The 71,248-nt window shown below is 35.9% G+C and overlaps 1 protein-coding gene across 1 annotated transcript; it reads left to right on the top strand.

Annotated features, from left to right (window-relative positions):
- Nucleotides 1-16,547: 16,547 nt before the first annotated feature.
- On the top strand, nucleotides 16,548-41,111 carry BPIFB4 (BPI fold containing family B member 4). Its single transcript, XM_051973873.1, has 16 exons — nucleotides 16,548-16,656; nucleotides 19,719-19,781; nucleotides 20,157-20,661; nucleotides 23,041-23,145; nucleotides 23,330-23,473; nucleotides 25,228-25,291; nucleotides 26,487-26,547; nucleotides 27,932-28,023; nucleotides 29,964-30,167; nucleotides 32,119-32,172; nucleotides 33,742-33,912; nucleotides 36,098-36,165; nucleotides 36,338-36,380; nucleotides 37,618-37,681; nucleotides 39,511-39,587; nucleotides 41,088-41,111. Exons 1-16 carry the CDS (start codon nucleotides 16,548-16,550, stop codon nucleotides 41,109-41,111), a joined length of 1,848 nt encoding a protein of 615 aa, XP_051829833.1.
- Nucleotides 41,112-71,248: the final 30,137 nt, after the last annotated feature.

Below are 71,248 nucleotides of genomic sequence, written 5' to 3'. Positions count from 1 at the left end.
GGGCAATAGCCTTACTTTTCTTAAAGAGAAGAAATATTCATCATGGAGACCAGAGATCTCTTGTAATGTAACTGAGATCTCTTGGGTAGTCATACTTCAGTCTTTCACTATTTAAAGTATAATTTCATCAGTATGGACACAGTTTCCTGTTGATACAAGTCTTCCATGCCCTAGTAGACAATCTTTATGAGAAGCTGTGTCACAAAATAAGACAAGACAAAACAAAACAAAAAGCAAAAAAGCCTCACAAAATAAAATCATCATTGTGCATCCAAGGTGCGAGTAGTGATGAGTCTCCCTGAATGTAATTGAAGGTGTGGGCCAGTAGAACTATACTTAGATCCTTTCCAGATTGGAGGGGCCTGCTAGAGGTTATGTTTTACTGACACCATCTTGGGGATCCCCTTTACACCCTCCAAGAGGAGAAATCAGAAGATGGTTTTAGCAGCAGGAATGATCACATGACTGAGAATAACAAACTTGCATTTCTAATAAAGGGCTGGCACTGATCTGCCATTTAAAGAGCTGTCAAGAGCTTTACACAATTTCCTTTAAGACTCATGATAATGCCATGAAGCAGATTCTAGACAGAATTGTCTTCATTTTAAAGATGAGAACATCAAAATCCAGAGACTAACAGTCATTTGCTGGTACTAGGGGAAGACTTGAACTACATCTTGCAAACTCCAAGACCAGCTTGTTAAAGTGAAGATACTTAAAGGAAGCTTTTTTGTTCACATATTACATTTTGCATGAATAAATAAATATCTGGTAAATATAAGGAGTGCAATATAAAATCTAAAGAATTAAGCATTACACACGTTATGTAATATTTAAAATTAAATAGATCACAAACATTGTTATAGCTAAGAGGGACAGAGGAGAGAGAGAAAGAAAATGAGAAAGTAAGAGAGACACATACAAAATAGAACAGAAAATGAGGATTACATGTGAAAGGTTTAATCTCTATTGCATGTACTTTGGATGATAGATCCACATTATGTCAGATCTACCATGAAAAAAAATATGCACCAACAATCATCTTTTATATTTGTTATATTTTCTGATTCTAAGGTTCTAGATTTCAGAGATTTTCCTCACAAACTAGTTTTCCTTCTCTGAATTCCACCATAATGATGATGATTGCTAAGTTTTAAACTTTAGAAACCTAATGCAATCCCCTCATTTTATAGAGGAAGAAACTGGGCACAGAAACAGTTAGGATGGGTAAAGTGCTATTAGGATGGGTAGAGTGCTCTTTTTGGAGCTAGGAAATCCCAAGTATTAATCAATCAATAAACATTTATTAAGTTCCTACTATATGCCAGCCACTGGCCTAAGCACTGGGGTTACAAAAGGAAGCAAAAAACAGTCTCTGCCCTCAAGGAGCTTACAGTCTAAGAGAGGGGCAATATGCAAATAAACATATAAAAAAAAGTTACATATAGTTTAAATAGTTTAAATAGAAAATTTTGTTTCTGACTCTTCCTAGGCTGTGTGACTTTAGCCAAGTCATTTAACTCTCCTGGCTTCAGCTTCTTTATCTGTTGGGCTCAGTAGCTTCTAAAGTCTCTCCCAGAATCCTGTGTCACTTTTTAACTTGCCCAGGATTATACAAGGAGTCAATGGTGGAGTTTGGACTTAAAGTTACTTTCCTTGACACTAAATCTGGTTCTTTCTTCCCGATACCATATCACCTAATGATGCTGATGAAGACAATGATAGCCTAAAATTCTCTCCAGAGGCAAAAATGATGCTGAAAAGATGTGAGGATTCATGCGGGAACTCTGCAGTCACTTCTATTGTAAGGCAGCCTCCGTGGTTCTCAAACGCTGAAAACCAGATTTGATTTGGCAAGAATTGCTTGGACAAAGGGGCTGTTCTGACTCTAGGTCACCTAAACTGGAGATTGCAGAATGCTATCTCCAGCAGCCTAAATGGCTTGATTGAGCCTGTCCTTGGAGTAGGCTGGCGCCTTTATCCAAGTTAATCTTCAGGAAAGTCGTCTTAAGCAGAAGTCTGGAGGAAATAACTTCAAACCCAAGCTTATTCTTATCAGAGGCCATCAGAAGCCCCAGGAGTTCCAATGATATGTATTGCGATGGAATCTGAGTTGATTCTCATTTTGGCAGTCCATATGCTCACTTTTATGTAAGAGGACAGAATAATACCTACCAGATGGTGCCACCTTGGTGCATTTAAAAAGAATGGTAGAATTTAAGATCTGGATAAGACCTTGGAGATTTAAAATCCCTCTGCTGCATCAATTTTGATAGATCTTCTTCAAAGAGGATATGGACAGGAGACATTTTCTTTTCTTTTCTTTTCTTTTTTTTTAAATTTAAATTTTATTTTATTTAATAATAACTTTGTATTGACAGAATCCATGCCAGGATAATTTTTTACAACATTATCCCTTGCACTTGCTTATGTTTCGTTTTTTTCCCCTCCCTCCCTCCACCCCCCCCAAGATGGCAAGCAGTCCTATATATGTTAAATATGTTGCAGTATATCCCAGATACAATACATATTTGCAAAACCGAACAGTTCTCCTGTTGCACAGGGAGAATTGGATTCAGAAGGTAAAAATAACTCGGGAAGAAAATCAAAAATGCAAATAGTTCACATTCATTTCCCAGTGTTCCTTCTTTGGGTGTAGTTGTTTCTGTCCATCATTTATCCATTGAAACTCAGTTAGGTCTCTTTGTCATAGAAATCCACTTCCATCAGAATACATCCTCATACAATATCGTTGTCGAAGTGTATAATGATCTCAATAGGAGACATTTTCAAGGGACAAAAGGAGGAGATAATAGTCATAGCTCTTAATAAATAATACCTATTTTAGGAAACTGGTAAATGATTTCACTTTTTTGAGCTTTAGTTCTCTCCTCCATAATATGGTGATAATATTGCTTATATTACTATCTTAGAGTTTCTATCCCTGATGGCCATTAACCAAGATGGCTGCAAGGAGAGCACTTTGTAGACTGGAAAGGAACAATCCAGTTTTGAGGAGTATCCACCACCACCATCACCACCACCACCATTATTATCATCACAGCACATAGTGTGTTATAATATCTGTTTGATCTTCTCTCATCCCTAAAAGAAGGTTCAGACAGGAGTTATGCATTTGACATATTAAGAAACTGAGGTTCAAGGAAGGGAAATGATTTCAAGTTCACCTGGTGATGTGCCATTGACTGATCTGAGGTCTAAGTCTTTACTTGCTGTACTTTCCTATTGCCTACTGTACTGCTTAATTTCATATCATTCTGGAGAAAGACCCATGGATTTGGAGAGGTGGGAGGAATGTTTCTAATTAGCAATTAGAATTTTAGAATTTCCTTAGATAATATGCTAGGCAGACTAGTATTCAGAGAGACAAAATAAATAGGCGAATGGATAGTTAACAGAAGGATAGAGTGCCAGGTCTATAATCAGGAAGATTGGAGTTCAAATCAAGCTTCAGACACTTATAAGCTATGTGACTCTTAAAAAGTCATTTAACACTGTCCCATTTTATTTTAAACTGTAAAATGAGAATAGTGGTAGAACTTCCTAGGGTTGTTAAGAGGATTCAAATAAGATAATAATTGTAAAGCTCTTAACACAATGCTTAGCACAGAGTAAGCTCTATGTAAATATTACTTATGGTTATTATTATTATTTTTAATGGTTGGGGCTAAATTGATGAATTAGTATGGGGTGATTACTTATGGACTTGTTTGTACTACTTGTGTGTTGAATTTACTTGATGTTAATTTGTCTCATTTGGTTTATCTAGGTAGGATGGAGTCCTTGAGAGAGACCTTATCCTGTAGTTAGAAGATCTGAGTCTGATGCTTGCTGTATAATTTCAGATAATTTTCTCTTGTCTTGATTTTTTCACTCATCAGCACTATAACTTTGACCTGTCTGAGCCTCATTTTCTTCATTTGTGAAATTAAAGTGTTAGACTAGATTCTCTATAAAGTTCTTTCTAATTTTAGAGATGGCTAGGTGGCCTAATGGACAGAGCACTGGTATTAGAGTCAGGGATGCTTTATCCAAATCTTCTGAAAATATTCTCATCAATAATAATAAGTAACAGCATCATCACCACCACTATTATAATATTATAGTCATCACAATTAATATATCCATTTATCTTAAAAGAATAATCATTATAGGGTCAGCTAGACTGTGGATAGAACACCAGACATAGAGTTAGAAGGATATAAGTTCAAATCTGGTCTCAGCACAATACTAGCTGTGTACTAGTCACTTAAACCCAATTGCTTTGCAAAAACAAACAAACAAGAAATCATTATAATAAGGAACATCATTAACAACTTCATTATCATTTATCATATGATTAAATATTTATTGATGTTCTTTTCTTTCTTCCACATCATTATCACTTTTATATATTTATTTTATACATTGTATTTTACATATTGTTTCAGTTTATACATTGTTTCATATATTGTTACTGCTCATTCCCACTTTCCCCAATAGAATCTTATCTTTTGCATGTAACTGTACAGAACAAATGAATCCATTGGGAATACCTGAAAACATATCTAATTCTGTACCTCTATTTCATCACCTCTCTTGCTAAGGGAAAGTCATATTTCATAGTCAGTCTTATAAAATCTTGTTACCTCCATCATGGCCTTTATCTAAGTATATTTTGATATGGAATTGATGCTCTATGTATTTCTCTTCTTTACTGGCATTTCTTTTACTCATGTAATACATAAGATATTCTGATATTGGAGCTAAAACTGATGACTCCTCTTTCATTATCTGAAAGAATAGTTATATTATTCTTGACAGATCTTTTTCTGTTATTTTGGCTGTATCTTTTTCTCTTACATCTTTAAAATGGCCTTGAAATGAAATGCTTAATTGGTTTTATCATCACACTTTATGTAAATCTATTTTTCCCTCCACTATTTCTCATTTTACAAAGCAATATTGTTCTAAATCCTCCACTATCTTCTTCCACAACATTTTTATCACATTTTAATGATTTATATTTTAAACTGATCTTGGTATCTTGGCTTTGGTGGTATACTTGGCATATTTTTTTCACTTGGCAAGGAAACTGACTGTTTACTATTGAGTGTAGAATTTCTTGGCCCTTTTGGTCTTCTCATTCTGATGGTTGTTATACAAAAGTTATAACTCCTTTGAATAGGGTGATAATCTGTGTGATGCCTCTTCTTTTATATATTTACTTTGTTTGGATGCTACCACTTTATTTGAATAAATCTAAATAAGAGTGCGTAGTATTCTTTTCTCATTTGTATTCTTTCTTACAGTTTAGTATTGATTTTAATTTTTGAGAAATCAGTCATATAAAAATTGATTTGAAAATGATTCCCTAAAGCCCAGGGGCCCTCAAACTTTTTAAATAGGGGGCCAGTTCACTGTCCCTCAGATTGCTGGAGGGCCAGACTATAGTAAAAACAAAAACTTTGTTTTGTGGGCCTTTAAATAAAGAAACTTCATAGCCCTGGGTGAGGGGGATAATCATCCTCAGGTGCCGCATCTGGCCACAGGCCATAGTTTCAGGACCCCTGCTTGAGTAAGCCATGTGAAAACAAACTATTTAGAAATCTGTAAGAGTTATGATCAGTACAATTACCATGAATACAAAGGACTGATGACAATAAATTTAATGTATGTAATAATGATGATGCCAATGGGTTTAGGGTGTGTATTGATATAAACACAGACATATATTTATACAATATGTATATGCATGTAAGGACACATGCATACATATATATATACATGCATGTATACAAACACATATATATGTATATATATACATATATATACATATATATATACATACACACACACACACACACACACACACACATATATATACATACATACATACAGATACACAGTTTTAGGCCCATAGTAGACACTTAATAAATATTTATTGGATTGGATATCTATCCATGTAACTTTTTTTGTTTCCGTTTTTCCTTCTTTCTATCTATCTATGACCAACCTGTTTGTTTGTTTTTTTGGGGGAGAGGGGAACATTCCTTGAAGCTTGTCATGTTGAGAATTTCCTGACTTTCTTAAAGAAATTATTCATGATAATGATAACTGTTGGAGGGGATGTGGGAAAACTGAGATACTAATGCATTGTTGGTAGAGTTATGAAATAATCCAACAATTCTGGAGTGCAATTTGTAACTATGCCCAAAGGATTACAAAGTGGTGCATATCTTTTGATCCAGCAATACCACTACTGGATTTGTATCCCAAAGACATAAAAGAGGGAAAAGGACCCCCATATGCAAAAATGTTTGTAGCAGTTCCTTTTTGTGGTAGTAGGGAATTGGAAATTGGATGCCCATCAGTTGGGGAATGGCTGAAAAAGGTATGGCATATAAATGTAATGGAATGTTATTGTTTTATAAGAAATGATGAGCAGGCTAATTTCAGAAAAGCCTGAAAAGACTTACATGATTTGATGCTGAGTGAAGTGAGAACTGGAGAACATTGCATACAGTAACAGCAAGATTGTGTGATCAACTATGATAGAATCTTCTCAACAATACATCAATCCAAAACAATTCCAATAGACTTTAATGGAAAATGCCATCCACATCTATGGCTACTGAATGTGGATCAAAACATTATTTCCACTTTTTTTTCTATGGTTTTCCCCTCGTGCTTTGGTTTATCTTTCATAAACATGGATAATTTGGAAATATGAATGTACATCTATAACCAATATCAGTTTGCCTCCTGTCTTAGGGAGAGGAGAGATATGTGAGGAAAGAAGAAAAAAAAATGAAACAAAATTTTACCAAAAAATGAATGTTTAAAACTATATTTATTAATTTAAAAATACTATTAAGCGAGTGTGTCTAGGGAATCTGAAATCTACAACTAAGAGTCATGGGCTTTCAGAGGTTATACTAGGTTAAGGGGTTGGACAATCCAGGAAAAAGTGCTGGACTCCCAAAGGGGATAGCTGTGGCCAGAGAGAAAGAACCAATCAAGAACAATGCTTAGACCAAAGAGAACAGAAAAAAAGCTACAAGGAATCTCTGACAAGCAGGGTGACTTTGAAAGTTTTGACCTGGGACCTTTTGTCATATATTTAACTGAATTTGTTATATAGTTAAAAAGAAAGAAAAGAAAGCTGCATATAGTAGAGATTCACAGTCTCATTTACAATTCCTCTTTTTCCTATTTTATTATGTATGTGAAAATGCCCATTTTATTTTAGGTATTTTTAAAGTTCAGAACAAGAAGAAAAAATTAAATGACTAAGCTTTTCTATGACATGATTGTCAAAAGTGGGAGAGAGACTCAGGATGCAGTTTAAAAAGTAAATGTGACCTTAGATGAGGAGAGAGAAGGAGATTGAAGGTGGGAAATGATTATAGCCCTTGATTTGTTGTGTGATTCTAAGTAAATTACTTCTCTCTAGGCCTCTCTTGTCATCTGTAAATGAAAAAGGTTTGAATTAGGTGTTTTCTAAGGTTTCTTCTAACAATTATTTTTATATTCAAAGTTTTCTTTTGACTGGTACTGTTCTTTTGAAAAGTTTTATTGGTTTTTTTTTAATATTACAAAGAGTTTTGCCTTCATATCCTTTCCCATTTATACTTAAAAAAATTCAAAGACATATATTTATAAATACAAGATAAGTGCATCCCATAGGTGCAGTCCTTACCTCTTTACTGAGAAAATGCTATATTTCCTTATTAGTTCTCTGGGATCAATACCATCCCTTACATTTCTTCAGAGTTTGGCTACTTTTTTTTTTTTTTTTTAAGATTTCCCACTGCATCCAGGACAATCTCCTTTATCTAGATATTTATCTGCCTACTGGATCTAGATAGTTTTGGAAGAGAAAGTGATGCTAGTGACCTTGTATAGCCCTCTCTTCCTCAAATTCAATTCACTCGAATTACATAGCATTACTTCTCTGATATCATGGTTGTCTAAATTCAGGGGTCCTCAAACTATGGCCCCCGGGGCCAGATGTAGCAGCTGAGGACGATTATCCCCCTCACCCAGGGCTATGAAGTTTCTTTATTTAAAGGCCCACAAAACAAAGTTTTTCTTTTTACTATAGTCCGGCCCTCCAACAGTCTGAAGGACAGTGAATTGGCCCCCTATTTAAAAAGTTTGAGGACCGATAAAACAGCTTCTGTGAGTAGAAGCTGCCCACTGAGGACCAGGCAACAATGCAACTTCTTTGTTTCTTTCCTCACTTCCTTCCTCCTGCCTTCCCTCTTTCCTTCCCTTTCTTCCCTCCTTCTCTTCCCTTTTTCTTTTCTTCTTTCCTCCCTTGTTCCCCTCCCTCCTTTTTTCCTTCCTTCCTCTCTCCCTTCTTTTTTTTCCGACCCTTCCTCAATATCTTAAGATTCATGAGCTAGATTGCTTTTTTAATTCTTAAGCCTATATCACTCTGGTGATTAGTTAACAAAGTTCCCAGGCCACATCCACTTGGTCTTTGTTTTGGCCAAATGTCTTTCCTTCCCAGATGGCTTTCCTATTATCTATCTATCTATCTGCCTATCTACTATCTATCTTTGACTAGGTAAAAAAACTAGATTTGATTTGGACTGCATTTCTCTTATAGACATTATTCATAAAAATAAAAGCTAGCTCTCATATAGCCTTTTAAGGTTTGTAAATTGGTTTAGAATTATTATTTAATTGGGTCCTTGCAACAATCCTGAGATGTACTTTGGATATTCATTAGGAAAGATCATAACTGGCAGTGGAAAATGGGGTACTTTAATAACCACAGAGGGTACAGAGACAAACAGCAAAATGGTACAGAGACAGATAGCAGGATAGAGAAAAAGGATGATGAGGAGAGGCAGGCTGCATTCGGAGGGGCATGAGAAGGGGAAGAGGCAGAATATTATGCATGTAACCATGGATTAGAATTGGGAGCCCTAGGTAGCATGGACCTTATAGAGATGGAAGAGTTTGTTTGAGATTTTATTTATATAAGTTTTTTTTTTAATAGACCAACATCTATATGTGTTTTCTTGGGGTTAGTTCATTAGTATATCCAAATCATCTCAAAATTATTAATGAAACTTCAAAGTTGTTATCAGTAATTTTTTTTTGATGTTTTGCTGGTCCAGAATCTTGAAAGTCTGGGATCTGTCTGGAATTTGTGGACTAGATTCCTGATAGTAGCACCTAGAGAATTTTTGTGAATTTTTCACAAATTAACAGAATGTGAATTTTGGTTAATATATGATATAGTTTGAAAATTATCCTTCTTTGATCCTGGGACTGTTTGTATGTGACTTCTAGGTTTCCCTTCACAATCTTATTTTCTATTATTGCTCTTTTACACTAGCCAGTATATAGTCACAGAGCTAGTAAATGTTTGAGTTAGGATTTTGAACTTAGGTCTTCTTGACTCCCAGGAATAGTTCATTTATTGTGCCATCTAAATGGTAAATGAGAAAGCTAAGGAAAGTGTATCTCCCTTTTTCAGTGAGGAAATGGAATGGAGACAATAATTTATACAAAGGTGTAAAATACCAAAAAGCCACTCTCCCATCTGATGTTAACCAGTCTTTTGATTACAGCTTCTCTGTCTTCCTCTTTAAGGACATTTTCATTCTCTCAGTCACTCAGGCTGAAATCTCTGAGTTATTTCTGATTCCTTTCTCTCCCTCATTCCCCATAGCCAATTAATTGCCATGTTTTGTTCATTATATCTGCATGGTGTTATCTATACTTTCCTTTCATTCTCAAATTTACCATCTTAGTTCAGGCTCTCTTTACTTCTTGCTTGGGATATTTCCATAGCCTTTCAGCTGGTTTTCCTGCTTTCATTATCTCTTCTCTACAATCTGATTGTTGCTGTCAGATTAATTTTCCTAAATCATAGTTCTGATCACTTCACCCTCCTTTCCTCAAAACTTTCAATAGTACCAAAGAAGCTTTCAAAAAGTCCTCCACATTCTAAATTTACCCTTTATCTCCAACCTTATTTCTTAATTGCTTTCTATGTGTGTGGGGGCAGCTAGGTGATGTCATGGATCAGGACTAGAATGAGGAAGACTGAGTCTTCCCTGAGGTCTCGGGCACTAATTCAGTTGTATGATCTTTGACAAGTCACTTAACTCTGCTTGCTTCTTTTTCCCCAGCTGTAAAATGATCTGGAGAAGAAAATGACAAACTACTCTAATACCTTTGCCAAGAAAGTCCCAAATTGGGTCATGAAGAATATGACATGATTGAAATGACAGAACAACAACTATCGTTTATTCACATCCATCCATTCATTATTCTCCAAACACATCCCTTGCTTTCTGGTGTCCTTGTTTCTGCTCATTCTGTTCTCTAGTCCTGTACTTTACTATTCCAAATCCTTATCTCCACCTGTTGAAATAGTACACTCTTTAAATACTACCTCTTCTAGGAAGTCTACTTTAATCCTTCCCGTAGAATTATATTTGTACCTCTCCTTTGGCATTTAGCTATGTTGTAATTTACTTAGTTGTATCCCACTCACAAGCTCAGAGATAATCCCTGAGGACAAGACTATATCTTATTCATCTTCATCTCTCTTTGCAGTAGGATAAATTGCAAACTTTTAAACCAGGAATTTATAGCCCTCTGTAATCTGACTCTAATTTATATTCCCAAATTTATTTAATGCCATTTCTTTTCACTCTTTCTGTTTCCTAACTGAAGTAGACTAATCTCGCCTTTCCCTCTCCTGCCTCTATACATTCTCAGAGGCATTTAACTAATTTATATAAGCTGCCCCTGTGTCTGGGATGCACTCCCTCCTCATAACTATGGCAAAAGTCCTTTTCTTTCAAGGTCCAGATTAAGTACAGACTCCTCCATTAAACTTTTCCTGATTCCCCTAGATAGAAGCAATTTCTTTCTCATCCATTTTTGTGAGGTAATTAAACAGTTCTTTATCTTATTTTTATTGTTGCCATTTAGTTTTTATTGACTTCATTTATGACTATACCAATTTCCTAGACCCAATTAGCAAGCCAACCATTATAGAAAAAAAAAACTTAAAAAAAGGGGAAAAGTACTTTACTTAAATATAGCCAACATGTCAAACATACCTGAGAGTATGATAATCTATATCTATGGATTTCCACATTTGCAATAAAGGGGAAACAAAAATGAGGATAAGCATTTATTAAGCACCTACTATGTGCTGCTGTTGTTTGTCCTTCATTTTTTTTCATTTTTTAAAATTGAAGCCTTTTATTTTCAAAACATATGCAAGTATAATTTTTTTTTTACCATTGACCCTTGCAGAATCTTGTGTTCCAATTTCCCCACTTCGTTCCACCCCCTCTCCTAAATGGCAAGTAATCCAATATATGTTAAATATGGTAAATATATATGTAAATCCAACATAGGCATACATAGTTATATAATTATCTTGTTGTACAAGAAGAATCAGATCAAAAAGGAAAAAATGAGAAAGAGAATAAAATTCAAGCAAACAACAAAAGAAGTGAAAATGCTATGTTGTGATCAACATTCAGTTCCCACAGTCCTCTCTCTGGGTGCAGATAGCTCTCTTCATCACAAGATTATTGAACTGGTCTGACTTGTCTCATTGTTCAGAAGAAGTACATCCATCAGAATTGATCATCGTATAATCTTGCCATTGCTGTGTACAATGAAATGCTGGTTCTGCTCACATCACTTAGCATCAGTTCATGTAAGTCTCTCCAGCCTTCTCTGAAATCATCCTGCTGGTCATTTCTTACAGAGCAATAATATTCCATAACAGTCATATACCATAACTTATTTAGCATTCTCCAATTGATGGGCATCCATTCAGTTTCCAATTTCTTGCCACTACAAAAAGGGCTGCCACAAACATTTTTGCACATGTGGGTTCCTTTCCCTCTTTTAAGATCTCTTTAATGTTATAATCCTGATAGAAACACTGCTGAGTCAAAAGATATGCACATTTTGATAACTTTTTGAGCATTGTTCCAAATTGCTCTCCAGAATGGTTGCATCCATTCACAGTTCCACCAACAATGTATCAGTGTCCCAGTTTGTCATTATCTTTTCCTGTCATCTTAGCCAATCTGAGAGGTGAGTAGTGATACCTCAGAGTTTTCTTCATTTGCATTTTTTTGATCAATAGTGATTTAGAGCACCTTTTCATATTACTGAAAATGGTTTCAATTTCTTCATTTGAAAATTGTCTGTTCATATCCTTTGACCATTTATTAATTTCTCCCTTATTTTTAAAGAGGACCAGTGACATCACAGATGATGTGTTAAGTTGCTCCTGGATTGGATTTAATTGAGGCACGTCACCAAAAGTCTTCTATAGTCACCAAAGTTCAGTGGTTGGACAAAAGTCAAGGTAACTGGTGATGGTCCAGGTTGCAGTGGAAGACATTAGTATCTTCAATGTCTGACCAAACTCTAAACACTGAACAACACTGGCTTTATCCACCTTTGTGGCTGTTGCAAAAAGTTGTTCTTATTCAGCCTCAGGAGAATCAATGAATTATCATAATTACACAGTTTTCAGTTCCACATTTTTGTTTTCTCTTCACATTGTTATAATAAAGATGTATGTCATTTTCTCAGTTTTGCTTGTTTTCATTCTTTATCAGTTTATATAACAAATTTATATATATTTTATTATTTATCATATTTATATATCATGCTTCTCTGGACTTGCCATGTTTATCATTTCCTATAACAAAGTAATATTTCCTTATATTCATGTACCACAATTTGTTTAGATATTCCCCAGTTCATATTTCCAGGTCTTTGCTACCACAAAAAGAATAAAACACCAAACTAAAATGATATTCCCCCCAAACCTCAAATCCTGACTGTTCTGCTAAATGCTTTTAAAAATGACACTCATTTTTCAAATACTGCTTGCATCCCACAGGAGAACTATATTTAACCAAAGGAGTACAGTTAAGCAAAACAAATCAATAGGTTGAATATGTGTGCCTTATTCTATACCTGTGGTGTAATCTACCTCCTCTCTATCAAGAGGGATAAATGGAGTATTTTGCCATCAGTATTTTAGAGTCAAAAGGCTTATTAATCTGAGTTCTGATGTCTCTAGATAGTTAGAGGCAACCCAGTGGCATGGTGGATAGAGCATTGAGCCTGTTGTCAGGAAAATGTAGCTCAAATACTTATTACCTCTGTGACCCTGGGTAAGCCATTTAACTGCTGCCTACATCACTTTTCCTTATATGTAAAAGGGGGATAATGATAGTGCCTATCTCCCAGGGTTGCTGAATTACAAAGTATTTAGCTCAATGCCTGGTACATATTAAATATAAATAAATAAAAACATTTGCATACAAATGTTAGCTATGATTATTTCTATTAGAATATTGTTCTGGATCTCCTCTTTGCTCTCTCCCTGTCTCCTTTATAATATACCTATTTTTATACATGTTATGTTTTCTCTTTGGTTAGATTGTAGGCTTCTCGAGTGTAGGGACTTTGTCATTTTTCATTGATAAAAACCCAGGGCTGAAAAATAAACTATATAGATATGTATTCATCTATTGACTTTAACATATATTTTAAGATATTTAACATGTATTGGACTACCTGCCATCTAGGGGAAGGGATGGGGAGAAGGAGAGGAAAATTTGGAACACAAGGTTTTGCAAGGATCAATGTTGAAAAATTATCCATGCATATGTTTTGTAAATAAAAAGCTTTAATTAACACCCCCCCCAAAAAAAAACACAAAAAAGAAATAAGAGAGTTCCGTATTTAAAAAAATAAAAAATAAAAACCCGGGGCTGAGTCCAGTAGTACATAGTGAGTGTTTATTGGCAATTTGTTAAATTTTGCTGATTATAGCTATTTCATTGAATTAAGTGAATTAAAAGACACATTTCTTAGCCTAAAGGAATACATTTCAGATATTTTGCCAATCAAAGAGAAGAAATTTTTGGATGGGTGGGAGCCCCACACACCCATAGTATATGAGCATCTGCAATGTTAAGTAGTCTATTTACCTAATTAATATAGGGCTAGTACTACTCAAATTGTGTTTTCCTTAAAAATAATGACACATTTCAATAATATGTTAAAGTTTATAGAATGCTTTCCTCACAATTACTTTGTAGGAGCAGGTATTACAAATGTCATTATTACTATTTTCCAGATAAGGAAAACAGCCTCAGAGAAGTGACTTGTGCAGGGTCATAGAGATAATAAATGTCAGGATTTGAACCCAGCTCTCCTGATAACAAATCAGTGTATTTGACACTACAGGGTCCTGCCTCCCACCCCTTCATGGTCATTCACTATGTTTTTCTCAGCCTCAACCACATACAGACAGAACTGTGGTGATGGTCCTCAGTGGGTTCATTTAGGAAGGGAGGCTTCCATCGATTTGTTGAATAGGAAAGAGCCTGGATTAGCCAGTGACCTGGGCTGGTCAACTACTAGTCTCAGCGAACAGTCCTTCATCCTCAGGAATGCCTAATAACAACCTGGGCTGATTAAATACAGGTCTATATGATATCCTTTGAGGAATGCAAGGTTGTGGTTAATCATTTCCATCAGATTTAGTCTCAAACCACAAAATACTGTGGTTTGAGATTCTGGGTTTTTTGTTTTCGTTTTTGTTTTTCTTTTCCTGCTGAGGAAATCCTAATTCTGACCTCTCTCAATTACCAGATTTCCCTTTATCCTCTCTACTAGTGCCCACATGATATAAAAAGGAAAGTCTTGCTTCAAGATATCCACATCCAGAGGTCCAGGGAACAGGACCTTCCTGGACTGGAAAATACCTGGAGAAGCAGCACAACCAGACCCTGTTTTAACCAGTGCCTGGACAGGTAAAGTGATGGGACAGATTCCTTGGGGATGGCTCCCCATCCAGCCTTGGCCCAACCTAGCAGGCTAAGTTGTGTCTCTAAATGTGCTGAGAGCACAAATTTGGAGACTGACAGAGGCACCTTGGTGGAAAGGCAAGTGCTTGGATTTGGAGGCAGAGGACTTGGGTTGAAATCCCATCTCTGATCCATATTAAGTGTGTGATCTTGGGTAAGTCACTTCACTCTGGGTTTTGATGTCTACATCTTAAAATGAGGGAACTGGACTAAATGATTTCTAAGGGTCCTTCTACATATGTCTGTTACACTCTGAACTAATGAACATTTCAGAACTAGAGCGGTCCATAGAGATTTTTTTCTACAAATATCTAAAACCAGATGCCTTATATATATACCTGTCATGTTTACTACAACCTCCTCATGGGGCTTGTAGATACATCTTTCCTTGGCAGGGTCTTTGTCATTTTCTTTCCTTACCTTTTATCCTTTCTTTTATTGCTACCATCTGAGATTCTCATGCTTCATGCCATGATTATTGCATTAGTCTCCTAACTGATGTCATGGCCTCCCACCTCTGACGCACCCTGTAAGGCATCTCTGTGCATCTCCCACCTCTGCTGCATCTTGCACAGGCTATCATGCTCAACTTAATATCATCATAATAGCCCTTCAAAGTCACTTGTCTGAGGCAGAATTCAACCCATGTCTTTCTGACTCTATGTCTAGTACTCTATCCACTACCCCTTTCTACAAAAAACTTTAACAGGTTTCTATTTTTTATTGAGTAAAATTCATAATCCTTTACTGTATATTCAAATGTCTTTACAATCTGATAACAATCATAATAGCAAGCATGCAGATATTGCTTTGAACTTTGCAAAGTATTTATAGATATTATTTCATTTTGTCCTCACAACAATTCTGGGAGGTAGATATTACTATTATTCTCGTTTTATAGATGAGAAAATAGGTTATGACTTGCCTGGGGTTATCCAGCTAATAAATGTCCAAGGCAGGATTTAAACTGAGGTCTTCCTAGTTACCTCTGGTACCAACCTACTTTTCCAGCTTTATCTTATATTACTTCTTTCTTTTTCCTTATATTACTACAGTCCTTTTCTTCTTCACCTATTAATTAATTAATTAACAAAGACCTAATCAAAAGTCTTCTCCTACAGGAAGCCTTCCTTGGTCCCCTCTATCCATAATGATTTTTCCCTTTGAAGCTCATACAAAATTGTGTTTTCACTGCTCTGATACAATTTTATCATCTGCATCTTTTGTTGTTGTTCAGTCATTTTAGTTACTTCCAATTCTCTGTGACTCATTTGGAGTTTTCTTAGTAAAGATAGTAGAGTGCTTTGCCATTTCCTTTTTTAGTTTATTTTTACAGATGAGAAAACTGAGGCAAACAAGGTTAAGTTACTTGCCCAGAGTTACATACTTAGTACGTCTCTGAGGATGAATTTGAACTCAAATATTCTGACCTCCATACCTGGCCCTCTATCTTAATTCCACTTAGCTGCCTCACTTTATATCTTATATCCCAATAAGATTTTGAGTTACATGAGAGCAGAGATAATAGTGTTTCCCTCAAGCCAAAGAACAATTCTTTGACTATAACAAGTGTTAATGTATGTTTATCAAATTCCATTTAATTACCATTGATGATTAATGAGAAGTTTCCTTCTTAGGGAAACTACAGACAAGATGCTCAAGACGTGGTGTCTAGCAGCTCTGTGTAGCTCCATGGTGTTCACTGGCACTCTCTCAGAAACAAATACAGTTCTCAGGGTGAGCAAAGAAGCCATTAGTAATGGTAAGTGTCCTCTTAAGGCCGCGGTCTAGACAAGTAAGAAGGGAGGAGCCCAATAACTGTCATCTCTTTGAAGAGACAAAGGAGAGGGCCATAGGCTCTGGTCTCAGATGCTGAGTACTGGTACAAGAGAATCCCTTCAAGAGTTTATCTTAATATTAATCAATAAGCATTAATTTGGTGCCTACTGTGTGCCAAGTACTGTGCTAGGCCCTGTTGTTCTAAGAGAGGAGTTTTGGAGGAAGTAAAAAAGTGCTGTCAAAGAACAGATAGACCATACAAAAGACTGGGGTGAGTCAGAAGATCTACTTTCTAATCCTGGCCCTGCCACTGACTTGTGCGATAGTGCTAGTTATAGTCTCTCCCCAGACTTCAGTTTTCTTTGAAAAAATAAGGGGGATAGGTGGTTTGGAAAAAATTAGAGTGGTTTATCATTTCTTTCTCTAGTGGATTGAGGCAAGCACAAGTAAAGTGACTTGATTGGGGACACACGGATACTAAATGAGTAGGGTTAAATTTTAAATCAGGTCTTCCTGACTCCAAGCCCAGTACTCTATTTATCCATTGACCACCTAGCTATCTCTACGGCTTCAGTTTATTTATTTGTAAAATGAGTGATTTTAGACTAGTTAATCCTATTTATGATTTTATCTGGAATACTTGAGGTAAGAGTTGTCCACTGGTAATTGGTGGAGACTGAGTATGAAGGTTATTTCCAAATTTTTGTTCCAAGCTATATTGCTGAACATCTTTCTATTATGTATAAGGCAACTTCTCTGCCTTAGCTGGTGGAGTCAAATGACTGTACCTAAAGCTTTGTTGTTAACAGAGGGTCCTGTAGATCTAAGGATTATTCTGTTGAACAGGAATTCTTTCCAAATAGCCTGGAGCATAATAATAATTCAATATTACCAAAATAATAATGTTTATAAAGTGCTTAGCACAGTGTCTGGTATATTATTGCTGTGCAGTCATTTCAGAAGTGTCTGATTCTCTATAACCTATTTGGGGTTTTCTTAGCAAAGATACTGGAATAGTTTGCTATTGCCTTTTCCAACTCATTTTACAGATGCAGAAACTGAGGCAAACAGGGTAATTGATTTGACAGGCTAGATTTGAACTCATGAAAATGACTTTTCCTAATCCTAGGCCTGGCACTCTATCCACTGCACCATCTATCTGGCTGGCATATAGTAGACACTTCATAATGCTCATTCCTTTCTTCTCCCATTGTGACCACATGGATAGAGCTTTGTGATGTGCCTCAGCTTATCAGATGTGTATGTGAGCTCTGAGATGAAAGCAGAGCTAAGGTTTTCACCTCCATTGTATAGAAAAATAAAACTAAGGCTCAGGGAGAACAAATACATTTCTCAAATTAAAAAAAAAGCTAAAAAGTAAGGAAGGCAGCACAGCATAGTGCCTTTGAAGACCTGGCCCTTGGTTTCTGTTTTTTTTTTTTCCCTTTTGAAGAATCCCCATTGTTTTATGGTAGGGTAGGCTGCTTTTCCTTTCTCTGTCCTGAAGGGAGTGTAGTTAAGAAGGAATAATAAGCCCTTCCCCTTCCAAATTCGTGGAATTTGTTATGTGTGGTTTTTTTGGAGGAGGACAAGATGGTGGAATGATGGATTAAAGAATTTCTGTATGCCATGCCTTCAAATTTTGTTTATGTACATGTATACATGCATATAAGATATATATGTAACTATATAAATGGTATGCATGTATGTATGAATATAAAGTTACTGATCCTACGCTGGTCAATAAAGGAGACTTTGGAAATTGTAAAAAAAAAAAAAAAAAAAGAATTGATGGAATGTCAAGTCTTAATCGTGATGTGTGCTCCATATTTGGCCTGGCACAGTGCCTCAAGCTTAGATGCTGAATTGTAGAAGGAGTGCCAGTTGGAATTAGGACAGAGAATCTGTTTGTTCTCTTTAACAAGAAAATCATAGGTCTACTCTGGAAAAAACAAGCAACCCCATACAACATAATACAACAAAACTAGGAAGTGAGAGAAGTAGGCCCAGAACTAAATGCTTCTTAGTCCCTGCTGCTTTTCTTGAACTCTATGAAATGTGGCTGATGGTGGATTGAACCTAAGATGCTCTTAGGAATTAAAAATAGTAACAACAAATCTTTCTTATTGACTTGTTTTCTTATTCATTATTTCTTCTTTTTATATTGGATTTTGCTAACCAAAGGTCCTTAATAAAAGGAATTCTGGATAATTGGGATTTTGCTCTGCTATGACAAAAAAAAATCTATGGGAATTCAGACAAAATCTATCATAAAATTAAGTGTTTAAAGGGACTTTATTGGAGGAAGAGGAGAAAGTGAGAAAAAAACAAATGCAATACTGGATTTGAGTAAGAGAATAGATCAAAATCTGGACTCTTTTAAATAATACTAATAATAATTAAAAATTATAACAACAACAGCATTTATATAGCATTTAATATGTGCTAGGTATTGTGATAAGTTGCTTTAAAATTATCATCTTATTTGATTTTCAAAACAACTCTGGGAAGTAGTTGCTATTATTATTCCCATTTTATAGATGAGGAAACTGAGGCAAAAAGAAGCTAAGAGTCAAAATGTTAGTAAATGTTTGAAACTGGAGTGGAATCCAAGTCTTTTTCACCTCAGGCTCAGTATTCTACCTAGTAGCTGCCAACTTGTTAGTTATATCACCTAAAATAAATATCTTTCCATTTCTGGAACTCTAGTTTTCCTCCATAACAGAGGGACATTATGGCATGATGGATAGGAGCTAGATTTGGAGGTAGGAAGATCTCGGTGCAAGTCCTGCCTGTGTAACCCCCGCAACTCACTAGTAACTTCTTAGTGCTGCACAATGGACCAAAGGAGGTGTCCATTTGCACTGGTAGAAGGAATTTCCTTATTGGGGAGTTCCCTGCATCAGTGAAATCACATTACTTGTAAAAGGAGAAATTTGAACCAAATGATCTCTGAGATCCCTTCTTATTCTAAAATTCATGGACCTTATGGTCCTACAAAGGAAGGATACACTGATTTATGGAGTTTCTTTGAACTATTTTCAGCCATTTCTGGTACTCTGCAGCAAGGAGATGCTCTTCGATCAGCCTTGAGAGAGGTTCCCATTGGTAAAGCTGGTGGCGATGGCGGGGGCCCTCTGCTGGGGGGCCTTCTTGGAGGAGGAGGAGGTGGAGGGGGTGGAGGTGGCCTGCTGGGGGGCTTGCTTGGTGGTGGGGGTGGTGGGAGCAGCGATGATCTGTTAGGTGGAGTTGGAGGAGGTCTGCTGGGTGGTGGGAGCAGTGGTGGTGGCGGGCTGTTGGGCGGTAGTGGTGGCGGGTTGTTGGGTGGCGGTGGTGGGCTGTTAGGTGGTGGCAGCAGTGGCGGCGGTGGGCTCTTGGGAGGCGGCGGTGGTGGTGGTGGGCTCTTGGGAGGCGGCAGTGGTGGGCTTTTGGGTGGCGGCCGACACCGTTATGATGACTACAGACGTGCTGAAATTCCTCGAGGTGTCGGTGGTGTTCCTTATAATGACTTCCATGTTCGGGGAACCCCCCCAAAATACAACAACGGCAAGCAACTTGGAGGAAATTACAAATATGGTGTCATTGAATCCAATGAAAATGCTGCTCGCCTCGGTGGCAAATACAGATATGGTGAAATTTTAGAAACAGACGGGAGCGTCAGGGATCTCCGGAACGTCAATAATGCCTATGGAGGTGGTAAGGGCCATAGTGGGCGCACTTATAGGTCTGTGAACTATGGAGATAGTAGAAATCAGCACCGTGACCTGCGCCCTGGAGAGATTCCCCCTGGTGTGGCCACTGGAGCACTCGGTCCAGGAGGGCTGCTGGGCACAGGAGGGATGCTGGCTGCAGATGGCATCCTGGCTGGACAAGGGGGCTTGCTTGGTGGTGGTGGTCTTCTGGGAGATGGAGGCCTTCTTGGAGGAGGAGGGGTCCTTGGTGTCCTTGGCGAAGGTGGCATCCTCAGCACTGTCCAAGGAATCACAGGGTAAGAAAAACTTTGAATCTCACATACTGGATGTTAATGATAGCATCTAAATGGGGGAAGAAAAGAGTACCAACTTTGGAAGCAGAACAGTCATGTTACTTGTTATCTGTGCCCCACTTTCCTTCTCTGAAAAGTGAGAGGGTTATTGTTCACCCTATTTTGGGCAAAGATCCTGGAGGGGTTTGCCATTTCCTTCTCCAGCTCATTTTACAGATGAAGAAACTGAGGCAAACAGGTTTAAAACAATTTGCCCAGGGTCATACAGCTAGTAAGTGTCTGAGACTGGATATGAACTCACAAAGAGGGGTTTTCCTGGCTCTAGCCTCTGCACACCATCCACTTAACTACTTAACTAACCCAGAGAGGGTTAGACTACTTCATTTCTAAAGTCTCCTTTTATCTCTAAAATCTTGGATCTTTTGAGATCCTGGGTTCAAGTTTTTTTTAATAAGTCTGTTGAAGTTGCAGCTGCTAGAAAATAATTTGTTATTTGTGTAAACTTGGCCAAAACACTTGAAATCTGTATATCTTAGTTTCCTCACCTCTAAAAGGAGGGAGTTGAACTTAATCTGAAACTTGTGAACTTGAAAAAAAAGTATTTCATGACTTTGTTTCAATATCATTAATTTCCTTTATAATTTGATGCATTTTGATTTAATCATTTAAAAGCCACTATTCTGAGAAGGGGCCCATAGGCTTCACGAGATATGATTAAAGGGGATATATGGCCCCCAAAAGTCAAAAATTGTTGGACTAGATCACCTCTTCATCCTTGCCACTTTAAATCTATGATTCTATGATGTGATGATTTCGTGATTCCAAATCTACTTTTGTTCCATAGTTCTTTGTGCTTTTTTTGTTAGAAATTCACTTCTCCTCTTAGTCCTTGTGAAAACTATCCACAGACATGAAGCTTCAGAGAAGGTCTGAATTAAAAGGTGGACTTTCTTCATCTGGGAGTTCCCACACCACTGAAAAAATAGGTCCCTTCATTATCATTCTCTTACTATAAATCAGTCATTCAGCTAGCTTCTGGAGATAAAAAACCCAAGCCCCAAATGTTCTTCTTTTCAAGGCTATTATATTTGACTATTTATATTCTTAGCAGTTATCTGAATGAGCTACTTGTGTCCCACCTCATTAGAGGTCTTCAAATAAAGAGTATATGGTCACTGGACAAATATGTTATAGAAGAAATTGTTGGTAATTGTGTGTGACAAAGGATTAAATCTTTCCAAATGTTGGAGGGTGCTTAGAAAGGAAATCCAAGAAATATTCCCAAGATATATGGCAATCCTATCTTGAACTATTCCTTCTTCAAGAGGATTTTCCTTTTGGGTCTTATTTTCTTAATGACTTGGAGATAATGAAATGCAAAGATTCCTTCTTTTAAAGTTAGGAGACCAGAATTTGTGTTTTGGCCCTGACAGTAGCTATGTGTCTTGGGCAAATGAATTAATTGCTTTAAGCTTTGGTTGCTTTGTCTATAAAATGAATATAATATTAATGAATTATAATTATAAATAATTTATTATTTTTATAATAACAATTTACTGAATTTTTGAATGAGAAAAATACTTAAGTCTCAAAATGATATGGAAAAAGGAATTTATTATTATTGTTGTTGTTGTTGTTATACAGTTGGCTGTTCCTTCTCAGAGATTCAATGGAGGCTACTAGTTAAAGGTTTTATTCTAAAATCACAAATATTAAATGTGATTAAAACAGGATCTCTCACTTGTAGTCATGATCTGATCTTTAGTATGGTGGTTGCTTTGTAAAATAAGAGTTATGTAGGGAAAAGTATGCATTGTCAGGATTACCCATGGAGATCTCAACAATAAAGATCATCCTGAATAAACAGCAACCAGAATCTCCTTGGCAGCTCCAATATGTACACTCAGTGACTCCCCCTTGCTATAATTTAGGACTTCAAGGATTCAAGACTACAAATACTCTATGAACCAACCTTATCTTGTTTTCTATGATTTAGATTGAAATTAGAGATGGAGAGCTCATGATCTTGTTGCTAGATGGCCCAGAGACTGGAGTGCTGGACTTGGAATCAGTCAGTCAATAAGCATTTATTAAGTGTCTATTATTTAAATTCTATGTCAGACACTTACTAATTATATGATCCTGCTTCAATTTTCTCTTTCATAAAATGAAAGGATTGGATTTGATTGTTTCTAAGGTCATTTCCAGCTCTAAGATTAATGACCCCTTTCATGGTCTGGGAGGGCTGAATTCCTTCTTAGCTCCTTCCCTCCTTTTATGAGGTGCCCTGCTCTCCATTTCGGGATATGCTTATCATCCCAGTATCTGAGTTTCTTGCTCCCAACATTTCTTTTTCTTATCCCTGCCCTTCCCGATTTGCAGGTTGAGAATTGTGGAACTCACACTCCCCAGAGTATCTGTAAGACTCCTGCCTGGTGTGGGAGTCTACCTGAGCTTGTACACTCGAGTAGCCATCAATGGCAAGAGGTGAGTCTCCTACACTCTGGGGCTTACATCACGTAGGTCACTTAGATTAGCAACAAATCTGTGATATACTGGTCTAAGGTCTTGTCAGCAGAAGATCTTGCCTGTGTCTCAGCTCTGTCTAGCTGTGGGATCCTAGGCATGGTCCTAGCATGATGGGAAGATGACTATCTCTTGTTCTTTCCAGTCTCATCGGCTTCCTGGACATTGCTGTAGAAGTGAATATCACTGCCAAAGTCCGGCTGACGATGGACCGGACAGGCTATCCCCGGCTGGTCATTGAGAGATGTGATACCCTTTTGGGAGGCATCAAGGTCAAACTCCTTCGGGGGTGAGTGACAGCTGTATCTGGACATCTCCCTTCAATTTATATTGCCCTTTACATAAAAAAAGACCCTGACCATTGGCAAGATGCATTTATTTGTTTTTTTTTTGTATGGCAGTGATGTCATTCTTACTATTCTCACTGATCCTTATTGTGACAGATGACTTTCATTTGAGAGACTGATGACAGGAGATCTACTTAAGGAACAGAACATTTTCTAATTGCCTCCAATTGTACTGAGAGGTAGTGTGACTTGGAGGTAGCCTGGGGCTATGGCTGGAAGAGTTGGAGTTCCTCAAACTTTTTAAATAGGGGGCCAGTTCACTGTCCCTCAGACTGTTGGAGGGCTGGACTATAGTAAAAACAAAACCTTTGTTTTGTGGGCCTTTAAATAAAGAAACTTCATAGCCCTGGATGAGGGGGATAAACATTCTCAGCTGCTGCAACTGGCTCATGGGCCATAATTTGAGGACCCCTGGCAGAGTGAGGAAGACCTAGTCCAGCTGTGTGACTCTGGTTTATTTAAGTTAAAATAATTTAAATTGTATTGCTACAGGCAATTTTCTAAAACTTATCTGCTATGTCACAGGTAGGTTCTAATCAGTGTTGGAAGCAGTTGCCCATGTAGATGATCACCAATCTTCATATTGGGGTAGATGTAACAAGAAGAACCCTAATTTGAAGTCAGGTGACCTGGATTGTCTTCCCAGCTCTCCAATTTGCTAGCTGTCCAGTTTTGACCCCATTTCGCTCAATCTTACTGTTTTTGCTTGCTAATGCTTGCATTGCCAAGTTGTAAAGGAAACATTTTGTATACTTATATATCCCTATAGAAATGTGAAATATTGTCATTATCACTTTCTGCAAGGAAACTCTAGGAAATATTGGTGTCTATTTTTTTAAGGTTTTTTTTGAAAATTTTTTTTGATTTCTTTTATTTCTGTATCACACTCCTCAACCTTGTCTGACAGTGTATAAAATATTTCTTCCAGAAGTCCCTTACCTTTCTGTCAAGAGGAAGTAAATATATGATGTTATCTCTTTTCCATGACCTCTGCGGGCTTTTCCTATTACTCAATTTATTTTACTTTGATTTTTTCATTTGCATTATTGTAGTTATTGCATTATATTTTTCCCTTGCTTTTTTTCCACAACCATCCAAGAAACTTGAACACACCACGCAAAGACATTTATCTAGTGCTTTGTAGTTTATAAAGTACTTTATATATAGTATTTCATTTGTTCTTTTACAATAAGCTAGATGAAAAAAAATTTAAAAAAATCCAATTAGCTAGATGCTATAGGTAAAATTATATCCATTTAGAGATGAGGAGCCTGAGGTGCCCACGGAATAAGTTATTTGCTTAGGATCATCTAATTAGTAAGTGTTTGGTGTGGAATTTGAAGTGAGGTTTCTTCTGATTCCATTATTTCCAAGATAAGCACTCTTTCCACTGTATCATGCTGTGATACTCTTTCTACCATACCAAGACATTACAAGTCAGACTAAATCATGCCATTTACTATGCCAGCTCCTCAATGGCAAGCTATTTAACGAATCAGTTGACAAACATTTATTAAGTACCTATTGTATGTCAGACACTTATCTGGGGGTTGAATATTTGACTAAAATGAGGCAATCTCTGCCATTTAGAAATTTATATCCCATTAGGGGAATAAAAAAATTCTTCTTTTCTGGTGCAAACCTAGATGTTAATATTTATCAATTTCTCACTCTGTTTGCCTTCTGGTTTTTCCAGCTTGCTCCCTAATCTTGTGGATAACTTAGTGAACAGAGTCCTGGCCAATGTTCTTCCTGACCTGGTAAGTGGGGGAGAAATCCCAAGGGTTCTGTGTTCTTGGTTTTTGGTCTTAGAGCTATCCAATAATGGAACCGGTTATTTTGGGAAGTAGTGACATTCTTCTTTCTGATAGAATTCAAGAAATAAATGCTTTGAAATTCTCTTAGATTAGGTTTTTGTCTTTCTATGGAAAAGGGAAGAAGAGAGTAGCATTTTATTGGAACCACTTTCAACTGAAGGGGCAACATTTATTTTTCCCATTGGGAAGATAGATGATGGGAACATATAAAGAAGTTCATGGTTGGGAGGGGAAACTCATCAAAAAACCCATAAAGTATTGGAAACCTGGTGGAGATGTACCCCATTGGCTATTTGCAGTGGAAAGAAAGCATCAAAGCTTGTCTCCCTGAATTACTAGCTTTGAGACTAGGCTTTCTTTTAATCAGACCAGTCTCCTGAAAGGAGGTCATTCCATTCCAGAAGGAGTTTGCAAAGTGAATGTCCTTAGGTACTTTACAAAAATTCTCCTACCCTGTGAAAGGAGAGAATAGATGGGGGAAAATACAATTAGCAGTAGCAATTGTAAAAAAAAATTCAAAATTCTCTAATGGAAAAATATTGTGCTCTGGAAAATGATGAGCAGGATGCTCTCAGGAAAAAAACAAACAAACCTGGAAAGTCTTCATGAACAAAGTGAAACATACTGTAAATTAAAATAATAGCAATGTTCTGGGATGACCAGCTGTAAATGACTTTGTTGTTTTCACAATCATCCATATCTACTCTGAAGTACTTATGATGAAAAATCCTATCCATACCTAAAGAAGGAACTGATCAAGTCTGAATATAGACAAAACCATTCTCTATTACCTTCTCTCTATTTTTAACTTAACTTTTCTTGAGGATTTTATTTTCATTATGGTGGAAGATCTATGTTTTCTTTCACAACTTGACTTTTATGGAAATGTTTTGCACAACTTCAAATGTGGTTTCTTAATTGTGGGTGGGGCTAAGGGAGAAAATCTAGAACTCAAAAATCTTAAAAACAAATATAAAGAAATTGTTTTGAATGTAACTGGGAAAAATATTAAATAAATATTTAAAAAATCCCCCCCATCCTGTTCTGAGCCTGGAAGACCCATGGCAGAACTTTCTAACCCTCCAGGACTGGATTTTAGTATGCTTTCTTGTGACATTGCTATTCTATTGCCTTTCAGCTCTGTCCAATTGTGGATGTCGTGTTGGGCCTTGTCAATGACCAACTGGGTCTTGTGGATTGTAAGTTCTTTTTATTCTCTCATGTCTTCTTCTGCCTCAGGATTCTGCCCTTTCCAGTCCTTCCAAGACCTATCCTTTAGGCCTCTACATCTGAACTCTGTGGAAGGACAGAACTATTCCTATGAGATCTGTGAGCTATAGCTCTATGTTCTTCCCCAAAACATTCCAGAGGGGAAAAATCAAGGTCATATTGGTGCTGGATCTGGAATAAGGGAAAAGAGAGCTTTGTAGTTCTTGAAATCATTCAGTCCACATTGTGTCCTATTGTGGGTAATATATTTTAACAAAAGCTTTGGCAAGTTCAGGAGCATCCAGAAGAGAGTGATCAAGGTAGTGAAAGGCTGGAAAACCATACTAAAAGAGGACTGACTAAAGGGATCAGAGATATTTAGACTGAAGATATTATATAGAAAATGGATTAAGGTTTGTTCTATTTGGCCTCAAAGGGAAGAATTAAGAGCAAAGGATGAAACTAGCAGAGAGGAGTAGATTTTGGGTTGTTATAACAAAGAATTTCCTAATAATTGGAACTTAGCAAAAGAAGAACGGGATGTCTGGAAAGGGGATGAGTTCCCTATGACTTGAAATTTTTAAATGAGGTTGGATGACTACTTGTGGACATTTTTCTGGTCAAATTTGGGTTGAGCTAAAAATGTCCTGTAAGGTGCCTTCTAATTCTGAAATTCTGTGATTCTGTATAAGACAAATGGAGGGCTGAAATTTTTTGCATTCCAAACAGGCAGGAACATTTTGAGGGCCAGCCCAAGTTATCAGTGAAGGACTTTTGACTAGTTTTTCCATTTGGTTCCAAAGATTCCAAAGAACCTTTGGATCAAAGGTTCCACTGAGTGAGGGGTAGAGAACCTATTGGGTTGGCAGTCCAAACAGTGAACAATTTGTTTTTCTTCAAACTCTGAACTGTACATTCCCCTATCTCTATACTTCTGTTTGACTTCTGTTTCCTGACCTTGGAGTATCCTCCCTCGTCCTCTTTATTAAGTAAATACCTCCTCCTCCAGGAAGCTTTCCCTGACTCTCATCCTTGAGTTGGTGAAAAACTTTCCCCTTATGCTATAAATAACATTATATTTTAGATCTCTCTTGTGTTATTTAATATTATATATCACATTAAACTGTTTTGAGATCTTATCTCTGTATTAGGTATGTGTTTCATGAGGGCAGAAATGGTTCATATTACAGTCTTTTATCTGCATGATCTTATTTGTTTCTCTCTTAGTACTTAATACAATTATTTCAATGTTTTAAAAAGTATTTATTTTTATTTAACCCCAGTATGTTCTTAGTAAATATTTATTAAATGGATGAATGAATAGACAGAAGAGTATTCATTTTTTTTTCTGATCCCTGATCTCTTTCTCTGCAGCTTTAATACCACTTGGTATATTAGGAAGTGTTCAATATACCTTTTCAAGTCTTCCATTGGTAACTGGTGAATTCCTGGAGCTGGATCTAAATGTAAGTCTAGCATTTCATTGAGGTTGAGTTAGAAGGTGGTAAAACTCTTTTCCTTTATATCTGGAGTTACTGGGATCCCTTCCTGGTCTCAGAGATCCTTTCTGGAGGAGCTATTACTTGCTTCCTATCATAAAGACAATACTCTTGCTCATTGTCTATGGAGATGAGTTCCCACTTTCCCAATGCTTCAGAGTTATAGTCCCAGTCAGCAATTTATGTTTATATGGCATTTTAAGGTTTTCAAAACATTTTCTTCAAAACTCTGTGAACTACATAGGGCAGATTTTGTCATCCTCATTTTATAGTTTGGGATACTGACTTTCTGAGAGGCTAAATAAGTATTGTATCCATAATTAAACAGCAAATAAGTGCTCCTACCGAGCAACTAATAGAACTGTTGTTTTTGACTCAAAGTCCAGAGCTCCTTCCCATCTTCCAGAAGGACAGAACTGAATCAGTTTCACCTGAAATCAGATGATATCAATAATATATGATCCTCTTGCTAATCTGAATTTAGCCTCCTGCTGACTCTACAGATAGACATAGGCAAATGGGTCCCTTCCCTAGGATCCCTTTCCTCTTGGGAAATGCAGAAATGAGGTACCATTCTGGAGTCCAAGATCCAAATAGTAGCCTCATAAGCTTATAGTATTTCAAGTTGGGAGATATTTAAAAGATTTTAAAGTATAACTCCCTTATTTCACTGATGAGGGAATTGAGACCTGGAGAAGGAGAGAGATTTATTTATTGTCCTATAGCTAGTAAATAGTAAAATGGGATTTGAACACAGTTCCCTTGTGAACTTGAGCTAGTCATATTGCCTTTCTGAAACTCACTTTCTGTAAAATGGGAGAATTGGACTAGATGGTCTTTAAAGTATCAGTTCCAAACATCTATGATTCTTGGATTCCAAACCCAGCATTATCTATTACATTAGCCTTCCTGATAGAGAGAGGCCTCCAAGGATTGTGCTTTCATTTGTATGTCTTCTGAAAAGATTCCATTTGTAAAATCAAACACCTCTTCTCAACAATAACTTGCCTCAAATATCCAGAGGCAAGTGGTAATCACTAGAATTGGGTTGTACCCGTTGATGATTAGAGGATAAAGAATCTATAGATCAATATTATGATGACTCCAAGATCATCCACTGCATCCTAGGCCATTGGCAATCATCTTGATTTTTATCCTTTCCCTAGACATTGATGACTCTGAAAGAAAGATTGAGGCTGATGACTTTGTGAAACTCTCCCTCACTTAAATCCAATTTACTTGCAAGTCAAGACATCACCCTCATGATTCCATTGTTTTTCTTTGAGCATGAAGAATGAACAACTAATATTATAGGATTCTTATATGCTAGCTAGCATTTATATAACATTGTAATGTTTGCAAAGCACTTTACAAATATTATATGATTTGACCCTTATAACAACCCTGGGAAGTAGATGCTATTAGTATCTTTATTTTTATAAATGAGAAAACTGAGGCAAACAGAGGTTGTGACTGCCCAGCTTTGTAGAGTCAGAAAGTGTTTGAGGCTGGATTTGAATCCAGATTGTCTTGACTCGAGGTCCAGTGCTCTAGTCACTATAAAACTTAGCTGCCTCCACTGACTTATGTAGGAAGAAAAAAATTAACTGATGAAGAACACCCTTTTGAATAGTGTGATTACTACCACCTCTCTTCCCATCACAATATTCCATTTGTGCCTTCTGCATTTTATTGCATTTGTAAGCTCTTTCCCTGGTGTGCATTTTGTATGTGTTTGGGCCTTCTGCAGCAGTTATTTTACTGCTTATCAACTTTCCAAGATCTCTCGGGGGAAAGGGAGGAATGTCAGCAGTGCAGTGCCTCACAGGTATATAGTGAGTACCTTGAGAGTACTTGTTGATTGACTGATGATATCTATGCATAGCTTTCTCCCCTGTTCTTGATAGAGTCTTGTTGGAGAGGCTGGAGGAGGTCTGATTGACTATCCATTGGGCCGACCAGCCACTATGCCAAAACCCCAGATGCCAGACTTGCCACCCATGGGTGACTCAACCACTTCCCAACTTGCAATTTCTGCCAACTTCTTGGGCTCGGTGTTGACTCTCCTGCAGAAGCAAGGGGCACTGGATATAGACATCACTGATGGCATGGTAAATAATTCCACTTGGACCATTTAATCTGGGATATTTTCTGGTTGAGCTTGAGGAAGGCCAGTTAGGGAAGCAAATGTTTATATAGATCATAAAACTTGAAATGGATGGTAACTGTATTTTTGTCCGCCTGCATTTTTGATTTCCTTCACAGGCTAATTGTACACTATTTCAAAGTCTGGCTCTTTTTGTACAGCAAAATAACTGTTTGGACATGTATACTTATATTGTATTTAATTTATATTTTAACATATTTAACATGTATTGGTCAACCTGCCATCTGGGGGAGGAAATGGGGGGAAGGAGGGAAAAAATTGGAACAAAAGGTTTGGCAATTGTCAATGCTGAAAAATTACCCATGCATATATCTTGTAAATAAAAAGCTATTATAATAATAAAAAAGAAATGGCATGGTAATATAGGTATCTTTTATCAGAAGTCCTTAATTTGGGGTCTGTAGGTATTTTAAAAATGTTATGATAAGTGTATTTCAACATATTTTCCTTTGTAATTCTATAAATTTCATTTAAAACATTTGAAATAATTATTCTTAGAGGAATGTACAGATTTTATCAGGATGCCCAAGAGTTCTAGGACACAGAAAAGGTTAAGAAACCCTGATCTAATCCAAGACCTTTATTTTATGGTTGGGCATATATGGTTCCTATTTTATGGATGTAGGTTCAAAGAGAGGAAGTAAATGATCCTGGTTCATACAGTTAGCAAGTGTAAGAACCAAGATTCAATTCCATGTTTCTTATTTCCAATTCCAATACTTTTCCCATTGCATACATCAAACTTCTTTTCTTCTATGTTTCTATTACACTGTTGGAAGTATGAAAAATTTAGCTAAGCTACCGTTTGTTTGGATTATTTAGCCTCTATAGTTTGGGTATATTAGGCAAATGTCACTTAATGAGTCAATGTTTGTGTTATTTTAAGAGAGAATTATTTTTAACCCTCACTTAAGTTCTATTGTTACCTCGTTGTAGTGTGGGGTACCCTGGATTCTTAAATTGTGTATCTGTCATTTGAGAACTAACAGTGTATTTCCACAAAGTTAACCACAAGAGAATTATTATTATTAATGCCACAATTTATGAAGACTTACAGACCATGATCTTTATTGATGGAGGAAGTCTGCATATAGGTGAAATAATGGTTGTTTTGAACTATTGAAATATATATGTACAGATACATGTTCAATACACATATGCACATAAGCATATATGTGTACATTGTCTACACAATGTATGTTCACTCTATACAGAGGCAAATGTGTGCAACACCCATGTATACACATGTGGATATGCAACATAGGTATGTATATGTGTGTGTGTGTTTTACACACACACACACACACACACACACACACACACACACATAATGGGAAAGGCACCATTGCTTTTGTCTTTGTGTGCTGTGCCTGTTATTCATTCTTGTGATAAATTTATTGTTTAGCCATTTCAGTGATGTGTGATTCTTCACAAACCTATTTGGGGTTTTCTTGGTAAAGATACCAGTATGGTTTGCTACTTCTTTCTGCAGCTCATTTTGCAGATGAGGTATTTAAGGCACACAGAGTTAAGTGACTTGCCCAGGGTCACAAAGCTAGTAAGAAATGAACTCAGATTTTCCTGACTGCAGGAATGGTGCTTTATTCATTGAGCCACCCAGCTGCCCCCAGTCCCTCTAAAATAGGCAGCATCTGGTAAAGGAAATAGAATGGCAAGTGTAATGTGGCAAAAAGCCAGAAATTAGCCTTTCTAGGGTTGGTTTTGTACATTTAGACCTCTTGAATAGTATTCTATGTGAAGAGCAGTTTGACTTTTTCATGGGATTGATTTTATTTTATGTTTTTGCCTTGAAAGAGAATACTTGAATCTTTAAGGGATTCATTTCCAACTTCTGTTATAGGAAGGTTCACAGAAATCTTTATTTCTCCTTACAGTTTCCTGAGCTCCCTCCTCTAACCACATCCACTTTGGGGGCATTGATCCCTAAGGTGAGTAAGATTGGTTCCTGGGGTCTGTTCTATCCTGAATCTCTGTGTGGTCTTCATCAGTTTTAAGAAAGTAAACTTCACAACAAGGCCTAAGAAGAAGGCAGTTCAAATGTTACTTCCAAATTAAAGAGCTTAAAAAGCTTAATAACTTGAAGATGACATAGCTAGTAAAAGTTTAATTAATTTGGAAAAAAGGATGACTGGCAAAGTGAAGTGTTCTCCTTTCTTCCTTCAGGTGCACTGTAATGATGGAGAGACTTTTCATGCAGTATTAAGTAGAATCTCTGAGACCAAAGTCCTAAAGGCATGATCATAACAGCTGTGATAAAAGATCACAGTCATAAGGAGTTTTAGGCTACATAGTCCTCTATAGACATTATTTGGTTTTCATAATAATATCATGAGAGAGGCACCCTAAGTATTATTACTTCCATTTTAAAGAGGAAAAAACTAGGGCAATAAGAAGTTAATGACCTACCCCAAATAGAATGACTAGTAAATGGTGATGCTGAGACTTCATCACAGGGCTTCTGACTCTAAGTGTAGATGATCAAAGAGGGATCTGGTTAGATAATTAGGAACTTCTCTCCTGAAAGGAATATAACAATTAGGGATTCTTTCTTTCTCTCCCAACATATTTCATAAAGCAATGTGTTTTAAAAATAAATAAATTTACTAGGAAAAAATATTTAGCAAATAGGTATTGTAAAACATTTACCAAACAAAACACATTATAATGACGAAAGTCTGCTTTATATCACAAGAGTTTTTGTAGATATCTATGCAGATGGTAATTTTAGTAATGGGACATTTTCACTGACCATAAAGGAAAAGAAAATATAGACACTAAATATTATCAGAAATTATAGAGGAAGACGGTTGTTCTAAGTCTTTCTGTAAATTCACTGCTTGGCTGAAAAGTTACTTAGTCATGATATTCAAGGTTAATTCTCCTAAAGAAGCAGGAATATTTTTGCCTTTTAAGAAATTTTCAATGTTTTGCTTTAGGCAGATTTTCCCCCTTCAGATCTGCCTTTTGGAACAGAACTTTCTGTGAAAGAATTTGTAAACAATTGTGGGATTTGATTGGAAGGGATCTTAGAACAAAGGACAGAGAACATCAGAACCAGAAAGTACTTTTGAATGTTATTATTAATATTACAGTTGGACACATATGTAGAAGAGAAGTGAAAGACGACCTAATGTGGGCTTTCTAAAACTTTTCCCATTCGTGAAACCTTTTTTGTCTGAAAAATTTTTATGTGTGCCAGGATATATGAATAGGTGTATGGATCAAACATTTACTGATAGTAAATTATATTTTCATAGTCCCCACATTCAGTTATGACTCCCATATGGAGTCACAAACCACTGTTTAAGCAGCTAGTTCAATCCACCCACTTTATAAATTTGTAAAATTTTTTGGTCAAGCATCAAAACCCATAGAAGACTGCAGGAAACCCTTGACAAATCCAGAAAAGTTGACTGTCCTACATTTTCCTGTAAGATTTCCTGATGAAGTTTTCAGAGTCAAATGGTCTTGTTTTTTCATCATCTGTGGTTCTCCAGGTTTTCCAGCAGTATCCTGAGTCACGTCCATTGACCATCAAAATTCAGGTCCCCAATCCTCCTGATGTCACTTTACAAAAAGATCAATGTGTGGTAACAGTTTTTGCAACCTCCGAAGTACAGGTGTCTCAGCCAAATGATGTGGAAACTACTATCTGTCTTCTCAATGTGGTAAGTTCTTGAGTAAAGAGTATTAACAACTTTGGTTTTAGTCCTAAAAAATAAAAAAAAAATGCAAGGGCAGAAGATCTCCAAAGTTTCTCTGAGGAATTATAGTCCTTTTCTATGAGTGTGAAGGATGAGTAGCTTCTATCTTTGATGAAGGAGAACAGTCATTTCCAATATCCTCATTATAGACTCTCAATCACTGATGATGATAAAAAGTTATTTTTTGTCCAGCTTTCTGATCATGGGTAGGTGTTATGGGAACCACCTGCTAGTGACTGGGCTGGGGTTTTAATTCTGACCAGTAGAATAGATCATGTCATGTGAGAGGACTTATTGTCCATATAAGGAGATTGAGAGGCAGTTGCAGTGAAAATCTCTTAACCTTTTACCTCTGATTTATTTCATCCTTATACAGATTATATATTTTTTAAAGCACAGCAAGGTTATTATTGATTAAAGAAAAGCATACAGATTATATATTTTTTAAGCACAGCAAGGTTATTACATTCTTTACCAAGCAGTATCTGCATCAGTAAATTTGTTTACTGTTTTATAACCTCCAGACTGTCAGCTTACTCAAAAAGTAAGATACAGATTGTAATAACAAAACATTCCTTTAAGTCTCTCTAGTGTGCTGTTATTCACTCCTGAATGGAGCAGTCCCCTTTAACCTTTTTACAGGCTTTCAGGGTTCCACACTTAAGCATGGCCCTCAACAGGTAGAGAACATTGTTTCTCCAAATATGGACCAGTGATTTCTAGACAAAATTATTCAAAGGAAATGAGATGTTTAGTCTGGAGAAGGAAAAGCTTAGGGGAAACTTATGTTCACAGAATCATGGAATCTTATCTTTGGATTTGTTAGACAACCTTTCTCTCCTAAATGAATCTTTTAAACTTATTTTCAAATACCCTAAAGAGTTGTTATGGGGAAGTGTTTACCTTTCTGCTTGACTCTAGAGGAGAGAATTAGAAATAATAGTTGGAAATTAGGAGGAGATAGATTTTGATTCAATGCAAGGAAAACATTACTAATATTCACAGTGGTCCAATAATGGAATTAACTGACTTTAAAAGTGAGCTTCCTGTCAATGGAGATTTTAAGAAGCTGGATGGCCATTTCTCCGTCATATTATAGATGGAAATCCTACTTCAGGTAGAAATGCTTGAGGTCTTTTCCAGATCTGAGTGGATGAAACTCATCTTCTATCAATAAACTCATCTTTTTCCAGCAGTGGAGTTGAGTTTGCCTGAATCATTCAAGCTCCTTTCTACTTTCCTTATGATTAGTAGATGATTGGAGTTGGGAACAAGATGAGGATGAGAAATGAATGAACAAAATCTTGAAACTGATAGAGGTCTTTCTATCAATAGCCAGATGCTTATTGTAGTAGATCACAAACCACTCATGCCTCCCTTCCTCAAAAAGACAAGGAATGGCTATCTTGTCAGGAAATAAGTCATTCATGGAAAAATAATACCCATAACATTGCTCTTATTAACATTGAGATAACTCATAATTCCAATTACAACAACAATAGCTTCTAATTATTTCTATGATGCTTTATCATTACAAAGGGCTTTATAAATCTAGTCTCAATGAATCCTCACAACATCTTTGTGAATCAAATAGTCCTAGATTACTATCAACATTAGTGTAGGACAAAATGGAGATTTAAAGAAATGAAATGACTTTTTCAATGTCACACAATTAATTAATGATAGAACCAATTCTTATCCTCAGGGACTCCAGGTATGTCCTTTTATTATCATGTCAAGACATTTCTTAGAAGTTACACTTCTTCTGTTGACCTGTTGACTCCTCAGTGGGGCAGGGCATTATCCTGCTTCTATATCTATATATCTACCAATAGAGGACCTGATATAATTTTTCCTTTTCCTTCTTTAGGTAAGACCAGTGATTTCATTGCTAAAGGATACTGAGTCCCTGTGAGGAAACTGCCTTTACAAATGCAGATTAACAACTTTGAATTTTAGAGAGTTGCCTGGATATCAAGAGGTGTTACCAAGAGTTTTGAAGGCAGCCTTTATCAGAGATGGGTTGTGAATTTAGATCCTCTAGGTTGCAAGGGCAGCTCTCTATCCACTGTGCTATGCTATGCTGCTTCTTATATAATTTTATGTGTGACCTATCCTCACACACCTCTCAAATATTTTCTGCTTTCAGGATGCTGAACTCTTGGTCATGTTCTCTGTGGAAGGTGATAAGCTTATGATTGATGCTAAGCTGGACAAGTAAGCAACTCATTGAGTTTTCCTCTCTCCAAAATGAGGAAGGTTCATGGCTGGGATGAGGGGTGCTGGTTTTGAGAATAATTTTAAAAATTATAACTGATCAAATACCCAACTATCTCATCACTGCTGATAAATATTCATTTACCTTAACTGGATGGTTTCTTTTTCTTAGGACAACACTCACCTTGAAAACTTCAAATGTGGGCAATTTTGATGTAAGTGACAAACTGGGAGGTGGAAAAGGGAACATCACAGGATGTCAGAACAGGGTTTAATACATAGAACACATAGAATCAGAAAACATAGGGGGATCTTAGAGAGTATCTAGTTCTGGACCCTCATTTAATAGGTATGTAAACTGAGGTCCAGAAAAAGGAAATGATTTTCCTAAAGCCAAAGGGACAAAGAACTCAATTTTGGGTTGATTGCCAGCACAGGGCTTCTTTCACTCCATCACATACTCTGTCTTTCACCAAGAAGGGAGCCAGGAAAGACTCTTGGCTGGTAGCTACCGTCACTGGTAGCATTTTCTCCATGAAATGGTCATTTCCCATATCAGGACCCGTGAAATAATTAGTCTTCAACAACCTCAGGACTTATGTTCAATGCCTGAAAATTAGGGAGCTATGTGACATGTCAATTGTTTGCTGATAGTGTATGATGAACTTGAAGGTTTCAGTGATTAGAACAAGAATGAGTTATGCATGGTACTTCTGAAATGACCTCTTGGACCCCTAAGTAATATTACTGAGGCTGCTGATGGGGTAATTCTATCTGACTGAACTGAAACAACACTCACCTTGGATTCACCGGGTTTGAGATTTGACTTCTGCCGTCTATTCATGGTGTAAAATTCTGGGCAAGTGAGTTTTTCTCTCTAGGGCTCTATTTCCTCCCCTGTAAAATGAGAGTGTTGCGTTGAATGATCTCTCTAAAGGTCCATGAACTCCTGGAGGGCAGGGCACTCTCTTGCTTCTACATCTATAAACCTACCAACCAGGACCGCATAGAACTTTTCCTTTTTCTTCTTTAGATCAGACCTGTGATTTCATTGGTAAAGGGCTCTGAGATTTTGTGAGGAAACTCTTTACAAATGCAGATTAGCAACTTTGAATTTTAGAGAGTTGCCTGGATACCAAGAGGTGTTGCCAAGGGTCTTGAAGGTAGCATTTATCTGAGATGGGTTGTGAACTTAGGTCCTCTAGGTTGCAAGGGCAGCTCTCTATCATCCACTGTGCTATGCTATGCTGCTTTTCATATAATTTTATGTCTGACATGTAGAAGGTGCATAAAAATGCTTATTGATTCACTGCTTGCTTCCCTCAATCAATTTAAGATACAGGTCTTAAAGAAAATATTTTTAAAAAGGGGAAATGGGGAAGCACGCTGGGTCAAGTTAAACAATTATTCCCATTTTTAAGTTTCTTAAAATCACTTTCTTCTCCCTGATAGGTTGGCTTGATGGAAGTGCTGGTCGGCAAGATTTTTGACCTTGCTTTTATGCCTGCGATGAATGGTAATGACAGCTACCAATTCCTTGTAGAGATATTGTCATGTATTTCCTGCACTTTAATTTCACACTTATGAGCACAGTAGTTAATTTCAAATCAATTGAGTTCATATTTGAGGTAGCGTTTGAATGTTCTCTAATAGCATTCTCGTAATAGCATAATACCTTATTTTTCTGGCATTGTCAAGGCCCTCTGATTCATGTAATTAGATTTTCCAAATAACTGAAGACAACCCTTTGTCTTCTAAGAGAAACTTTTTTTCACTTTAACAGTTTTGGATGCAAATCTTCTTAAAATGTATGACATACTTCTTCCTTTTAAAAGGAGACTAAAAAGGAGAGTCCAGAAACAAAATGGAAACTGTCAAAGACTCAGGATGATAATTCTGAGTTTGCTGCTCAAATGGATTATGAAACTCTCTAGATTCATTGACTGTGTAGAATCTCAGAGCTGTCTGCCTTTGGGGTGATTCTGATATTACTTAAAAAATTCAAAGAATTTGAGAACATTGAACATAGAACATTGAATTAGAAGGGAACTTAGACCACAGAATAGATCTGTGAGGGACCTTAGAGCCTCTCTAGCTCAACCACCTCATTTTTCAGAGGAGGAAACTGAGTCTCGAGAAGAGGACGTGAATTGACTAAGAACATAAGAAACTGGTAGCAGAGGAGGGGCTAGAATCTAAGACCCCTCCTTTCTAGTATCAACTTTGTTCTTCTTCACCCGCTATTGAAAGCTCTAAACTTCCTCTAGGCTCCTCAGTATGAATATCTCTGCTCTCACAATGTAATGAGAGGAATTTTCATTGTACCTGGTACAATATGGGCCAATTCTGTCCACACTAAATCAACAAGTGTTTATTAATTACATACTGTATATTAGGCAAATGCACTAAAGATACAAAGAAAGACAAAAAGAACTCTCAAGGAATTTAGATACTAGCGAAAAAGACAGTATGTGATTAACCTTCAAGATGTGTATGGAACCTGTACATGTAGGGTTTGTATTGACTATGTAAGTTGTGTTTGTTCACATCAGTCATCTAAGGACAGGTTGTTGATGTTACCTGGATTGGAGTTACCTGTTATTTTCTGAAGATGTTTCAGACTAGAATTATATTTTTCCACTCTGCCCGGCCCTGAATACAGTAGATCTAAGGATGCTGTTATTCTATCTTCCAGAACAACAAAGCCAGTAGATTCTATTGTAGCTTTCCTTTGAATGGGGAGGGTACACCAAGTTTACATCTGTAGATTTGACTCCTCACCAAAAGCTAATGATAACGTTTAATAATAAATAGTGAAGAATGAGTAAGCCATTATCCCAGCAAATAGAAAACAAAAACCAGGGAAGTCCTCTAAATGAGAATATACTAGAAAATACAAATAAGCAAATGAATTCTTTAGATGGGAATGAGCTGAAATCTCATTTTATAGAGTCAAGTTTTGTTCTCATCCAAGGAGAAATTCCCTGATGTTTGTAGAGAGGCAAGCTAGAAATCAGTCATGATCACTGGAGGCTCCTCTCTATGTCTGTTGCTTCCCAAAATATATATTTTTTTCTTTCTGTATGGGTCTTTCCTTGAAGTCTAGAAGAAAGTGTTTCTCTGCTAAAGAATAAATCTTATGGGTCTCTCCTCTCCAAATCTTTTGTATCTTGCTCTCATAGAAACATGAAACACTAAGTTAATATTGTTTCACCAATTAGGAAAGTCTTATACAAAATGCTTTATTTTTGAAAGCTGGGTTATATTTGTTGGGAGTAGATGGCAGTACATGAGGCAGCTGCCCTCCCTTATACACTGATCATACATGCCTGCTTCTTTTCACAGCTGTGCTAGGCTCTGGAGTTCCACTCCCCAAAATATTGAATATTGACTTCAGCAATGCCGATATTGATGTCTTGGAGGTGAGAGTGTTGACATGATGGGTGTCCTTTCTCCTATGCTATGTCTTTGTTTTCCTGTTGGTTTCATCTTCCATCCACTCATTTATTCATTTTTTTTTATGCAGCCCATTTGCCAGGTGATAAGAGACAGGGATCCAAAGCAACCAAGTTATAGGAGTCCTTTTTGGTTGATTTCTGTCATCATAATAGCTGATTTCTGTAGCTTTTCCTGGTTATAAAATACTATTGCCCACATTTCATTTGGTCCTTATCTATAGCCCTATGAATGAAGCAGGGTAGAGCTTATTATTTTCATCTTACAGATGAGGAAATTGAAGCACAGGGAGAATAGGTGATTTATTCAGGGTTATCTTATTAATAATGTCAGAGGGGAATAGGAAACTGGGCCTTCTAAGTCCAATGCTATTTCTGTTACATCTGAGCTGCTTCTATTATATCTGGCTCCACTGGGAATCTGGTCCAGTAAGCCTTTTCACATGTTCATTGCTGGAAGATGTAAATATATTTTTAGCCAAGAGACTTGGGGTACTGGAGCAGAGTCTGGGGATAAGCCAGAAGAGGACTTTGGGAAACATGACTGGAGACAGTAAACTAAATGGAATCAGTGGAAATTGGTGACTTTTGAAAGTCACCCTAGAAATTTGTTTTGTGGCATTGTTTCTTCTGGAACAGAATTCCAATTCAAATCAGTTCAGCACTTGTTTAGCACTGTGTTCCATGCTAGGAATATAAAATGAAAAGTAACATAGCAACTGCCCTCAAAGGATTTGAGATGTGCATTGATTGGTTGGTTGTTGCCTTTTCTCAAAAGAATTTTGCTAGTTATATTACAGTGTGTTTGAATGTGGCCAATATAAGCTTGGAATTTCTCTAATTTTGCACATTTTATGTTTTTTTTTTTGAGCTACTTCAATTCTTCAGAGCACATTTTCTGTTGAGGGCATGCGATATCAGGTGGTCCCATGCCAGGGTCTCTCATATCACACAATCAATTCCCAAGTTCCTAAGAGAAAGGCTTAATAAAAATAGAATATGATAGGGTTGCTAGGGAGATCCAAAGTGTTTAGGAAAATTTGAAGAGATGGAGAATACTTTCAGATGTTGGGAAGAGAGCTCTCAGGGAAAACTCAGAAAAGGCAAAACTTAATCTGAGCCCTCAAAAGATTTGGATGAGAAGAGAATGTATATTGGTGATAGAGTACAGTTCTGCTTGAATCTGAGGAACTTGATGTGAGGCTTGTCTACCTTGGATGTTGGACCCCAGCAAAAAGGTATGAATACTGAAGCCTCTGCCTTTGGTTTCTCCAGTAGGGCTTCATTTTAGGTTATCTTTCCTCTGAGGCTGGGCTATGCATGGCACACACCCAGAGGACAGGACTGCAGGACTTACCTTGTTAAAACTCTCCTTTTGTCATTTTCCCCAAAAAGTTTTCACTGGTTGAAAAGCTCTCTTTATCAAGGGACAGATGTGACCCAAACTCCTGTGCTTCATTCCCTCAGGACCTCCTTGTGTTGAGTGCATGAGTTTACGAAGACCAAGGCATGGAGCTCTAAGCTCCCTCTCTCCATCTGCAAGTTAGTACTCCATAAAACCATCATCACTGCCCTGAAGAAGGCAGGACCATCTTCTCCTTCACTGTTATTTCACAAAGATGGTGCCTGAGCCCATCCATCTCCCCAAGACACCTGTCACCAAAGGCTGACTTGACTGAAATGGCCTTAGGGGACTTGGCAGCCATAGTTTGCTCCAAAGCAATTGAATTTCCCAATTTGCTAAAATGAGGTGAAGACCAGCCAAAAGGATATGGCTAAGGGCTGTGGAGACAAGGATGTTTTGAACATTGTTTGTTGTTCATGTTGCTTTTTCAATAAAAGATTCCCCTTTCTCTGCACTTCAGATGGGGATGAGTTTCCATAATGGCGCCACCAGTGCTCTTTCCATACCCCCATGCTGCCTTGTGCTATGATATCACTTTACTGAAGAGTTGTAATTCCCAGTTTCTAATAGTTTTGGGTATTCATTTGAGAGAGGGGTGGTCTCAGGGCCAGTGCACAGTTCCATGCTGGAAATAATGAAAATATAGTGGTTCAAGTTACTTCTATTCCAAAATATTTTGGATCTCTTAGGATAAGTGGGAGTGTGATTTAGTTGAAAGAGTATTGAAAGAGTTGGACAATCAAATTCCAGCTTTGCTACTTACTGTGTGATTTCACCTCTCTGGACTCAGTTTCCTCCTTTATTAAAAAAGAGGGATTGCACTAGACCATATGTGGTGAACATCTGGCCTGTAGCCAAATAAGGCCCACAAATTCATTTGTCAAGGTAACCATAAGTGATGATGAGCTGAAATCTGGGTACAATAACCTCTCACTGCTTGAGTTCTATAAGTTGATAATTTTTTATGGATTGTGAATAATGTAATAAATATCCAAATGGCCCTTGGCAGAAATAAACATTCCTCACCCCTGCACTAGACAGTCTCTTAAATCTCTTTTAGATATAAATCCTCCAATATTACAACTCCAGTGGATCTTTGATCTTACGTTGTGAGTATTCCAGCCAGATTGAAACCCATTCTTCTTTCTATTTATGTGACTTTTATTGAACTCCTTTCCCTTTCTTGGTCTCCAATGGGATAGATAAGATGCATCCAGAACTATTTATGATCCTAGAGTTCTTTCATTGCCTTCCAATTCTATGCCTAATAAGTCTATGAAATACCCCAATTCCTGTATTCAAAGTGTAGAATATAATACCTGTTATAGTAAATAACAACAACAACAACAATGACAAATCTATGCTTACTTGAGAAATGAGGATATTTTGATTTGAATACCTGCCTTGAGGAGTACATGCTGTGTGATCTTAGGACAGTCTGGGCTTTAGTGAAATGAGGGAACTTGACTAAATGTCTCTCTGGTACTTTCTACTTCTAGTTTTTTTTTTTTTTTTTTCTGTGAAAAGCTGACTTCACCACTATTGAGATTACCTAGTTGTATACTCTGGTCCCATTGCCAGGCAGCATGCAGCTCACTTTTCATCATCACTGGTATCCTCACATATCACATATATACATATTGAGCACTTCAGGGATTAGGTTAAGTCACAATAAGGGATTGAGCAAGTTCCCTGGGTGGCCCCAGGGTAATTGGTGCTGCTGAAATCTGAGATCCTTTTGACCTTTACTTTGGCTTGGTCCTTCAAGATTTTGTGCCTCATTAATCATTTCTGCCATTTTTCTCCCTTCGTTTTCTTTTTTTGGGATGGGGTGGAGATGGAGAAAGTCATCTGTTGTGTCCATTGAGTTCATCTACAATTGGTAGTTGAGTATTTGTCCTGTGGTCTTACTTTGGATTCTGATCGGGATGTGGGGGCTACTCCTTGAATCACCAGTAATAATATAGAACATATAAAAATTGGATACATATTGGGACATAAACATTTTATAGTTAAAAACAGAAAAACAAATATTAAAAGTATCCATTTCAGATCATAATGCAATGTAAATTATATGTCATAAGGAACGATGGAAACAAAAATTAAAAATTACTTGAATATTAGATAACCTAATTTTAATGAATGGGTTGAAGAAATCATAGAAATGAATAATTTCATTAGAGAGAATGGCATTAAAGATAATTTGTATTTCTAAATGCTTACATCAATAAAATAGAGAAAGAACAGACTAATAAATTGGCTATGCAATTAAAAAAACTAGAAAAAGAAGAAACTAAAAATTCCCAATTGAAGTCTAAATTGGAAATCCTGAAAATTAAAGATGGGATAAATAACACTGCATATGAAAAACACATCAAATCAATGAATAAAACTAAGAGTTGGTTTTATGAAAAAAAAAACAATAAAATAGGTAAATTATTAGTTAATTTGATTTAAAAATTGAGAAGAAAACCAAATCATTAGTATTAAAAATCAAAAGCATGAATATGCCATTGATAAAGATGAAATTAAATAATTACAAAGAGTTATTTTGCTCAATTACATGTCAATAATTTTAACAACTTGAATGGAATGGAAGAATATATACAAAAATATAAATTGCCTAGGTTAGTAGAAGACAAATAGAACATCTAAATAGACCTATTTTAGAAAAATAAATTGAACAGGCCACAAATGTGCTTCCTAAGAAAAAAACACCAGAACCAGACAGATTTACAAGTGAATTTTATCCAACACTTAAAGATCAACTAATTTTAATATTAAATACATTACTTGGAATAATGAGCAAAGATAATAATAAAATAATAAATAAAACAAAATAAAACAAAATCCTTTTATGGAGCAAATATGATACTGATATCTAAGTCAGGAAGTATAAAAATAGGAAAGGGCAATTATAGACCAATTTCATTAAAATCAATGCAAAAAAAATACTATCTAAAGGCTTACAAAGATTATACATTATGACCAAATCAGATTTATACCAGAAAGGCAGAAATGGTTTAACAGAAGGAAAACATTAACATAAATGATTTCATCAAGAATAAAAGGAAAAAAAATGAGATTTTATCAGTAGAAGCAGAAAAAACTTTTGATGAAGTACAACACATGTTTCTATTAAAAACACTTGAAAGTATAAGTATAAAATGGATTTTTCCTTACAATGATAGAAAGTAATTGGAATAAAAAGCCTTCCCAACAAGATCAGGTATGAAATAAGGATGCCTATTGTTATCAATATTATTAAATATTGTATTGGAACTTCTAGCAATAACAAAAAGAAAAGAAAAAGAGACAGAAGGAATCAGAATAGCAAATGAGATAATAAAATTATCTCTTTTTTTTGCAATATGATGATATACTTGGAAAACACCAAAGACTCAAGTAAAAAGTTAGTTGAAATAATAATTTTAGCAATGTGACAAGATATGAAGTTAATCCAGATAAATCATTAGCATTCCTATAGATCACAAACAAAACTCAGCAAGAAGCAATAGAAGATCTATTCCATTAAAAAAAAACAAACTCTAGATGGTATAAAATACCTGGGAAAATACCTACAAACCAAGGAACTATATGAACAAATTTATAAAAATGCTTCTTATACATTTAAACTCATATTTAAATAATTGGAGAAATATTAGTGATAGGCAGGCAGGGCCAATACAGCCAAAATGACAATTTTACCAAAACTACCTTATATACTCAATGCCAAACCAATCAAATTACCATTTTTTACTGAATTAGAAAAAACAATAACAAAAATTATTTGGAAAAACAAAATTGAAGGATAAAAAAGGAACTAGTGAAAAATGTAAAGAAAGGAGGTTTAACAGTAGCAGATCTGAAACTATGTTACAAGATTGCAATTATCAGAATTATCTGATACTGGCTAAGAAATAGAGTAATAAATTAGTGGAACAAAGTAGAATACAATTTAAAGCAGGTGATAAAAACAATTTTTGACAAGTGTAAAGTCAAGTGTTCGGGATTAGAATTCATTATTTGGTAAAATATTGTTGGGAAAACTAGAAAACAATCTGGTAGAAATTGGGCATAGAACAATATCTTAAATCATTTACCAATAAGTTCAAAATAGATACATGACCTAGATATAAAGACATTTTATAAAGAACTGTTAACTCTTCTTTATTCCTGTCTATAAAAGTCATTTGATAATTACTATGCAATACCTTGTATTGGATTTTTTTTTCTTGAATACATAGTTAATCACCCAAAATAAGGCATGAGACCATAGTCTTAAACTTCTCTGGCACATAGCACATAGAACTTTGAAGAATATGAAACATTTTTATCAGACTTATAGACAGGTGAACAGTTTATGAATAAACACAAAGTAGAAAGCAGTATGAGATATAAAACTGATAATTTTCATTTCACCAAATTAAAAAGTTTTTGTACAAATAAAACAAATGTTTCCAAGATTAGAAAGAGAGCAGAAAATTAGGGAAAAAATTTTACATGCAGATTCACAGATATAGGTATCATCTCAACTATACAAAGAATTTTGTCAAATCTTCCAGACTACATCATTCTCCAATTGACAAATGGTTAAAAGACATGAAAAGACAGTTTTCTGTCTCTTCACAACTTTCTATTATCTTAATTTTATAGATGAGGAATCTGGGGACCATAAGGTGAAATGATGTATTAGAGCCAAGATTTGAATCTAGTCTTCCTGATTCTGAGATCAAAACACTTATCACTATGCTAAGTACTGAAATGTGTAGATCTGGTCACTCCTTGGACAGATGGATAGCATAGATGATAGAATGTAGGGCCTGACTCAGAAGTACTCATCTTCATGAGTTCAAATCTGGCCTCAGACACTTAACTAGCTATATGACCATGAGCAAGTCACTAAATCCTATTTGCCTCAGTTCCTCATCTGTAAAATGAGCTGGAGAAGGAAATGGTAAGAAAACTCTAAATCCTTGCCAAGAAAATCTCAAGTGAGATCACAAAGAGTCAGACATGACCTAAAACAATTGAACAAAGTCCTATCCTTGCACAAAAGTTTGGAAGATTTGTTTTCTTCATCAATGATATGTTGCTTCAAATAGGAACAGAAAATATGAGCAGCAGGCAATAATTTTCACTCTATCAAATACCCAAGGGGATTTGAAAGTATTTGGATAATTAATTATGTGTTTTCTTTTCTTTCTGGATGTTTCAATGTCATAATCACAATCCTGATAGTCAGTCATTCAAACATGAGTGTCCAAACTATGTACTGGGTCTGCACATGGTTCTTTAGAATCACTGAATGTCAGGAGTGGAATGGACCTTAGAAACCAACTGACCTCATCCCTTCATTTTAGAGATTGGCAAGTTGAGACAAACTAAATTTAAAATGACTTCCTCAAGAAGTAGTATAGTTAGGACTCAAACTCAAGTCTTCTGATACCTATTCAGTGTTTTCCACTATGGCACACTTGTTCCCATCACTACGTGAATGGATCTTGAAGAGTGGGAAATGAAAATTCTATCATTATTAGTTGTATTCATATTAGGATGAAAAATATTAATATGCACTTTGAAATACTGGTAACACATGCGGGACACTCTAATCAACCTGCCATAAAGAAAAATGTTTAGGTTTCAGAATTTTGAAGGAAAGTTTAGTTATTGTAAGAAGGTTGGCCAGCCTCTACAATGTTAGCACTAAATCTACTTCAGCTAACACCATATAGTAAGCCAATAGAACTTACTCTTAAAGAGAACTGAGCTCCATGCCTTCATTTTAGAGAGGGGAAAATTGAGGTCTAAAAGATAACTCTTTCAAGGACACATAGTGATGTATAGTCTAGTAATGACTAGAAGCCACGCCTTCCAATTTCTTTTTTTTTTTTCTCTTTTTTTAAATTATAGCTTTTTATTTACAAAATATATGCTTGGATAATTTTTCAGCATTGACAATTGCAAAACCTTTTGTTCCAACTTTTCCCCTTCTTCCCCCTATCCCTTCCCTCAGATGGCAGGTTGACCAATACATGTAAAATATGTTAAAGTATAAGTTAAATACAATATATGTATACATGTCCATACAGTTGTTTTACTGTACAAAAAGACAAGCCTTCCAATTTCCAAGCCATAACTGTTCTTGTCAAACGTCAATTTTATCAATACCAGATTCTTGAAGTTTCTAAAGGGGCTGTTTGATCAATATTTACATCTAGAAAGATCTGGGTTGGGAAAGATAAATAATACAAATCACAGAACTTAGAAGCTGAAAGATCTTTAGATATTATAAAACTCCTTTTATACATGTGGAAACTAAGGCCCAAAGAGAAGTCTGTAAGATATTACAGAGAGAGTGAAAAGTCATTACTTCAAGTCTTGATTCTGCCATTTCAATTTGTGTGAACTTGGGAAAGACAGTTTCTATCTCTGCGCCCCAGTCTCCTATTCTGCAAAATGAGGAAATTGGATTTGATGGTATCTCAGCTTCATTCATTGCAGCTCTAGAGAGAGGATCTAAAAGTCTATGTGCTGAAGATCACTTAATAAGAGAGAATCCAGGGCTCATAATATCTATTTCAGAAGTTGAAAATGAGAGAAGGCTTGGGGGAAAAGGTGCATGGGACTGTAAGGACATCTATTGTGGCAGAGCAGAAGCTTTATTCTAGAAATGAAGAAAAAGATATAGAGTCGGGGGTTGGGAAGATGGAGGGTTGTTATAATTGGGGAGAAGAAGGGTACAGATGAGCTAGATTGTTGGAGTCTAGAATTTCAGCCAAAAGAATATAGCTTCTTGGGGATTTCCCAACCTGCTCTGGAATGGAGGGTGACTCCTCCTGCAGGAGTCTCTGGGAATATTACAGGAAAATGATATTCTGAAGATCCAGTTTATGGACCCACTTTCAGCTTTCTTTACAGGAATGGAGAAGAGCCTGAACTTGCTCCTTCTGGTTCCTTGTTCTCCAATGCCAGGTCATGATCACATCAGGTCTTATGGATAAGAAGCCCAGCTTAGCTGACAGGGCTATTTGTTTTCCTTCTCCTATTGATTGAACCATGATAAAGGCTCAGCCTCCTTTTTTCAGACTCCAAACTTACTTCAAGCAATTCTTTTTATGAAGGCAACCAAAAATATCCTGAGGCAAAAGATAAACTGAATCCCATGAACTCTGTCCCTCTGATGATGTCAATTCACATTTTTATAGCATTTAAGGTTTACAAAATACTTTCCTCATTATAGCCTGTTCAGATAGGTATTGAAGGGACTAAATGGGGAAAAGTGACTTGTACAAAATGACATAATTGGCAAGGGACAAAACATTGAGGTATAAAACAAAAAAAAAATCTAGACATTTTAAAGACTTTCAAAAATTGGGTTTATTTTAGGAAAAACAGAAATGTCTGTAACATTCATTTTTTAGTACCTGTACTAGCTATAAAATGTATTTGTTAAGACATAAAGTTGTCAGCCATTTTCCAGTTGATAAATGGTCAAAGGATATGAACAGACAATTTTTAGATGAGGAAATTGAAACCATTTCTAATTATATGAAAAGGTGCTCTAAATCAGTATTGATCAGAGAAATGCAAATTAAGACAACTCTGAGATACCACTACACACCTCTCAGATTGACTAAGGACAGGAAAAGATAATGATGAATGTTGGAGGGAATGTGGGAAAACTGGAACACTAACATATGTTGATGGAGTTGTGAACCGATCCAACTATTTATTTTGAAGAGCAATTTAAAATTATTCCCAAAGGGCTATCAAACTGGGCTTATATCTCAGAGAGATCTTAAAGGAGGGAAAGGGACCTACATGTGCAAAAATGTTTGTGGCAGCCCTTTTTGTATTGGCAAGAAACTGGAAACTGAGTGGATGTCCATCAATTGGAGAATGGCTGAATAAACTATAGTGTATGAATGTTATGGAATATTATTGTTCTATAAGAAACGATCAGCAGGATGATTTCAAAAGAGGCCTGGAGAGATTTACATGAACTGATCCTAAATAAAATAAGCAGAACCAGGAAATCATTATACACAGCAACAGCAAGATTATATGATAATCAATTCTGATGGATGTGGTTTTTTTAAACAATGAGATGATTCAGACCATTTCCAATAATTTTGTGATGAAGAGAGTCACCAACATCCAGAGAGAGGACTGTGGGAACTGAATGTGGATCACAATATAGCATTTTCACTCTTTTTGTTGTTGTTTGCTTGAATTTTATTTTCTTTCTCATTTTTTTCCTTTTTGATCTGATTTTTCTTGTGAAGCAAGATCATTTGAAAAATATGTATGCATATATTGAATTTAACATATATATATATATATACCATGTTTAACATATATTAAATTACTTGTCATCTAGGGGAGGGGGTGAAGAAAAGGGATGGAAATTTGCAAGGGTCAATGTTGAAAAATTATCCATGCATATGTTTTGAAAATAAAAAGCTTAGAAATGTTGCTGAACCCATCTCACCTTCATGTGTCAAACTCACTTTTGGAATCATGCCCAAAGTTCAGATAGTCATCTATTCTCTTCTTATATTAGAACCAACTTTATGCATTCTTGGGAGTCAAATGGAGTAATATTGATGATGATGATTGATGACAATATATTTTTGACAGTAGTTCAAGGTTCATGATAGTTTTATGAAGTAGGTTACAGGGTTATTCTTCCTATTTTAAAATTGAAAATATTGAGCCTCTTATGGAAGAAGTCACATTTAATAAGTATCATAACTAGAATTCAAAGCTTCTTATCATTTCTCTGGGAAGTTAAAATTTCTTCAAAAGTCCTACTGTACTTATACAATGGTTGACCTTGTGAGACGGGCAACCCTTGCAAAACAAAACAAAAAACCTTAAATTCTCCAAACTATAGGCCATTGCACTTATCTGTCTTCTTTCATGGAATCACATGAGAAATTTTCTGCATTCCAGAAAATCAAAATTTTTCTGGAAACCTGGATTCATAAAATTTAGAGCTGGAGGGGTCCTACGGATATTATTTAGTGCTTTCCTTAATGTGTTTATGAGTTTTCATGATAATGTAAGCTCTTGGTTTTCCTGTTTGCCTGATCATTCTCACTCAGGCTGTGTGATCTCCAAGGCTCTGTCCTACACTTCGTTTTCTTTTTATTCTCTCATCCACTGATCTCATTAGCCCTTATGAGTTCAATTGTTATCTTTACACAGATGATTTCTGGATCTACATATCTAGCACTGGACTACCTACTGTCATACAGTCTTATATAAAAAAATATGATTTTTTGACATCTTGAACTAGATTTCCCATAGTTCATCACATTTCAATATCAGCCATCCAAACTTGAACTCATTATGTCTCCATTTAAATTTTCCCTTATTCCTTATGACTGTTTATTAAAATTTTTTTAAAAATTATTTTGACCATTCTGTTATCTTTTTAAATTTTGAATCCCAATTTTTCTTCCTCCTTCTTTTATACTTCCCACCCTTTTTAGAAAACAAGTAATATGATATTAATTATATATGTGAAATCATAGAAAAGATTTCCATACTTCAAAAAAGCAAGAAAAAGCAAGAAAGTGAGAAAACAAAACTTCAACTTTTATTCAGAGTTCATCAATTCTTTCTCCAGAGACGGATGACATTTTTTTTTTGTCATCACTTCTTTGAAATTGTCTTGCCTCTTTGGATTGATCAGAGTAGCCATAATTGATGTATTGTTTTTCAACATTTCAACATTTCTATTATTATGCACATTAATTTCTTGGTTCTTCTCACTTTACTTTCCTTCAGCACAATAATATTCCATCATAATAATTTGCCATAATTTGTTCAGTCATTCCCCAATTGATGAGTATTCCTTCAATTTCCAATTTTTTGCCATCACAAAAAAGCTGTCATAATTATTTTTACACACATAGGTCCCTTTTCCCCACTTTGATTTCTAGTAGTGGTATTATTGGGTCAAAGGATATACAAAATTTTATAACTCCCTGGGCATAATTCCAAATTGTTTTCCAGAATGGTTGGACCAATTCATTATTCCACTAACAATTATTTTCTCTCTCTCGGTGAATTTATCTTTCTCTTATCACCTCCAGCATTTGTCATTTTTGATAGGTGTGAGGTGGTATGTCAGAGTTGTCTTAAATTACATTTCTTCAGTCAATACTGATTCAGAGTATTTTTATGTGATTATAAATAGCTTTCATTTCCCCCCTGAAAACAACTATTTATTGACTGGAGAAGGTTCCTTATTTTTAAAAATTTGACCCAGTTTTAGACTCAGTGTATATTTGAGAAATGAGGCATTAGCATAGAAATTTACTCTATTTTTGACATTAATTCATCGTCTATGATATCCTTTTTTTTTTTTAAATTTTTATTTAATAATTACTTTATATTGACACTCGTTTCTGTTCCAATTTTTTTTCCCTCCCTCCCTCCACCCCCTCCCCTAGATGGCAAGCAGTCCTTTATATGTTGGATATGTTGCAGTATATCCTAGATACAATATATGTTTGCAGAACCGAACAGTTATGATATCCTTTTTTAAAAAGCAAAAAGAAGTTTCTATAATTATACATTTTAATTAGGTTTATTTTTGCTTTTGTTCTTTGTCTGATTGCTGCTCTTTTTAAAAAATTCAGTTGAAGAATATTAGATTCTGTTCCAGCCTTTTACTTTAACTCTCTGTGTTTTTCTATTTCAAGTGTATCTCTCATAAACAACTTATTTTTGGATTCTGGTTTCTAATCCATTCTCCTCTCACTTCCGTTTTATGGTTGAGCTCATCCCATTCACATTTACAATTATGATTACTAACAGTATATTTCCCTCTATCCCATTTTCATCTGTTCCCTTTTTCCCTTTTTCTTTTTTATCCTGTCCCTCCTTAAAAGTCTATTTTGCTTCTAATCACTGCCTTCCTTAATCTGCGCTCTTTTTTTATTATCCTCCCCCTTTCCTTCCCCCTTCTTTTCCCATTTCTCTATCAGATAAGTTATATTTCTTTATACACCCCTTTCCTTTTTTGAATCAATTGCAATGAAAGTAAGGTCTAAGAATTGCTTGTACCCTCTTTTCCTCTTCACAGTAAAATATCTTCCTTGTATGCCTCTTTTATGTGAGAAAATATTCCCCATTTTACCTTTCCCTTCCACCATTCTCCCATTACACTCATCTTTCTCACTATTTCATTTTTTGGGGGAAGATTATTACAATATATTTGACTCATACCCATGCCTTTGATATAGACTACTTCTAGTTGTCCTAATAATGATAAAATTATTGGGGATTAGATGTATCATCTCATATAGAAATGTAAAAAGTTTATTGGAAGCCTTATGATTATTACTCTTTCATGTTTATATTTTTATCCTCCCCTGAGTGCTGAGTTTGAATGTCAATTTTTTTTTCAGCTTTGGTCTTTTCATTAGAAATGCTAGAAAGTCATCTATTTAACTAAATATTCATTTTTTTCTTCCTGAAGGATTATAATCAGTTTTGTTGGTTATGTTATTTTAAATTATACTCCCAAATCCGTTGCTATGTAAATATCATATTCTAAAACTTCCTCTCCTTTAATGTGGAAGCTGCCAAATCTTGTGTAATGCTGAGTGCAGTTCCATAATATTTAAAGTTTTTTTTTTCTGGTTGTTTGAAATATTTTCTCCTTGACATAGGAGCTTTAGAATTTGATTACAACAAATAAATATGTTTTTCATTTTGAGATCACTTTCAGGAGGTGATCAATGGATTATTTCTTACCTTTTTACCTTCTATATTTCTCTTGAGTTCCATATTTGAAGATCAAATTTTCTGTTCAGTTCTGATCTTTTCATCAAAATAATTGAAAATTCCCTCTTTCATTGAATATTCATCTTTTCCCCTGAAAGATAATGCTTAGTTTCACTGGCTAGTTGATTCTTGGCTGCAGTCCAAAATCCTTTTGACCTCCAGAATATCATATTCCAAGTCTTTCTATCCTTTAAAGTGGAAGCTGCTAGGTCCTGCGTAATTCTGATTGTGGCTCCTTGACAGTCAAATTGTTTCTTTCCGGTTGCTTGCAGTATTTTCTTCATGATTTGATAATTCTAGAATTTAGCTACTATTGACCCTTGCAAAACCTTCTGTTCCAAATTATCCCATTCCTACCCCCATCCCCTCTCCTAGCTGCTAGGTAGTCCAATATATGTTAAATATTTTAAAATATATGTTAAATAAGATTTGGACTTCCGGTTAAGATGGCGGAGAGGAGGCTCACAGTTGCATAAGCTCCGCGCTTTCTCTCACTATCCACTTCATTACAAGCCTCTGAATCAATGCTTGACTGAAAAAAACCCACAAATAGTTACCAAGAGAAGCCATCCTTGAGATCCGCCAAGAAAGGTCTGTCTTTACTGGAGGGCTGGGACGGTTTTAGATCGGGCGCAGGCTGAGGGCAGCGGCAGTGAGAGCACGGGAGCAGAGCTGAGAGGGGGTGGGGAGTGATCGTAGCCGTCTCTGCGGGGAGAGCTTCGCTACAGGTTTGGAACCTGCAGCAAGTCAACAGCCCAGCAGAGAAGCTAAAAACACCGGGGCTGAAGAACACAACCGCAAACAGCTGGAGTCTCTCAGGACCTGGCCGCCCCCCCCTTCCCCCCCCTCAGTGACTCAGCACGCTTTGGGATCTCAGAGCGCAGGCGCAGCACAGTCCTGCTAGTGCCTCACTGCTGCCACCTGCAGTCTGTAGAGGAAGCTCGATAACACACCCAGCCCCCCCCCCAAAGAAAGACTCCAGTTTTTTCTGTTTTTCTTTGGTAGTTTGTCTCTGATTAATAGACAGAATGAGCAAGAAGCTGAAGAGGACTTTAACCCTTGACAGCTTCTATACAGATAGAGAGCAGACTCTAAATCCTGAGGAGACTAAAAACAGGCAGTCCCCAGGTGATTCCCCAGAGGAGGAGATCGTCTGTTCCTCAGCACAGATGAACCTCATAGAAGTGATTAAAAAGGCTCTCACAAGGGAGCTAGAAGAAAAATGGGAAAAGAGCCTGGAGAAGTCAGTTAAAGAGAGAGTGGATAAAGAAGTAAAATCCTTGAAAAATAGGATTAGTGAACTGGAAACAGAAAACAGCTCTCTAAAAAACAAAATTGGCGAAATGGAAAAAAATTCCACAGAACAAAAGAACTCAATTGGACAATTAGAGAAAGATTTTAAAAAAGTGAGTGAAGAGAATACTTCACTGAAAATCAGAATTGAACAAGTGGAATTGAATGACTCGAGGAGACAAGAAGAATCAGTCAAGCAAATCCAAAAAAATCAAACAATGGAGAAAAATGTGAAATACCTTCTGGGGAAGACAACAGACCTGGAAAACAGATCCAGGAGAGACAATCTGAGAATCATTGGACTCCCAGAAAAACATGATGAAAAAAAGAGCCTGGACACTGTCTTCCAGGAAATTATCAAAGAGAACTGCCCAGAAGTCATAGGAACAGAGGAAAAAATAAACATTGAAAGGATACATCGATCACCCACTGAAAGGGATCCTAAAATCAAAACACCAAGGAATATAGTGGCCAAATGCCAGAACCCTCAGGTGAAAGAAAAAATATTGCAAGCGGCTAGAAAAACCCAATTCAAGTATCAAGGAGCCACAATAAGGATCACCCAGGATCTGGCAGCATCCACATTAAAAGATCGAAGGGCCTGGAATATGATATTCCGAAAGGCTAAGGAACTTGGTATGCAACCAAAAATAACTTACCCAGCGAGAATGAGCATCTTTTTCCAGGGAAGAAGATGGACATTCAACGAAGTAAGCGAATTTCATCTATTTCTGATGAAAAAACCAGAACTTAACAAAAAGTTTGATCTACAAATATAGAACTCAAGAGAAATCTAAAAAGGTAAAGATTAATCTTGGGAAATATATTTTGACTATATAGATGTATAAAGAATACATGTATACCTTGTTCTAGAAATTGATGTGGAAAGGACACATTGTACCAGAAAAAGGGTAAAGTGGGGGTAGTACATCTCATGAAGAGGCATAGGAAACCTATTATATCTGAGAGAAAGAATGGAGGGGGATGAATATAGTGGGTATCTTACTGCCTTCAGAATTGGCTTTAAGTGAAAAATCTTAAGACATATTCAATCTATGGTGAAACTTCTCCCATCTCATTGAAAAGTGAGAAGGGAAAAGTGGAAAGGGAAGGAATAAGCTAAGCGGAAGGGAATACGGGAACTGGGAGGGAAAGGGGTAAGATAGGGGGAGGAACTCTAAGGCGGGGGGAGGGACACTAAAAAGGGAGGGCTGTGAGAAGCAAGGGGTGCTCACAAGCTTAATACTTGGAAGCGGGGGAAAGGGGAAAGAAGGGAGGAAAGCATAAACCGGGGTTAACAAGATGGCAAGTAATACAGAATTGGTCATTCTAACCATAAACGTGAACGGGGTAAACTCCCCCATAAAGAGGAAGCGGTTAGCAGAATGGATTAAAAGCCAGAATCCTACAATATGTTGTTTACAGGAAACACACCTGAAGCGGGGAGATACATGCAGGTTAAAGGTAAAAGGTTGGAGCAAAATCTACTATGCTTCAGGTGAAGTCAAAAAAGCAGGGGTAGCCATCCTGATCTCAGATCAAGCTAAAGCAAAAATTGACCTAATTAAAAGAGATAAGGAAGGACACTATATCTTGCTAAAGGGTAGCATGGATAATGAAGCACTATCTATATTAAACATATATGCACCAAGTGGGGTAGCATCTAAATTCTTAAAAGAGAAACTAAGAGAGCTGCAAGAAGAAATAGACAGTAAAACTATAATAGTGGGAGATCTTAACCTTGCACTCTCAGAATTAGATAAATCAAACCAGAAAATAAATAAGAAAGAAGTCAAAGAGGTAAACAGAATACTAGAAAAGCTAGATATGATAGATCTCTGGAGAAAATGTAATGGAGACAGAAAGGAATACACTTTCTTTTCAGCAGTTCATGGAACCTATACAAAAATTGACCATATATTAGGACATAAAAACCTCAAACTCAAATGCAGTAAGGCAGAAATAGTAAATGCATCCTTTTCAGACCACGATGCAATGAAAATTACATTCAACAAAAAAGCAGGGGGAAGTAGACCAAAAAATAATTGGAAACTAAATAATCTCATACTAAAGAATGATTGGGTAAAACAGCAAATCATAGACATAATTAATAACTTCACCCAAGAAAACGATAATAATGAGACATCATACCAAAATGTATGGGATGCAGCCAAAGCGGTAATAAGGGGAAATTTCATATCTCTAAAGGCCTATTTGTATAAAATAGAGAAAGAGAAGGTCAATGAATTGGGTTTGCAATTAAAAATGCTAGAAAAGGAACAAATTAAAAACCCCCAGTCAAACACTAAACTTGAAATTCTAAAAGTAAAAGGTGAGATCAATAAAATTGAAAGTAAAAAAACTATTGAATTGATTAATAAAACTAAGAGTTGGTTCTATGAAAAAACCAACAAAATAGACAAACCCTTAGTAAATCTGATTAAAAAAAGGAAAGAGGAAAATCAAATTGTTAGTCTTAAAAATGAAAAGGGAGAACTCACCACTAACGAAGAGGAAATTAGAGCAATAATTAGGAGTTACTTTGCCCAACTTTATGCCAGTAAATTCGACAACTTAAATGAAATAGAAAAATACCTCCAAAAATACAGCTTGCCCAAACTAACAGAGGAAGAAGTAAATATCCTAAACAGTCCCATCTCAGAAAAAGAAATAGAACAAACTATCAATCAGGAAAATCCCCAGGACCAGATGGATTTACATGTGAATTCTACCAAACATTTAAAGAACAATTAACTCCAATGTTATATAAACTATTTGAAAAAATAGGGATTGAAGGAGTCCTACCAAACTCCTTTTATGACACAGATATGGTACTGATACCTAAACCAGGTAGGCTGAAAACAGAGAAAGAAAATTATAGACCAATCTCCCTAATGAATATTGATGCTAAAATCTTAAATAAAATATTAGCAAAAAGATTACAGAAAATTGTCACCAGGATAATACACTATGACCAAGTAGGATTTATACCAGGAATGCAGGGCTGGTTCAATATTAGGAAAACTATTAGCATAATTGACTATATCAATAACCAAACAAACAAAAACCACATGATCATCTCAATAGATGCAGAAAAAGCATTTGATAAAATCCAACATCCATTCCTAATAAAAACACTTGAGAGCATAGGAATAAATGGACTTTTCCTTAAAATAGTCAGGAGCATATATTTAAAACCATCAGTAAGCATCATATGCAATGGGGAAAAACTGGAACCTTTCCCAGTAAGATCTGGAGTGAAGCAAGGTTGCCCACTATCACCATTATTATTTAATATCGTATTAGAAACACTAGCCTCGGCAATAAGAGTCGAGAAAGATATAAAAGGAATTAGAGTAGGCAATGAGGAAACCAAACTATCACTCTTTGCAGATGATATGATGGTATACCTAGAGAACCCCAGAGATTCTACCAAAAAGCTATTGGAAATAATTCATAATTTTAGCAAAGTAGCTGGCTACAAAATAAATCCCCATAAATCCTCAGCATTTTTATACATCACCAACAAACCCCAACAGCAAGAGATACAAAGAGAAATTCCATTCAGAATAACTGTTGATACCATAAAATATTTGGGAATCTATCTACCAAAGGAAAGTCAGGAATTATATGAGCAAAATTATAAAAAAGTCTCCACACAAATAAAGTCAGACTTAAATAATTGGAAAAATATTAAGTGCTCTTGGATCGGCCGAGCAAACATAATAAAGATGACAATACTCCCTAAACTAATCTATTTATTTAGTGCTATACCAATCAGACTTCCAAGAAAATATTTTATTGATCTAGAAAAAATAACAACAAAATTCATATGGAACAATAAAAAGTCGAGAATCTCAAGGGAATTAATGAAAAAAAAATCAAATGAAGGTGGCCTAGCTGTACCTGATCTAAAATTATATTATAAAGCAGCAGTCACCAAAACCATTTGGTATTGGCTAAGAAATAGATTAGTGGATCAATGGAAAAGGCTAGGCTCACAAGACAGAATAGTCAACTATAGCAATCTAGTGTTTGACAAACCCAAAGCCCCTAACTTCTGGGAAAAGAATTCATTATTTGATAAAAACTGCTGGGATAATTGGAAATTAGTATGGCAGAAATTAGGCATGGACCCACACTTAACACCATATACCAAGATAAGATCAAAATGGGTCTATGACCTAGGCATAAAGAACGAGATTATAAATAAATTAGAGGAACATAGAATAGTTTATCTCTCAGACTTGTGGAGGAGAAAGAAATTTGTGACCAAAGATGAACTAGAGACCATTACTGATCACAGAATAGAAAATTTCGATTACATCAAATTAAAAAGCCTTTGTACAAATAAAACTAATGCAAACAAGATTAGAAGGGAAGCAACAAACTGGGAAAACATTTTCACAGTTAAAGGTTCTGATAAAGGCCTCATTTCCAAAATATATAGAGAACTGACTCAAATTTATAAGAAATCAAGCCATTCTCCAATTGATAAATGGTCAAAGGATATACAAAATTTTATAGCTCCCTGGGCATAATTCCAAATTGTTTTCCAGAATGGTTGGACCAATTCATTATTCCACTAACAATTATTTTCTCTCTCTCGGTGAATTTATCTTTCTCTTATCACCTCCAGCATTTGTCATTTTTGATAGGTGTGAGGTGGTATGTCAGAGTTGTCTTAAATTACATTTCTTCAGTCAATACTGATTCAGAGTATTTTTATGTGATTATAAATAGCTTTCATTTCCCCCCTGAAAACAACTATTTATTGACTGGAGAATGTTCCTTATTTTTAAAAATTTGACCCAGTTTTAGACTCAGTGTATATTTGAGAAATGAGGCATTATCATAGAAATTTACTCTATTTTTGACATTAATTCATCGTCTATGATATCCTTTTTTAAAAAGCAAAAAGAAGTTTCTATAATTATACATTTTAATTAGGTTTATTTTTGCTTTTGTTCTTTGTCTGATTGCTGCTCTTTTTAAAAAATTCAGTTGAAGGATATTAGATTCTGTTCCAGCCTTTTACTTTAACTCTCTGTGTTTTTCTATTTCAAGTGTATCTCTCATAAACAACTTATTTTTGGATTCTGGTTTCTAATCCATTCTCCTCTCACTTCCGTTTTATGGTTGAGCTCATCCCATTCACATTTACAATTATGATTACTAACAGTATATTTCCCTCTATCCCATTTTCATCTGTTCCCTTTTTCCCTTTTTCTTTTTTATCCTGTCCCTCCTTAAAAGTCTATTTTGCTTCTAATCACTGCCTTCCTTAATCTGCGCTCTTTTTTTATTATCCTCCCCCTTTCCTTCCCCCTTCTTTTCCCATTTCTCTATCAGATAAGTTATATTTCTTTATACACCCCTTTCCTTTTTTGAATCAATTGCAATGAAAGTAAGGTCTAAGAATTGCTTGTACCCTCTTTTCCTCTTCACAGTAAAATATCTTCCTTGTATGCCTCTTTTATGTGAGAAAATATTCCCCATTTTACCTTTCCCTTCCACCATTCTCCCATTACACTCATCTTTCTCACTATTTCATTTTTTGGGGGAAGATTATTACAATATATTTGACTCATACCCATGCCTTTGATATAGACTACTTCTAGTTGTCCTAATAATGATAAAATTATTGGGGATTAGATGTATCATCTCATATAGAAATGTAAAAAGTTTATTGGAAGCCTTATGATTATTACTCTTTCATGTTTATATTTTTATCCTCCCCTGAGTGCTGAGTTTGAATGTCAATTTTTTTTTTCAGCTTTGGTCTTTTCATTAGAAATGCTAGAAAGTCATCTATTTAACTAAATATTCATTTTTTTCTTCCTGAAGGATTATAATCAGTTTTGTTGGTTATGTTATTTTAAATTATACTCCCAAATCCGTTGCTATGTAAATATCATATTCTAAAACTTCCTCTCCTTTAATGTGGAAGCTGCCAAATCTTGTGTAATGCTGAGTGCAGTTCCATAATATTTAAAGTTTTTTTTTTCTGGCTGTTTGAAATATTTTCTCCTTGACATAGGAGCTTTAGAATTTGATTACAACAAATAAATATGTTTTTCATTTTGAGATCACTTTCAGGAGGTGATCAATGGATTATTTCTTACCTTTTTACCTTCTATGTTTCTCTTGAGTTCCATATTTGAAGATCAAATTTTCTGTTCAGTTCTGATCTTTTCATCAAAATAATTGAAAATTCCCTCTTTCATTGAATATTCATCTTTTCCCCTGAAAGATAATGCTTAGTTTCACTGGCTAGTTGATTCTTGGCTGCAGTCCAAAATCCTTTTGACCTCCAGAATATCATATTCCAAGTCTTTCTATCCTTTAAAGTGGAAACTGCTAGGTCCTGCGTAATTCTGATTGTGGCTCCTTGACAGTCAAATTGTTTCTTTCTGGTTGCTTGCAGTATTTTCTTCATGATTTGATAATTCTGGAATTTAGCTACTATTGACCCTTGCAAAACCTTCTGTTCCAAATTATCCCATTCCTACCCCCATCACCTCTCCTAGCTGCTAGGTAGTCCAATATATGTTAAATATTTTAAAATATATGTTAAATCCAATATATGTATACATATTTATACAGTTATTTTGCTGCACAAGAAAAATTGGATCAAGAAGGAAAAAAAAACTGAGAAAGAAAACAAAATGTAAGCAAACAACAACAGAAAGAATGAGAATGCTACAACATATACTTCTAAGGGAAGAAAACTTCTAAATTCATTTGTAGAGTCTTTTTTTTTATTATAGCTTTTTATTTACAAGACATATACATGGCTAATTTTTCAGTCTGTTTCACTTTCTAAACTCTGCAACAAAGCTCTCATTTCCTGTCCCCATTCTGTTCTTTTAATTCTATTTTAAGATCCTTTTTGAATTCTTCCAAGAGAACCTTTTGAGGTAGACTCCATGTCATATCCAGCTTTGAGGCTTCATCTGGATGTGTTTTGCCTTTAGTGTCTTCATGATTTAGGTCTGTTCTTCCCTGTCTCCATAATAGCTATCTATGGTCAGATCCCTTTTTTCCTTTTTTTTTGCTCATTTTTAAAAGTTAAGGTCTGTTCCTAGGGCAAAGGTGAGATTGTCCCAAGTTTCCTCTATTAGAGCCACAGGGGTTTTACACTGCCCTGGAGCCAGTGCTGCAGACTTTCTTCCAAATTGGGTGGGTGTGACCAAGTTCTTCCTCTCTTGCTGGGATTCAGAGGTTCATTATTTTCCTTCTGTAGTTGCACTGGAGGTTTCACAGCTAGTTTGCTGATCCACTGGCTTCTGAACCAGAACATAGTAGCCAATACTGCTGTATTTTTGGCTATTAGTCTCTCATTAGATTTCCTGTAAGGCGCCTCTCTACCCTGTGCCTCCCTATGCTGCATTTGCACTGGGCCACATCATCCTGCCTGATTGAGACAGACATTTCTTGAAGTCCTTCCAAGTTATCTTCTGCTGGAAATTTGAAATATTTTTAGATTCTGTCATTACAAAATATGTTCAGAGGCTTGATCTCGTATTTGTTTTGAGGGAATCCAGGAAGAACTCAGGCAAAGTCATGTCTACTTTGTGTCATCTTGGGTCCACCTCTCAATGGATTATTTCATTTTTATTTTGCACTTATGTCTAAGGTATTGGCCCAGTATTCCTTGATAATTTATTGAAACATGAAATCTAGACTCTTTCTTTGATCTTGGCTTTCAAGTAGTCCAATACTTCTTAAATTATCTCTTCTGGATTTATTTTATAGGTCAGTTGTTTTTCTGATGAATAACTTCACATTTCATTCCTTTGACTTTGTTTTATTGTTTCTTGATGTCTAATGGAATCATTCTCTTATTTGTCCAATTATAATTTTTAGGCAATTATTTTCTTCAAAAAAATTTGTACCTATTTTTCCATTATACAATTTTTGTTTTTAAGGAGTTCTTTTCTTCAATGAATTTTTTAAAATCTCTTTTCCCGTTTGGTCTATTTTGCTTTTTAAGGACTTTTTTTTTTCTGTGAATTTTTGTGCCTTTTTTACTCTTAGGTCAAAATTTTTTAAAGATGTTATTTTCTTCTGTATTTTTGAGATTTTTTTACCAAGCTGTAAATTTTCTTTTTATAATTTTCTGGTATCACTCTCATTTCTTTTCTTAAGTTTTCCTCTATCAGTTTCTCTTTATTTAGCTCTTCCAGGAATCTTGTAGAATCTGGGCCGAATTAGCATTTTCCTTTGAGACTTTGTTTGTATCTATTTTTAAATTATTGTAATCTGAATTTGAGTCTTAGTCATCCCTGCCATCATAGTAGATTTTTATGGTCAAGTTCTTTTTGTTGTTTTTCTTGCTCATTTTTCCAGCCTATTTCCTGATTTTGAATTTTATGCTAATGTGAGCTTTGTTCACTTACGGATGGGAAAACACTGTTCCAAACTTTAGGTTTCTTCATGATGCTGTTTTCTTGAGGCCTGCAAGCTTTTGTTATTTTTAAGGTGGTATAATTCTGGAATAAATATAGTTAGTGCTTTCTCAGGCTTTCCTGTTCCTGTCAGTTGCTAATATGTTCCTTTTTGAGATTATTTGCTATCTAATCTCTTTATATTGTCTATCTGTGTAGCTATTTATTGCTCTCTCCCTCCCACCCCATTAGAATGTGAGCTCCTTAATAAGAAAAACAATTTGTTTTGTATCCCTAGAGCTTAGCAGAGCTAGGTAATATAGTGATTAGAGTTGTATTTGTAGTTAGGAAGACCTGGGTTCAATCTTGCATGTGATATTAGCTATGTGATCTTGGGCAAGTAATTTAACATATCTCTGTCTCAGTTTCCTTATCTGTAAAAAGAGAGATTTTGTACCTTTTAGCCTCTCAGGTTTGTGCCAATTCTAAATTTAGGATCCTATGAAATATAGTTTGGCATGAAGTTCTCAATAAATGCTTGTTGATTTAATGACTTAAGCATGTGATTAAACAACCTTATGATATAGCAGAGCAAGAGGCACCCCAGATAAGGGAAGGTACTTGCCCAAGATCATACCATAAAGAAGCTCAAAACGAGGATTAAATTCCAGATACTTTCACTTAAAATTCAGGACTTAGAGAAATATTGGGCCATACCAGAGGCTGAAACATGATGAGTGGGTTAACTTCTCATAAACCAGTAATTGTTTCAAGAATTCAAACCTAGTTACTACTAAGTTTCTGCTCCTAACTTGGTTCCTATTGCTCCTTCCATTCAGATGTATATTGCTTTGACTTGCTTGGAAAACTTAATTCTGCTCTCATCAAGATGCCCTTATCAAATGGATATGCCTATGAATTAGACTTTAAGGTATGTGCTGATTATTAGATTTCTTTACATTCTTTCACTTTGACCATGTCTCAGAATTCCCTAAATCTTTTCTGTCAGGCAATCAAACAATGTGGGGCATGAGAAAAAGCTCCAACATGAGACTCAGGAGATTACATTCCACTTTCAACGATGTTGGACTAGTCAATTGTCCTCTTCTGGCTCTCACATTTCTCACTTGAGAAATGTATGAGAACAAAGAACATAGACTGAAAGAGCTCTAAGGCCAGACTTTTGGCTGGGGAATCACAAGTGCTGAGTTGAACATTATCTCTATAATGGATGGAGTGTGGTCTTAGGTAAATCCTTTCTTCATTTTGGGCCTCCATTTCCCCACTTTAAAAAATCAAGGTAATAATTTTTGCATTACCTTCTTCCTGGGACTATAATGATGACAATGGGTAAATAGTGAAATGACTTACAATCTTATATAGGATACTCAATATAACTAGATGTTTTAGGGAATACGAGAAAAAGAAGCAGCTACAGAATAACAACATCAATAGCAGGTGGCATTTATATCACACTATCTTTTGCAATGTTCTTTACCTATATTATTTCCTTTGTTCCTCAAAACCAACCTATCTGGAAGATAGGTGCTATTATTATCCTCATTTTACAAATGAGGAAACAGAGGTAAATAAAGATTAATAATAAACAATTATTAATATAAAAAATAAAATATTAAACAATTATAATAGAGGTTAAATTAACCAGGACCATAGAGCTACTAAGAGATTAAGGCAGAATTTGAACTTGTCTTCCTGATTTCAAGGTTCAATGAACCTGGGTCCAGAAGTCAATTTTGGCTTTAACACTAGTTGTGTGGCTGTGGGCAAGTCATGGAATCTCTTTGTGTTTCAGTATTTTTATGTATAAAGTGACTGTGCTAATACTCAAACTATCTACATCACACATTTCTTGTGAGGGGAATGCTTTATAAACTTTGAGGTACTACTGAAAGGGGAGCTGTTGTTCTTATTGTTGTTATTACCATTACTGCTACAAATGTTATTACTACTAGTTTGTTACTAGTATTTTTTGGTGGGTGAGCCAATTGGGGTTAAGTGACTTGCCCAGGATCACATAGCTAGTAAGTGGATTATTACTTTTCACTATTACTACTACTACTACAACTACAACTACAATTACCACTATAAAAATTACTACTATTATAACTACTACTATAACTATTATCTCTATATTAGTACAGCTACTATTATTATTACTACTTCAACTCCAACTACTACTATCACTACTACAACAACAACTACTACTATCACTACTACTATCATGACTACTACAACTACTATTATAATCACTACTACTACAATTACTATTACTAGTACTGCTCTAACTACTATTATTACTAATACAACTAGTACCACTACTTTTACTATTACAGCATTACTTTTACTACTATTACTACCAATGTCCATCAGAAAACAGGATTAAATATGGATTATATTAATATATGGTTACAAATTAAATATGGATACAAAATATTTTAAAACAACTGTCAGGAGTTTTGGCACAGTAAACAATGAATATATGGATGCTAAAGGAATTTCAAAGCAAAGGAGGCATAGAGGAGCTTAAATTTCTTCTTAAAGGTGATGAGGTTGAGGATACAGAAGTTTAAGGTTAGATGGCAAGGAAACCAGGCTGCAATCGTGAGAGCAATAAAATTTATTTTCTTACTTGGCTTTTTCTTTTTTCAGGACAAATCCTTCCCATCTGGTTTCATCAATTGGCTCCTTCAAGGTAAAGTCCTCATTCCTCACTCTCTGTAACATTTGGTTCTCCCTTTTTCCAGACGGAGAAAGAAGAACTTAACAATCACAGCTTTGTTTTGTTTTTGAGGTTTCAGTTGTGTCCAACTCTTCATGCTCTCATTTGGGATTTTAATTGGCAAGGATGTTAGAGTAGTTTGCCAATTCTTTCTCATCTTACAGATGATAAAAATGAGGCAGATAGGGTTCAGTAGTTTGCACAGGGATCATTACTACTATCTAAGTATGTAACTTACTATTACCTAACAATTTAGAGTCTGAGGACAGATTTGAACTCAAGGCTTTATGAGGGTTAGACCTGGAATCACTGCTACAACAAAACGAGCTACCAAATGAGATGTTGAACTATCTGCTCCTAGAAATTAGGCAGGGCAACCATTTGTAGAAGAGGTAGAGTGTTTTCCTGAGGTGACCTCTTCCAACCTGAAGTCTCTGATTTTGTGAATGATCTGGAAAGTTGCTTGACTCTCTCTTTCTCCTTCTTTTCTTTCCTATTTTTATTTTTCTCTCCTTCTCTCTCTTCCTTCTTCTTCCTTCCTTTTTCTTCCTTCCTTCCTTCCTTCTTTCCTTCCTTCCTTCCTTCCTTCTTTTCTTCCTTCCTTCTTTTCTCTCTCATGGCTCCTTTGTTGAAATAGATGTCATTGCTGAGCATCAGTTCATAGTTCAGGACTGGCTTTGGTCACAGTCAGTTATAAAACAGAAAGCAGGCCAGGCTTGATGATTGTAGGAACATGTGGGAATTTCTGGCTATCATTTATGTTGAGAAAGGATGAATGTTTATAAAAGGAGTCTGAGGAAAGTTGCAAAAGAGTTTTGAAGATAATACTTGATGAGTGACTTGGGTATAAGAATGATTTCCCTGAGAATATATTCTGTGGGATGAAAATTTGGGATGAAAAATTTGTGTTGAGTAAGTTAAAGAAAAGGAGTGACTGAGCTGGTGCATGACATAGAAACCTACATGAATAGGACTGCATATGGGGATGCCGAATAAGCTGGGGTCTAGTATCCATCACTCATGAAAGGTCAGCAGAAGAACTTAGTGTTGAAAAGTTATAGGATCATATTCCATCTCATAAAGCTTAGTTTATTTTTCAGCTTAATGAACTTGCTCATCAGCACTATCATTGGGATTCCTAGGTTAATAGATTCATGGGTACCAGTCAACGCTGAAACCTCCATTAAATCTGTTTCATAGGTAGGTTGTAAAAAATAGATAATGTAACATCTCATCCCTCACGGCAGAGTCATAAGGACTAATAGAATATCATATGAACACAAAAATTCTCTATCAAATGTTTTAATTAATGTTCTCCTTTGTTATAAGAGAATGTTTAATCTGGAACAGATGAAAAATTAAGATGAAATAAAAACATTTTACTTCATAGATTGCTTCATAGATTCATAGATTTAGAGCTGGAAGAGACTAAGATCCTATGACTAGAGATCTAGAAATTCAGGATCAAATGTAAAATCATCTGTTTAGTTTTTAAAATCTTTTAAAACTTAAAAAAGCCCTCTTACTTTTAAAGCCTTTTTACATTGTCCTGACTCTATACTTTGTGACTCTGTTATATTGGATGGGCCTCTGTGCTGTTACTCATATAGTCCATCTCCCTCTTCAGGACATTTTCTCTGGTTGTCTGTTATGGCATAAATTCTTTCTCTCCTTACCTTTGCCTCCTGGCTTCCATCAGTTCTCAGCTAAAACTCAAACTTTTACAAGAAATCTTTCCCAATCCTCCTTAATCTTTGAGCTTTCCTGATATTATCCTCCTTTTAACCTGAATTTATTTTGTACATAAACTTAAACATTTGTTTGTACAAAGCTATTATACACAGTTGGTCATAGGTTGTTTCCTCTGTTAAACACTAGACTTTTTGAAAGCAAGGATTGTCTTTTGTTTTTCTAGTTCCAGAGCTTAGTACAGAGCCTGACATCTAGTAAACACTTAATAAATGCTTGTTGATTGATTTCCTGATTGACTGAAGCATCATAGCAAGGGCCAAACATAACTGCTTTAGGCACTAAAAGAATTTGAAGTTTAGACAACCAAGTTCAGAACGCATGCAGCTGATAGGGAAAGCAGGCAGGAACATGTGCAAAATATTTGTGGCAGCCCTTTTTGCAGTGGGAAGACACTGGAAACTGAGTGGATGTCCATCAGTTAGAGAATGGCTGAATAAGTTATAGTATAGGGATGTTGGAATATTATTGTTCTATAAGAAATGATCAGCAGGATGATTTTAGAGAGGCCTGAAGAGACTTATATGAACTGATGCTAAGTGAAATGAGAAGAACCAGGAGATTATTGTAGACAGCAATAGAAAGATTATATGATAATCAATTCTGATGGACATGACTCTATTCAACAATGAGATGATTCAGGCCAGTTCCAGTGATCTTGTGATCAAGAGAGCCATCTACACCCAGAGAGAGAACTGTGGGATCTGAGTGTAGATCCCAACTTAAGATTTTCACTCTTTTTGTTGTTGTTTGATTGAATTTTATTTTTTCTCATTTTTTTTCTTTTTGATCTGATTTTTCTTGTAAAGCAAGATAATTGGATAAATATATATGCATCTATTGAATTTAACATATTTTTAAACCATGTTTAACACATATTGGATTACTTGCTATCTAGGAGAGGGGGTGGGGGAAAGGGAGGGAAAATGGGAACACAAGGTTTTGCAAGAGTCAATAATGAAAAATTATCCATGCATATGTTTTGAAAACAAAAAGCTTTAATAATAATAAAAAAAAGAAAACAGGGGGAAATCTAACATAGATAGGCATCCCAATGCTGGTAGCCTTTTTTGTGATTTACACATACTGTTTACTAGTGTTACTCATTCTGTACTTAGTAAAGAAAAAGGGATCTGGAGGCCAGCAAAGGATGGAGAAAATGGCCACTAGAAGTAATAGGGAGGCTTTAAATACCTATTTAGAACAGACTGGGCTTAATTTTACATATGGGAATTTGGGCAAGTTGACTTATTAATGTAGGCAATTTGATACCTGCTGGTAGGAGAATTGGATATTGCTCTTGATGTCTCTGATGTGTTTGAAGGAATGGGATCAAGTAGTAACGTCATTTTGGTCCTCTTTGAGCATGAAAGGCAACAATTAGCCATGGAGGGGTGTTGGGTTTAGGCGGGGAAGGATCAAGGAGTTAGAAGGGGACCTCAGCCAATAAGACCTTTAAATTCAGGAGTAGAGTGGGAGATAGATTTCAGTAATGAGAGAGGATTGGGCTCACAGGGAGAGATTAAGTAAATCCTCAAAAGCGCTCAGACCTCCATAAGAAAGCAATAAGGAAGAAAGAACAGTACAAGGTCAGAAATCCCTTTAGTGGGATTTTAAGCCTTGATCCTAAGTAGCATTTGGGCTAAGAAAAGCAGTGATGAAATGAAGTATTAGGGGGAATGGGGGAGTGTTGTACTGTGTGAATGGAGATTGTGAGATTGATTTCATAAGGACGAATGAGGGACTCAGGAAGAAGGTTAATGCAGTGTGAGGGTGAAATGTTTTACAGGAGGAAACCATTGAGGTTGTATGGGAGAGTTGGAGCTTTAGCTCTGTCGTTGAGAAACCTGGGTTCTAATACTCATTCACTACTAAGAGGGACCAGGAATGAAAGATGTTAAGATTACATTATTTCTTTCCATAGAGACCCTTAATCACAAGATTTTAAGCTTTTGATATTTGTTTTATAAAAAATAAAACAGAAGTAGGGTAAAGGGGATACTGAGTAACCAAGGGCAGGAAGGAGAGGCAATATAATGATACCCTTAAGCTCAGAATTTTATGTTCTAAGGTTTTTGCCTCACTCTGGTAATTTATAATCTCTGTTCTAGGCTCCCTTCTAGCTTTGATTTTCTATGAAGTATATGGTAAATTTCCTTTCATCTCTCTGACCTTCTACTCAACAAAGTCTTTCCTAGTTTTGATTTTTCTGTCTTTTGGTTTAAGTTCTCTCCCAGATCTGATTGTTTATGTTCTATGTTCTTTTAAAGCTCTGACTTGCTATGTTCTCTTCCAAGGTTCTTTCCAGCTGTGACTGTCTATAACCTATGTGCTAAACTTTCTCCCAGACTCAAATCACTATGTCCTATTGTATTCTGGCTGTAACCTTGAGTGATGCACATCTCTGTCTCTAAAATTACTCATTCCACCCCTTTGTTCTCAGTTTCAGGGGTAAAAGAATACAGGAGGCACTATTCTCATCATCCACGCAGGGTAAAGACTCCTGAGCTTATGGATTGATTTGGACTTTGCCAAGCCATAATGATAAATCACAAACAGAATCACCCTGCAATGACTCCTTAATATCCCTCATTAATATGAATCCAGAGTTCCTCAGAGATAAACAAGTTGTGGCTGTATTTGTATTTGTAGTTGTGGGAGTATTTGATTTCTGCTGTATTTGACAGAACATGTTCTCCTTGTATAGCTTTCCTATGGTAACTACTCTAATTCTTTAGGTCCCTATTATCTCTTATGTAGAATATTTTAGTAAACCTTCTTACACCTAGCCTTCTAGTCTCCCCATCTGTTTCCCATACTGCATCCATCTATGTCGTCCTCTTATTGCTCAGTTCTGACCATTTCCTCCCTTATTCAGATAACTTTCATGGTTCTTCACTGCTGAGTCACAACTAGGAAGGTGGGAATATTCAAATTTTCTTTTTCAATAAATTTTTTTTGGGAAAAGCATGAGGGAGAGAAATTAAATTTTGTTAACTAAAAACAAAATTAAATTAATGTAAAAATTTAAAAGTGAGTAAACAAATAATATATAATTATCAACTAAAAATAAAATTAATTTTAAAAAGATTGATTCTGCATTGCAAACTTCTTTTGAGTTCTCTAGAGGGCAGTATAAAATAAGATTCAAAGGTTTTCCCTACACTGAAGTAAGATCATAAGGAGAAGAAATCTCTTCCTGAATAGAATAAAGTTAGATCAAGAGACTTGTCTGAATCATTTGGTACTGGCTAAGAAATAAGAGTAATCAATCAGTGGAATAGGTTAAGATCACAGGAAAAAATAGTCATTAACTATAGCAATCTAGTGTTTGACAAACCCAAAGACTTCAGCTTTTTGGATAAGAACTCACTATTTGACAAAAAACTACTGGGAAAATTGGAAATTAGTATGGAAAAAATTAGGGCTTGACCCACACCTAACACCACATACCAAGATAAGAACTAAATGGGCTCATGATTTAGACATAAAGAGTGACATCATAAGCAAATCAGAAGAACATGAAATGGTTAACTCTCAGATCTGTGGAGAAGGAAGGAATTTTTATCCAAGGAAGAACTAGAACTCATAATTGAACATTAGGTAGATAATTTTGATTATATTAAGTTAAAATTTTTTTGCAGACAAGATCAGAAGGGAAGCAATAAATTGGGAAATCATTTTTACATTTAAGGGTTCTGATAAAGGCCTCATTTCTAAAAGGTATAGAGAACTGATATGACTCCAAGCTATTCTTCAGTTGATAAATTGTCAAAGGATATGAACAGATAATTTTCAGATGAAGAAATTAAAACTATTTCTAATCTTATGAGAAGGTCCTCTAAATCACTCTTAATCAGAGAAATACAAATTAAGATGACCCTGAGATATCACTACACACCTCTCAGATGGCTAGGACGACAGGAAAAGACAAGGACGAATGTTGGAGGGGATGTGGGAAAACTGGGATTCTGATACATTGTTAGTAGAGTTGTGAATGGATCTAGCCATTCTGGAGAGCAATTTGGAACTATGCTCAAAAAGTTATCAAACTGTGCATCCCTTTTGATCAAGCAGTGTTACTACTGGGCTTATATCCCAAAAAAATCTTAAAGGAGGGAAAGGGACCTGTATGTGCAAAAATGTTTGTGGCAGCTCTTTTTGTAGTGGCTAGAAACTAGAAATTGAGTGAATATTCATTAGTTGGAGAACGGTTGAATAAATTGTGGTATATGAATGTTATGGA

Source organism: Antechinus flavipes, chromosome 2, assembly GCF_016432865.1.
Source record: "Antechinus flavipes isolate AdamAnt ecotype Samford, QLD, Australia chromosome 2, AdamAnt_v2, whole genome shotgun sequence".
In the NCBI taxonomy this organism is placed as follows: Eukaryota; Metazoa; Chordata; class Mammalia; order Dasyuromorphia; family Dasyuridae; genus Antechinus; species Antechinus flavipes.
This window is presented reverse-complemented; position numbering and strand designations above follow the sequence as displayed.

What these genes read in the sequence shown, in the direction of transcription:
- BPIFB4 (XM_051973873.1), top strand. Translation starts at nt 16,548, where the DNA reads ATGCTCAAGACGTGGTGTCTAGCAGCTCTGTGTAGCTCCATGGTGTTC. An exon ending in AAGGTCAAACTCCTTCGGGG is followed by an intron (nt 23,474 to 25,227) that starts GTGAGTGACAGC and finishes TGGTTTTTCCAG; the next exon opens with CTTGCTCCCTAATCTTGTGG. An exon ending in CCAATGTTCTTCCTGACCTG is followed by an intron (nt 25,292 to 26,486) that starts GTAAGTGGGGGA and finishes ATTGCCTTTCAG; the next exon opens with CTCTGTCCAATTGTGGATGT.